General features: G+C 33.1%; 1 long non-coding RNA gene across 1 annotated transcript; it reads left to right on the top strand.

Annotated features, from left to right (window-relative positions):
- The first annotated feature begins 29090 nt into the window (after positions 1-29090).
- On the top strand, positions 29091-60435 carry LOC108585144. Its single transcript, XR_001901157.3, has 2 exons — positions 29091-29347; positions 59071-60435. It is a non-coding gene; the product is annotated as an uncharacterized LOC108585144 (long non-coding RNA).
- Positions 60436-72089: the final 11654 nt, after the last annotated feature.

Genomic DNA, 72089 nt, shown 5'->3' with positions numbered 1-72089 from the left:
AAACACTTGATACCAATATTTTAATAACTTAAATATAAAGAAGATGTATACATCTATTAATTCAATTATATATAATCATTAATTTAAAAAATCAACGATGGAGAAACTGCAAATTATGCTTGCTTTCAATGAAAATATTCAGATAATCTGGGAATGGTCTGTACATAACAGATGTTAAGACATTTTGCAAAACAGTACTCTTTCAATTGAAAATACTAATTCTTTGCCAGAGATTTAAATTGTATGTCAAAATTCATTACAATTTTTTTAATTCAAATTTTTTATGCTTTATTTGTTTGCTGGCTTGTTCGGAATGTGCTATAAAGGAAAACCTTCTCTTGCATTAAGGCTCCTGTAAGCAGTAGTCAACTTGGCGGTGAAGACTAGCTCTGACCACAGATAAAGATTAATGTTCTTTGTTTCCATGTGGTGACTGGCCTCTTGGAAGGCATGTAGTCATTAATGACTCAGCACTTCTATTAAAATATGTTTATTTAGAACTTGATGTCTCATACATGGCTACAAAGTAGATTGAGACTGTAAAGTCCAACATGCCTGTAATGGGATTTAGTCAATTATAAAATAACTAAAAATACAAATAAATTATGAATAATCCTGACGTCAAACCTAGCTTAAAATATTTCATAAATAGCTTAATAAATGGCATACATTGAAAGCTTGTTTTCACAATAATATTTTATGAGGATTCCATACCTTTGTATTAATCAGGATTCCACCAGGAAGAAAAAAAAAAAAAAAAACTAAATGATAGATAGTGTTATACACACTGGCTTATACTATTGTGGGAACTGACGAGGCATGTTTGCACTCCATAGGGCAGGCTGCCAAGAAGGACAGACTCGCAGGAAGGGGAGGCTGGAAACTATAACAGGAGCTGATGGTATACTTCACAAGCATAATATCTTCCTTCACATAACCTCAGTTCTGCTCTGAAGGTTTTTCAACTGATTGGATCAGGTCCATCCAGACTATCAAGGATAATCTGTGTTACTTAAAATCAACAGATTGTAGCTGTTAATCATACTTACACAATAACTTCAAATAACACCCAGATTAGTATTTGTTGGAATATCTGGGGATGATGATATCTTGCCAAATTGACACAAAATACTGACCAGTACACCCGCAAATATTAAGAAGAAGGCAAAGATATCCTCTGGCATTACCCTTTTTCAACATTGTACTGGAAGTCCTAGCTAGTGCAAATAAGGCAAGAAAAGATAAAAGTTATACGTATTGGAGAAAATATTTAAAATTCATATGTCCAATAAACAATTTTTATCTAGACGATTTAGTAAAACCCCTAAAACTTAACAATAAGAAAATGAAAAAACAGACAAGAAGTATTAGACAAGAAGTATGAACAAACCACTCATCAAAATTATGCAGATGACATATAAACATAAGAAAGATGACCATGTCGTCATTTATCATTAGAGGACTGCAAGTTAAAATCACAATTTAATATCTCTGTCCACTTATTGGAATGGCTGTAGAAAATCACACGATGATGCTAATTGCTGGAGTCAATGCAGAATAAGAGAAATCCACATTTATTGATGGTGGGAATGCAAAAATGGTAAAGGCAATTTGAAAGAGAGTTTGTCGATTTCTTATATACTCAGAAATAATCCTACCACAATACTTGGTATTCCCGTTCCTATATATTTATCCAACATACTGAAAAAGTTCTGCCTACACAAAAATAGGTATGTAAACATTTTTAGAAGGCAAACCTGGAGTGAATGTATAAACTACGGTACAAATATACAATGGAATAATATTCAATGATAAAAAGTTAGCTATTTATTCATGGAGGAATATGAATGCATCTTAGATTAATAGTGCTAAGTGGAATAAACCAGGGAGAAATGCTGCATACTGTATGATTTCATTTATATGGCATTATGTGAAAGTCGAGCTATAGATACGTAAAATAGATCAGTGATTGCCAGGGATTTGTGAAGGTGCGAAGTTTGAGAAGGGGGTTTTATTAGAAAGGAAGAACTAATATTTTTGTGTTACTGGAGTGGTAAATATATAACTCTATGCATTTTCAGCATCCGCAGAAATTTTCAGCACAAAGTGTGAATATTAGCATGTGCAATTAAAAAATAAAAGTCAAAATAGGTGTCAGAGAATCCTGGCATGGAAGGTAGACTATAACAAGAGAATCTAACTATTAGAAATACATAATATAACCTAATTAAAAGAATGTAGAAAAATGGTGTAAAGTCACCCAAGTGATATGGTTTGACTTTGTGTCCCCACCCAAATCTCATCTCAAATTCTAATCCCCACGTTTTGAGGGGGGAACCTATAATCCCCATGTGTTGAGGGAGGGAGGTGATTGGATCTGGAGGCAGCTTCCCCCATGCTGTTCTCATGATAGTGACTGAGTTCTCACGAGATCTGATGATTTTGTAAGTTTTTGGAAGTTCTTCCTTCACTTTTCTCTCTCTTTTGCCTGCAGCCATGTAATACGTGCCTGCTTCCCCTTCTGCCATGATTGCAAGTTTCCTGATGCCTCCCCAGCCGTGCAGAACTGTAAGTCAATTAAACATCCTTTGTTTATAACTTGGGTAATATCTTTATAGCAGTGGGAAAACAGACTGATAAACCAAGTAACTTTGCAAAATGATGTTTGACTGGCAAGTATAAGACAAAAGACCAAGGAAATTACATATGAATGCTGTACTTTAGTTGACAAAGTTTGTTTCTCAAAATAAAACACAAAGAATTTTATAAAGGATCTCATTATTGACTCACAGCTACATATCTCTAACCTTACCTTCTTCTATTTTATCCATACATTCTATACCAGTCCCATTGGCATTCAAAATTCAAAATTCACGATGTGTACAAATCATGGGGTCATTTCCTGCAGTAACTCCAGGTTCTAATTCTGTCATAATATTTTGGGTCCTTGACTTCCTCTTTATGATATTTTCTAGTTCACTTGGATAATGTGACTTTTGATTTCTTTCTGTTCTTTCAAAAGTGGATAGAGACGCCAACAACTTAACCTGTGCCTTGTTTATGAAAAATATGCAACTACAGTTTGTTTATTTATAATTCAATTGGTTTCTTATTATTGGTGTTTCCTGCCCTCTGGCCAATTTTATGTTTTTAAATCTTAATTTTTCTGGAGCATGCTTCAACCTCAAACTCTCATGTTTAGCATTTTCATTGATATTACACAGTAAGTAGTATGTTTTATTGACATATTTAAAGATGTATTTGAATATTTAACGTTGATTTTCAGATATGTGCAATTTAAATATTGTGAAGTATTTATTGTGTATTCTACTTAGGCATCAAAACACCCATTAACATATTTTACTTCTTTATCTCACATTAACAGTAATATATTTTCCAATATTTTATTTTAAAATACATAGTAACTTAGAAGTACTTTGGCAATGAAACTTAAGAATACAAGTTCTTTTTCTCCTCAGAAAGTTTTACTTAGTCAATATTTGACTACATAACGTGTTAAAGATAATAAGCCTATCTAAGTCTCAGCAGATCAAATTTACTTTCCAATTCCCTTCCCTACATGTGAAAAAACTCCGTACAAATTCTGGATTTTGTCTAGCCTCGAGGCAAAATCAGAATTTACTAATAGAAACCGAAATAGAAAGGTTCCTGGTAACAAATGCCAGAAGAACTAATTCTTTTCCACTACATTAAATAAAAATAAAATCACTCTACTAATGGGATACTTGAAGTTGTTATATCAGAAAATAAAATAGTGAATTTTCCTTGATAAAACTTGGGACAATAAAAAATGAAACAAAAAAAGAAAAGAACTTCTTGAGTCATAAATTATCTCAAAAATATGCCATACACACCAATTCTGTTTTCCATATCCACAACACTAAATGCTCCCTTTTATTTCAAGCCAAGCATTACATTTTTCATTCTGTCAGACAACATTGTTCTGTTAACTGTACCTAAAAAAGGACTATTCAAAGCAGAAGGAAAACAACCAAATATACAAATGTAATTTGTATGATAAAAGCTGTAAAAAAGCAAAGACTTATTCAGAAAATCATCTCTGAAATGTGTCTGAATGAGTATAAATAATGATGTTCGGATTAAACTTAGTATGTGTGTCGTGGGGAGGGCATAGTATGGGTACTGTATTACTTGAGCTTAACGTTTCTAGTGTCTGTTTTCTATTACAGACAGTTGTAATAGATAGTTGTACATGTACTATATTTTAACTATGAAAATAAAACTATGAACCAAAAAATAAAGAGAATATAACTATTTCTCTTCTGCATAGTATGAGGTATCCACACATATTAGGCTCTTAAGTGACACATAGTTTTGTGTGTTTTTTTTCAAAAAAGGTTAAAAACACAAAGTCTCACTCCATCACCCAGGCTGGCGTGCAGTGGCACAATCTTGGCTGAATGTTACCTCTGCCTCCCAGATTCAACAGATTATTGTGCATCAGCTTCCCTAGTAGCTGGGATTACAGGCACTTGCCACCACGCCCACTTTGTGGGTTTTAAAAGAGGCCAACAAATGACCTCTCTGCCTGCTACTGAGACTTAATTCATTGCTGTGTCACTACTGCAAAGTGCCTAAAAAACCACCAACCCTAGGATGAGACATTGAATTTAGTTATCATTTTTCTCTAAAGACCATCTAAATAAATTCTATCACACATTTCGTCACTATTTATTCTTTTGCTTTGAATAAACTATTTTAGAACAATTTTAGATTTGCAGAAAAACTGTGAAGATATCATAATACAGAGTTTCTAATTTCCACATACCCTGCTACAAGTTCTCCCTATTATTAAACTCTTATGTAAGCATGGTACACTCATTGTAATTACTGAAATGCTATTGATTTTTATATTATTATTGTTATCATTATGTAAATGCCATGCTTTATTCATATTTTCTTTTTATGTTTCATGCATAAGCCCATTCAGTATAGTGCATTGTATTTAGTTGTCATGTTGCATTAGGCTACCTTAATTTTGACGATTTCTCACACTTGTCTTGTTTTCAATGACCTTCACAATTTAGAGAATAACTTGTCAGACATTTTGTAGAATATTATTCAGTAGGATTTGTCTGGTGTTTTTCTCATAATTTGACTAGGGTTATGGGATCTGGGGAGGAAAGGCATAGATGTAAAGTGCCATTTTCCCCGAACATCATATCAACAGTCCAAACTATCAACCTGACATATCACTGTTGATATTTACTTTGATCTCCTGGCTGAGGTAGTTTTGTCAGGTTTCTGCACTTTGAAGGTATTCTTTTTATTCCTTTACCACAATCATCTAGAAGGACATCTCTATGTGTAGCTCACACCTAATAATTAGAGTTATGTTCCACTTTCTTGAGAGCTACCTACATTATTTGAGATTCTTCTGCATGGGAGATTGTTTCTTCTCTTCCATTAATTTATTTATAGAATTATTTATTTATATCAGTATAAACTGATCGATATATATTTTATATTATGGGTTGTATTTTAATACAATTTTATTTTGTTCTTCAACTTTTTTCAGATGTAGACAATGGGAGCTCTTTCAGTTGACTCCTGTGTGCCTTTGACGTATCAAAATCAATTTTTGTGTGTGTGTCTGTGTGTGTGTGTGTGTGTGTGTGTGTGTTGTGTTTTGAGCATGCTTTACATTATGGCACTCTGAAATGCACCAGCTCTTCTTGTGTCTTTTCTTTCCTAGTCCTAGAGTCAGCTGTTTCTTCAATGAATCCTATCTCCTTTTACTGGAGAATGACATTAGACATGAAGATTTTAGGGTACGCATACTGGCTCATGCTTGTAATCCTAGCACTTCTTGGAAGCCAAAGTGGGAGGACTGCTTGAGGCCAGGAGTTTAAGACTGCCTTGGTCGACATAGGGAGAACTCATCTCTACAAAAATTTAAAAAAAATATAGCCAAACATGGTGGCACACACATGTATTCCTAGCTATTTGAGAGGCTGAGGTAGAAGGACCCCTTGAGCTCAGGAGGTTGAAGCTGCAGAGGCCTATGGTCATGCCACTGCACACCAGCAAGGGTGAGAGAGATCCTACTGCAAAAATAAATAAGTAAGTAAATAAATAAATAAATACATAAATACATAAATAAATAAAATAGAAATGCAGATTTTAGTGTTAGGTGTACTTCTTGCTTCTGGGGGTTTATTACTATTAGTCTCAGCTGATAGAATAGGAAATGTATATATGTATACACACATATGTATAAATTTATACATAATCATCGGTATCAACTTTAAGCTAAGCATTAGTTCATACTGATGACTCTAACTCTAATATTATTACATGGATAATTCTAGCGTCTTCCTTTTGCTTATCTGCAGCTGTTTCCTCCAACAGTCATCTATCTAATTCCCATCCTCCACCATTCATTTACCAAATTGCTCCTTTCCAGTATACTTGTATAAGCATTTCAGAATTGTTAACCCAATTCCACATGAAGAGATTTACTGAGAAGAGTCCAGTGCTTACATACAATTCTTATGTGCAATTTCTTTTCCTTTTAGTTATTTAGCTCAGCAACTTTTTCTCCTACACTTTCAGTGAAAATCTTTCATACATCTGTAGTACCATTAGATTGTTTGCACATACTCTGTATTGAATCCTGGGATTTGCCAAACACCTAACAGATTATGTATTAATTTACATGTGTTAATTTGGTCTTAACATTAAGACCAACTCTGAGCTATAATTTTATGTAGATTTTTAGATGAAAATATTTACTATATAATATGTTTGTAACTGATTTCCATTAGTCACATTTATTATTTTTTTTCTTTTCCTTCAGTTTTTATCTTTTCTGGTTGTAATTATTTTTTGTGACTCCCTTATCTCATCCCTTAGCATATGAATCTTACTCATTTTAAAAATGATGTAATACTTCTTTGAGAATTTCCAATATACATGTTTGACAAATCTTATTTTGTCATAAATTAATATTATCCTACTTCATGGATAATGAAGGTAATTTATATAAATGAATTCCCAGTTCTTCCCTTTCATCATTGAACATACTGTTGTCACATTTACGTCATTTATTTGTATGCTTTAATCTTTCAATACATTGTTATTATTATTACCTTACAAACAGCGTTATCTTTTAGATAAATTAAGAATAAGAAAATTTTCATCTTTGTTTATTTTTCTTCATTTGCCTTCTTTCTCTGCTGCTTTTTTGTTTGATAGATTTCAGTTTCTGGTCTATGTCATTTTTCATCTCCCTAAAGAACTTCTTATTAACATATTTGCAGAGAAGTTCTACTGGTGATGATTTCCTTCAGTTTTGAGTGTGTGTGTGTGTGTGTGTGTGTATGTGCATGTGCATGTATGTCTGAAAACTATTTTTCTTTATAGAAGAATAATTTCATTGGAAATATATTTCTAGTTCGGTGGTTTGGATGTTTTGTTTGTTTTTATCAGCACTTTAGATGTTTTGCTTACTCTTACTTTGCTTTCATGCTTTCTTATAAGAAGACTACTCTAAGTCTTATTATTACTCAGTAGATAAAGTATATTTATATTTATTTTATTCCTCTGATTTCTATTAAGATGTTCTCTGTATCACTGGTTTTCTGCAGTTTAAATATTAAATGACTATATGTAAATATTTTGACATTTGTCTTCTTTGGTTTTCTTTGATCTTCCTGGATCTGTGGGATATTGACTGTCATTAATTCTTACCCGCTGTTACTTCAAATAGTTCTCCTTTTTCTCTCATAATGTAACATGTGACCATGCTTTTAATTTCACTAAGAAAATAAACCCGGTAACATTACAATCTTATTTCCCCACCTCAAATTTTACTATCCTAGCTTACCTACAAATTCTGAATCTTACAAATTTTGCCTTCATTCCAGTTTTATTAAAAGCATGGGCCATGAATTGGTAAGAGTATTCTGTCTCTTACCTACTGAATGGCTTCTCCTATAATTAACTCCTGTAGTACATTATCAGTTTCCTCTCTCTCTTCTGAACATTTCTGAAGATATACTGAATGCTGTAACATTCTTGATGAAAAATTCAGCCCTTGCTTTCTAGCTACTGCTCTGTTTTGTTCTATACCATAGAAAAAACTCTAGCAAATTGGTCATGCTTCCTACTTTTACTTTCTCACATCTCGATGTTCCATCACCTTTTAGCATAGCTAACCAGTCAGTAGTTTTAAGCTTCGTGTTGTACAACTAATATTTAATGAATGCCTGCTTGATGCTTTTTGTTTGTTTGTTTGTTTTTTGACAGAGTCTCACTCTGTCACCGAGGCTGGAGTGCAATGGCACGATCTTGGCTTACTGCAACCTCCTTCACCTCCTGGGTTCAAGCGATTTTCCTGTCTCAGCCTCCTGAGTAGCTAAGGTTACAAGCAGGCACCACCATGCCTCGCTAATTTTTGTATTTTTAGTAGGGACGGGGTTTCACCATGTTGGGCAGGTTGTGTCTTTCACATCTCATCCTCCCCTGCTATTTACCCAATATTGATGTCCCAAATTTCAAAATAATCAGATTGCTTTTGGTAGCAACTTGACCAGAATAAGAATAGCTTAGAAGTGTGTGTGTAGAGGAGAATTAAATGTCCAAAAGTTCCATTGCTCATAAATGAGGAAGAAAAGTTGGTGAGTAAATTGCCCAGTGTTGTCTTTTATATGGCTATACAAGACATGTAAAAAGGCATTTTATGTACTCCCCTAGAGATCTCAAAAGAATCAGTTTCCAAGATTAGCATATCTTTCTATTGCCTTCTCTTTCTTCTCTGTCTCACTGTCTTCACTCCTTCACATGTCTTTTATGAGATTAATTCATTAAAAATCTGAAATTCTAATATTCTCAAGGCCTGCTTTTAGAGAAAATCCAAATTAAGTTAGTTATCTTTAATTTATTTTAGACTGACCATCTACCCTTAAGCCACCAGTTTAAACTTCATCTGCAACTCTATTTTCAAAATATATCTCTTAAATTCAACCATGTCTCATCACTTATACTGTTGCTGTGATAAATTACAAAATCCTCATTTTTTATGGTTGAACTACATGTACTTGCATTCCTTGGAGTAAATCAGTAGCCATAAACAATACCCTTTCTTCTCTTTTCCCTAGCAAGTTTCTCTTAGTCGTACAGTTTGAACATTCTAAAGTCAAAATAAATCAAATCCTTTATTTATATGTAATTTGCCATCACATGTAAGTCTATTTTTTAAAGGCTGGCATGATTTCTTTCATTTCTTCATGTGTGGCTTCCCCTCAAAACATTCTTCTTCTTTCTTACTATGACCCAGTCTTTCTGTTTTTTTTTTCTTCTATTTTTCATATGTTACAAGTTTGTCCCTGGCAAGGACCATGATATTTGTTGTAACATGTGCCTTTTCTTTTCCATCTTTACTTGACTCTTTCTCATGACTTTGTTCTCTCCTCACATAGCTACAGCCCCCCGTCCATCCAATATAAAATATTCCACTCATGCTCTTTGTTTACCCTTCTTTCTTTTTTTATCCCTTTGTATAGCATTCCTCACAATCTGAAATTATACTCTCATTGTTAGTTCATGTTTTAATTGTCATCTTCTTTCACTAGCATGTAAATTCCTTGAGGCAAAAATGTCATCACTTTAACAGAAGGAATAAAACCTCTGATGTAAAATGTGGGTAAAGCAGCTGAAATCAATCATAAGATACTTTTTAAATTTTCAACATATTTTAAACATAGCAAATATTGTATTGCAAATAATTATAAAGACATTATATGAAGTTATGATGGTAATGAGATGTTATTTGGAACATAAGGATTATAAAACACCATAAGTATATCAGAGTTGAGTTTACTCTAGGTAGATATAAAATATATACTTTATTTGGGGACCCAATTTTAGTTGAACTCTGGGGAAAATGTGAGAATAGAAATTTCAGTCATTTAAACGAAGATGGTAAGTTTTCAGGGTGACAAAATCTTTAACTGAGTTAGTTGAGTTTAATGTGAAGTCATTTATTGGAAGAAAGTAGTACACAGATCAATAGTGAGTCTGGGGAAAAAAACACATTCTGCTCAAAAGCATATAATGATTTAGCACTATGATCAGTGCAGAAACCTTTTATCACCTAGATTATATTTGATTTTATCTCTTTGTTCTGCAGATTTAAAACATGCATTGTGAAATTGTCATTTACATTCATCTTGTGGATGATTAATAACCATTGGAAACATAAATGTTCACATACATAATTTAAACTGATGTATACTATATATTCTGTAAATTAAATGAATTAGAAGAAGAAAATCAATTTACCAATACTAGCATTTGTGTAAAAGACCTTTTAAATTAATATTGACACAACTTTTTAAGAGTAGCTGATGTTATCTTTTAGAAAGCCAGACATTTTGCCTTGTGGCCTGTAAGTATTGATGGGGAATTTTGTAGGGAATAAACCTCATGTTATTTAAGTAACCTTAGAGTCTAAAAAACAAACAAACAAACAAACAAAGAAACAAAAAAAAACCATGATGTTGTGTGGGATATAGAAGAATAAGGTAACAGAAAACAATGATTTTAGTATTGTTCTTCTTTTGGTAATGTTAATTTTTCTCTGAATGCATTAGTTTTCTATTGCTGTGGCAATAAATTACTAACTTAGCAGCTTAAAACAATACCACTGTATTAGCTCACAGTCTGTATGACAGAAATCAGACCATGAATACAGTGTACCAGGCTTCCCTGCTTAGGGTCTCACACGGTAGAAATCACGGTGTCACAGATAATGTCTCATCTGGAGCTACAATCCTCTTCCAAGCTCCTTCAGATTGTTGGTAGAATTCAGTTCCTAGATTCACTTTCTCTAAGGATTCAGGGATTGTGCCTTTTACCTTTAAAGCCAGCAGCAGAAATTTTCAGATATTGTTGAATCTCTTGTGCTTAGAATTCCTGACTTCCTGTCTCTGACCTCAAAATCCAGGTTTAAAGGGCTCATGTGAGTAGGTCAAGTCTGACTGGATAATCTCCCTTTTTAAAAGTCCATTGTGACATATAATGTATCCTAAGTATTGCAATATTACCCATCAAAATCGCCATGCCTGAGATTATGAAGGGCATATCCACCAGAAGCCATCAGTCTTGAGAGACCATCTTAAAATTCTGCCTGAATTTTGAGTAATGCCACCGGACTAAAATACTTGTTTTTCCTTCTCTAATTAGAAACAAGAAATATATTTGATTACATTCAGGCTAAATATTTATTAAAAAACTTTATTTATTAAGGACTTCAATAGAATTTATAAAAACATATAAATATGTATGTTAAAATAACTCTACCCTAGAGGAACATTTTTTGATTTGTATGTTTTTATAAGTAAATGAAGAAGAGGTAGTATGGGAGTTATAAAACACATGTCCCTCTCTAATATAAGTACGTAGAAAATATAATTTCCTTTCCATGGAAAATATTCACATTAATTCCTCTTGCTCACCTATATTTATCATCACACATGACATTCTTTCTCTGTTGTTTAATAATTCAAATAAAAGTTAGAAGATACACTTGCCTCAAGATAATTTCTCATATCTCCCAAAAGTATGCTCCATGTTATGGAGATGACATACCACTTTTGTTTCTTGACATTATAAAATTAGGTAGATTCAATTTCTATGGCAGACTATAGTATATCTTATTATGATATTCTGACTAGAAAGCCCTTCCTCTAACCATTCTATTTTGCCTAGGCAATTTGTAGACATTTTACTTAAATAATATGCTCATGAGTTAGCTTCAGAATTTTGGGGTGAAAGACTAGAATTATCATACATAATTTGCATCTCCTTGCATTAAAAGGTGGGTTCCATTTCCCTATCTGTTGAGTTTGTGCTGGATTTGGGAACCGCTTTAACCAACAGAATGCAGCAGAAGTGAATTTTGTGCAAATTCTGGGCAAGGCTCAAGAAGCCCTGCTTTTTTTCTGCTCTGATTTTCTTGCTACTCTGAGATTACTGGGTAAAAACAGCCTGAAATATTAGGAGAGAAGACCACCTGAGAGCCATCTAGGGTCACTGGGTATTTTTAGCTGCCAGCTAACCTAATAATAAATTAAAATAAAATGCTTACCACCATATATTCAATTTTATTAAATGATTTGATTTTTTTATATACATATTAGATAATATGTTTGGCTTGATGGTAAAAACATTGGTTTTGTGTTACATTAGTCAAAATCATAGAAAATAGAGTTGAATCAACAAAAATAACTCATAAACAAAATTGAATCAACATATAAAGAAGGATTAATATTCTTGGTTAATAAGTCAGTCAAATTTTCAGAAACAGTATTTTAGAAAAGAAATACAGCAGGTTGTTAAGAACAAGGACTATGGAAGTAGCAGTTCTCATTGGTAATCTTGGCTCTGATACTGACCCAAATTCATTACTTAATCTCTCTTTCCTTTAGTTTTCTCATCAGTCAAACACTGGCTTCTGACTCACAAGGTCATTGGAAATTTGGCCAAGTTAATACATGAAAATCCATATAATCATTGTTTATTGCCACATAACAAATCATCAAATACTAAGCAATTTAAAAATAATACACATTGTCTTCAAGTTTTCTGTGGGTTATAGACTGACCATGGCTTGGTCGAGTTCTCTGCTTCAGACTCTTATTAGTCTGTAAGGCATGTGTCAGTCAGTACTTTCGTCTTACACAAACTCAACTGGAGAAAGAACTTTTTGCAAGCTTTCTCAAGTTAGCAGAATTCATTTCCTTTTTGGCCACAACACTGAGGCTTTTAGTTTCTTGCTGATGGCCACACTCAATTTCTAGAATCCTTCTGAAGTTCTTTGCCATGTGGGCTTATTCAACAAGGCCACTTAATTTATGAAAATTTATTTCTTCAAATCCAGCAATAGAAAGAGAGTAAATTAACCATCAAGATGGAGTCTTACAGAATATACTGTAATGACACAGTAGTATCTCATTATATTTGCCACATCATATTACTTAGAAGTAAGCCACAGGTATTATTCACACCAGAGGGGAGAGGATTATCCAATGATGTAAATATCAGAAGACAGGAATTATTAAAGGTCATTTTAGAGACTACCCACCTAAAGCCCTTACCTCAGTGTGTGGAATACAGTAAATGCAAAATGAATGTGAGCTATCTAACAATTGCTATAAAAATCTCAAAACAAAATTGCAACAGAATATATAGCAATTGAAACAACAAAAATTTTACTAGTCATTATTTATTCATCTTCCTCTTGTGATTCTTAAAGCACATATGTACAAATAAATAGTAACCAGTTTAAAATAGTCTAATAGAAAGAAGATTTGGGAAGAGTAGTCAACTTAAAGATATTGATTCAGCCACTTGTCACTGAGCCGGTAATCAGCAGCTAATATCCTTGGGAGTTTGACACTTACTCATTCTGGTTAAGCTTAAATGCACAGAATTTGTGAAAATGTACCGAAAACAATAGATTTGATAGGGTCTGAAATCCACTGGTCATTCTGATAAGGTTTAAGATGATCTATGACTCAAATAGTTATCTCTGAAATAAACGTTTTGTATATTATTTTTTAAAATCTACTCTACGTGGCAAAATAACTGAGAATCTGATAACTAGTTATAAGAGGATTGTTGTTTATTTTTTACAGAATAAGTTTAGAGAGTTTTACCAATTTCAAGTTTTTGGACACATTGTCTAAGATTAACCTGTATTCAGCGGCTTTTTAAAGTGGAGTTTAAACATTCTTATTTTGTTTCCTAAGTAAAAGGCATAATTTTTCCCATTTGTACTTGTTTTTGTATTTAAATGAGCAAATTTTTTGATATTGCTACTTCCTTAATTCACCTTTTAATGTATTATTTATATCATTCTCATTAAGTAAATTCTAAAAGGGGGAAACATTTCTTCAGGAGATATAATAGGGAGATGTATCTGCACTATCCACAGCAGTAATATAGCACTGAAGGTGCTGAATAAAAACCTAAAAACTGATTATTTTTCTTCCCAGGTATTCTTCTCAGTAGAAAAACGTTAGAAGTTTAGAGGCATTTGTACATGCTGGTTATTCTTTGTAGCATTAAATGAAGCCCCCACCAGTATATCAGTGATTTCCATGGCATAGCTATGATTCACTTTGATGATATAGAGCTTCCATAGTGAGAGACATGGGAAAAGGGGCAACAGCATTTCTAAGTCAAATGGAAAAATGTCTTCAAACATAATTTTCTGTGTTGTGCTGTGAATGTCACACTAATTTTAGAAGTATAGCTTTTATAAATTCAGTGATATGAATTTTTAAATTATATTTCTAAGCCAAAGAAGTTATTATATTAAAAATTAAATTATTAGTGACAGTCCATGAAATTTTATTTTCAGGGGATTTTAGGTATAACCGAAAGAGATGCATAAAAATGATACTATGAAATCATAGCATTATATGCTCTATATAATGAAAAATTATAGTTGTATATATTTAAGGGGCACAAAATGATATTATGATCTAGAAATAAAGTGTGAAATAATTAAATCAAGCTACTTAACATCACCTCAATTACAAATCATTTTTTGTAATGAGAATATGCAAAACTTACTCTCAGCTACTTTGAAATGTACAATACACTGTTAACTATATTCAGCACACTGTACAATAGATCTCAAAGAAAAAGTAAAAATTAATTCTCCTGTCTAATTAAGGCTTTGTACCGTTGGATCATCATCCCCCCAGTCCCTCCATCCCCTAGCCTTTGGTAACCACTGTTCTATTCTATGATTTTATGAGTTCGATTGTTTTAGATTTCACAGATAAGTGAAAGGAGGCAGTATTTACCTTTCTGTGACTCGCTTGTCTTATCTGTGACTATTACTTAACATTATAGTGTACAACTTCATCCATGTTGTTGCAAATGATAGCATTTCTCTCTTTTTCCATGGCGGAATAGTATTCCATTGTTTATGCAGACCATATTTTCTTTTTTTTTTTTTTTTTTTTGAGACGGAGTCTCGCTCTGTTGCCCGGGCTGGAGTGCAGTGGCCGGATCTCAGTTCACTGCAAGCTCCGCCTCCCGGGTTTACGCCATTCTCCTGCCTCAGCCTCCCAAGTAACTAGGACTACAGGCGCCCGCCACCTCGCCCGGCTAGTGTTTTGTATTTTTTAGTAGAGACGGGGTTTCACCGGGTTAGCCAGGATGGTCTCGATCTCCTGACCTCGTGATCCGCATATTTTCTTTATGTGTTCATCTGTTGATGAACACTTAGGTTGATTCTGTAACTTGGCTACTGTGAATAACACTATGATGAATACGGGAGTATAGATATCTCTTGGATTTACAGATTTTAAATCTTTTTGCTAAATATCCAGAAATAGGATTTCTGTATCATATGGTGATTCTATTTTCATTTTTTTTCAGAAACCACCATATAATTGTCTACGATGGTAATACTAATTTTGATTCCCATCAACAGTGTGCAAGGATTTTCTTTTCTCTACATCCTCACCAAAACTTGTTACCTTTTATTTTCCTCTTATTAGAGCGTGGAAAAAAACTTCTTGTTTTCTATAATGTAATTTGCTTTATAAAGCCATTATAGCATCTAAAAACTAATTTTAACATAACTTTTATGATACTATGGTAATTTGACATAAATAAGTTGAAGATCTGAATATGGTTTAGTATCTGAATTATGCACATAGGGAAAAATACAAATAATGCTTTTATAAAATAATTGTGAAAAATGACCTAAAATAAATTATGCAGACGGTCTACTCAATCCACATATTAACTTTTGAATTTGTGATAGCAGAGACTTAGCACATTTCAGCATAATATTGATAAAGAGAGATGACTTTTATCATGTAATACCATCCCATAGTCATACTTGGTGGAAAGTGCTATGCATGCATGCTGGCAAATGGGAAATCTCACAAAGCTTCTCTCTCTCTTTTTTAATCAAATAGATCATGTCAACCCTATAATAAGTAAAGGTTTCAGGAAGAAAGTTAATTAGCACATATGGTCAAAATCCTTAATTTGTTATTATATAAAAACTGGCTGTGCTCTGGGAAAAACATAATTATAACTTTGCCTCAAAATATAGGAATGTACACATACACACAGACTGCACACTTCTGTAAGGAGTTTTGCACGTAGGATCTTCATGTTGTTTATCAGTGAAAGATTGTGAATAATGATTTCCGTGGCTTAACCATCAGTTTTGCTTTAAACCTAGCCACATGGATAGGTAGGTACATTATGAAGCTTACGAAAACACTCAACTAGAAACAGATGCCACATTGTGGTGGATAGGGCATTTTGTTAGATGAGAATTCACTTAAGTAATATGAGAGTGCTAATTGTAACAGACAAAAGAAAATAAAGAGAGAACATGGCATAGCCATGAAACTAGACTTCAAACAGTGAGCAAGGCCTTCTAAAAACGACAGAAACTCAGTAAGTCATTTGAACTGGGATTCAAAGGCAATTCAGAAAATAATTCAACACTATCAATTGGATAATCATCCTTGTCCTTTGGAGATTCTAACCAAGATAATTGTGTTATTAATGTGAATTAGTTTTGTCATATAGAGGTTTTTCTCTTCTTCTGTTGTCAACCATTTCCTAGTATCTCACATATAAATTCTCAAATGTTAGAGCTTTTAGGCAAAGCAATTTCGTGTTCGCAGAACAGGGTATAGATTAGCTTCCTACAGATATGCTCCTGCCCCACTATATTTTACAAATCATTTTTGTTCATCATTGGTAATCCCTAGTTCCTTAACAGCATCTCCTAGTATCAACTGTGACAATTTAGAACTTCTAAATGATGCCAATATTATATTCACTTGTGATATTATTATTGTTTCTTCCAAAGGGATGTCTTCTAAAATTTTCCTAGAAATTTGCCAACGTATTTCTGACACTTGCATTCCATACCTTGTGGACCATATCTTTTTCCAATATTTCAAGCTGTATCCCTGCATTGTGTTAAGACAGGTTCCAGGAACATTAAACTTTGGGATATGGATTGTCTCTGTGTCAACAAACTTCTCTTTCTTCAGATTTATACTTTGTTTTTCTTAGTTCAGGACATTCAAGATCACTTCTAGTGATGCTTTGCAAAGTAATTATCCAAGGATCAAAGTAGGAGAAAATATTGAGGAGGACAAGTGTTGTATGGTACAGCACCTACACAGACATCAGCAAAGAGGACCCTGCTATCTTCTAACATTTGGGATGGGAATCAGGGGGTCAGTATATTCAAGCTACTTACCCATATGGCCCCTTCCCAACTCTTAGGGCTTAACTACTTTCATATGAACATCCAACTTGCAAGGTAGAAACACATTGAGGCCTTGACTACAGGCTTTTCTGAAATTCTTATAGTTTTATAATCAAGTTGTGTGCCTGTTATTTAGCATAGTCTGTCTTTCAGCTATACAACAGGAGCATCTTTATTAAACATGTCTGCTTTTATCTCAGACATTAAATTGATAATATTTTGACATTTGTCTCTAAATTTATTTTTTCAGTACAAATTGTTAAATATAATTCTCAGTCCTTATAATTACTATTTGTACATATCTCTTGAATACTAGGATGTATCAAATAATCCAGTGCTTTTAATTTTTCTCTGATTTCTGTCTTTAGTGCCCAAAATATTTGTGGAATATAATGCTATCTATAAATAAAATAAACACTTTAATCCTTTGTTGCTAGAATGGCATGCTCCTCTATTATCATTTCCATTTTATCGGTGAGTGCTGCCAAGCTATTCCATCCTGATTAGAATTTCTCTGTGACATTAGTCATCATGTAACAGTAATTTTGACTTGGAATTTTGTGATAGGTCAGTGCTGGAAGCTCTTTTACCTAGAAAGCCCAGCAACAGGCCAGTTATTTTACTCTGAAGGAAATATATTTAGCTGGTATCTCAGGTAACTTGCATTAAAGGTAGAGAACACTACCGAATATTGAAAATAAGCAAACAAAAATGATGATTTACTTGCACTCCAAGCAGCAAGAACTGTATTTGTGAGGCAGTGATTCTTGGATTCTACAAAAATCTTACAGCAACTGAAAAGTTAGTTTCTCTGTGAATTCTGGAAGGAGACAAAAATGCTCTCTGTTTGCTCTTTTATTCAACGTTTACTGTAGCAGTAAAATAAAACAGGATTAAAATAACATAAAATAAGAAACTAACTTGTCATTATTATGTACATAGAAAACTCAGATTAATCTACAAAAAAACCTACTTAAATACAACATGAAATACATTTGAAAACTCAGTGTTGTAACAATATTGATTCTCCTCAGGTTTGTCCATGAATTTGATGACAATCAAATTAACATCCCAGTCAATGTGTATTATGTGTGTGTCTCTGTATTAGTCCATTTTCACACTGCTATAAAGTAATACCCAAGACTGGGTAATTTATAAAGCAAAGAGGTTTATTTGACTCACAGTTCTGCATGGTTGGGAAGCTTCAGGAAGCTTACAATCATGGCTGAAGCAATTCTTCACATGGCGGCAAGAGAGAGAAGACGTGTGTGAGAGGGCAGGAATTTATAAAACCAACAGCTCTTGTGAGAATTCACTCACTATCACGAGAACAGCATGGGGGAAAACATCCCCATTATCCAATCACTTCCCACCAATTCTTCTCTTAATGCCCAGGGATTACAATTCAAGTTGAGATTTGGGTAGGGACACAAAGTTAAACCACATAAGTCTTCTACTCTAAATAATTTTTAAGTATAGAAGAAATCTTAACAGAAACAAAATAACACTCAGAACTAAATGGTAAAGAAAACTTGGCATTTCAAGACTGATTTTAAGTAAATTGGTATGAATATTTTAATAAAGCAAAGATGCCTACTAACATCATCTCTACTCAACATTGTAAGATGGAGGGCAGGGCACAGTAGCCCATGCCTGTAATCCCAGTACATTGGGAGGCTAAGGCAGGTGGATCACTTGAGTCTAGCAGTTGTAGACCAACCTGGGCAATATGGTGAAACCCAGTCTCTCCAAAAAAAAAAAAAAAAAATATATATATATATATATATATATATATATATATGTGTGTGTGTGTGTGTGTGTGTGTATGTATATGTGTGTGTGTATATATATGTATATATATAGTAAAATAAAATAAAATAAAATATCCATTTATGGTGGTGCACACCTGTAGTTCCAGCTTCACAGGGGCTGAAGCAGGAGGATCACTTAAGCTCCAGAGGTCAAGACTGCACTAAACCACGATCTGGCCACTGCAGTCCAGCCTGGGAGACAGAGCAAGACCCTTTCTCAAAACAGAAAAACAAACAACGACAACAACAAAACATGGTAAGATAATACATCTCCAGCATTATCAAAATGGAAATGCAAATATAGAATTAGGAAGAAATAAATCAAATTGTCTTTATTCAAGGGTAGTATAATTTGCCTCCATAAAAACCTGAAAATCTGAAAATTGCTAAAATTACACAGAAAGCTTAGTAAGGTGGCTATATATAACAACAATAAAAATAAATCACTTGCCTTTCTATAGATCAGCAACAAAGTAGTATATAGAAATCTAATTTAGAAGAGTTATTATTTATCCTGGCAACTAATATCATAAAGTACAAAGAAATACATTTAATATGATGTACAAAACTTTTATTAAGAAAATTAGAAATCATTTTTCATGAAAGTCAAAGATTTGACCAAATGGAATGGAATATTGCTTTCATATATGAAAAACTTCAGTGATGACAAAATTTCCCAAATAATTTAAAGACTCAGAATTTTTCCCATGTAATTTCTCAAAGGAATATGAATGAAACTTAGAATGGCAATCGTTAATTATTATTAAGAATAATGGTCCAAGGATAGACAAAAGCATTTTGAAGAAGAAAATAAGGGATTTTTTCTTCTATTGTATCAAGATTAATTATAATGAAATAGTAATTAACACAAGTAGATTTTACAACTTTTATTCTACCCCACACAACACCTTCCTGCTTAAAATTAATGTCTATTAATTTCAATTCTAGCAGTCTCTTTTCAATATTCTGAAAGCATTTTATCCGTTTCCTTTTTTTGCTATACTAAAGTGATAAAAACCCCCAACTCTCTTTTTCATCCAGGCCTGCCCCTGAGATGTTGAATCCTTTTTGAGAACTTTTCCCGCTGGGGATACATTCTACTCATTTAAGTAATGGTCATCAACCTTAACAAGATTCTAAATATTGTAATCCTGCTATTACAAATTTCTTAGTTCTCTAATTCTATGTAGTGAGTACTAGATAAAAAATTCATTATCATTTTCAAGCATTTATCCTATTAACATATCCCTATATCTTTACCTTTCTTAAAGGAGATGTCTCAGTTTCTTAATTCACATAATAAAAACATATTGCGCCATCTTAGCATTCTATCATGATACCCTCATCTTCTTTCAGCCCTATTACAAATGTGTAAGTACCTTTCCCCAAATTTGATGTATTCCCATGTTTGCCTATACTCCCTACCCTTTCACCTCATTCGGGTCCTTGTACTTTAATTGCATGTCTCTTGCTGTCATATCTTTGATTTATCTTATTTTATTAAGTTATTATCTTATTTTATTAAGTTATTATTATCTTATTATATTAAGTTATAAAGCATACATATATTCTGTCTCAGATATAAACTAATAAGACAAATAACAATAAAATCTTTTTCAACCTCACTCCACCTTCTACACACTCCCCGATATTTGTCCTTTTCTTCAAAACCAAACTTCTGAAATAAATTTTCTATACTTACTATTCCAATATCCTCACAATCAACTTCTCATTGCACCAGATCTTGACTCCATTTTTCTATTTCAACATGACTTTGACTCCATCTTTCTATTTCAACATAACTTTAATTACTCAAAACTCAAATTATATCCATGTCACTAAATTCATTAAAACTCTTTCACATTGTGATCTTTCTTGATCTCTCAGGAGTTTTTATTACTTTATTTACCAATTATCTTCTATTTGTTAGGCAATTGGGTTATTGTAATACCATAATGATCAAATCCATATGTAATTCTTACCTTTAAAGCTCACGGTCAAGAGGTAAAGACATATATTAACCTAATAATCAGTGATTCAGTGTATCAGAGGAGAGTAACAGAGTACATTATGAATATAAAATAAGGATAGTGGCAGTCTATGAGCTGAAACCTGAAAGAGAATTAGGACAAAGAGCAAAGAGAAGAGTATTCCAGGCAAACACAGAAGCTTATACAATTGTCAGAGAGTAGAGAGAAGTGCACTGAAGCTGCAGAACCCAAAGAAGACCAGTATAACCATAGAAGCAATAGTGACAGGGCACCTGTAGAGAACAGATTAGAATTACTGGAATAAAATCTGAAGTTAAATGTAGTAAAAGATACAGGTATTAAGCACAGTACCCAATACTTACCTTTTCTGCTCCTTTTCCTCCTCCTATCCTCCCTTTTCAAGTAGACCCCAGTGTCTGGTTTTTGCTTGTTTGTGTTCATAAGTTCTTATCATTTAGCTCCCACTTACAAGTGAAAACATGCAGTACTTGGTTTTCTGTTTCTGCATTAGTTTTCTAAGGATAATAGCCTCCAGCTTCATCCATGCTCCTGCAAATGGCACGATCTCGATTGGATAAAGAAAATGTGGTACATATATACCATATAATACTATGCAACCATAAAAAGAGCATATTCTTGATTGAGTGCTTTAATCTGATTATTAAAAATGACCAATCCACACCAAAAAAGAAAACTGTTGTGTTTGTTTTATTAATCTTTAATTTGTCAAGTGATATATCCTTCTTCTTAGAAATCAGAACAATAATACAGTGCTAAATTTCTCTAGATATCTGAATCCTCATAACATCCTGCTACCTTTGCCTTATGATAGCATTTTAATGCATTCAGCATGTCCCTTCATAACCTCTTTATTTGGTAATATAATATGCATAAAAATAATATATAGAACTAGTTTATATTTTAATGAGGTGTAAGAAATTGTCTTTATGTAATGGAGATCTTAAAGCTACTGTAAAGCAAGCTATTTCAGAAGCTATGGAACAGAATGGATCTTAGGCTAGACTAAAATTCTTGAATGACATAGTTTATAAACTCAGTTAAAACCATATAGTAAAAGCAAGAGGAAAGCAATAGAATAGGATGAAAGATTATACTACCTGAACTCTGGATTATGCAACATTTATTTCTATGTCTATTTCTCTCCACCATATCAGTCTTTCCAACTGATGGTGGTTAAGGTTTGAATGAGGAGTCCAACAGAATGATTGTGCCAACACAAATGTACTTTTTCTATCGAAGAGATGCCAGGGCAAGCAGTCCTTGTCATAGCTGTAACTCACAAATTAGTCTAATGAACAGTAACTGGTAGTTAGCTGTTTCTTGGAAAGAGCCAAGGAGGGGCCAAATTAGAACATAATGGGAGTCACAAGCAGACGGTGGATTTAGGGATAACAACTGTCAGCCCAGTGGTGCCATAATCATAGCCTATGACTTGATCTTTCCCTTTATATCTATTTGAAAGTAGCACTCTTGTTTGTTCCACTTATTTCATCTATGTTTAACATGTCTTAAATATTACCAACTTGCAATATATACTTAAGCATATCATGAATTCTATCTCACAGGCAACTTCCTTAATCATTACATATATGCGTGTGTGTATATATATATATATATAGAGAGAGAGAGATTGCTTGTACCTCATAACACTTCTTAAGTGTTTTATCAATTCTCTTGTGTTTTTCTAGTCTTTTTGAGCAGTCGTGAATATCCTCAAATAACACTTCAAAGACAAACTACATTTAATATAAATTGTATCAAACTCTCTATATTATTTAGTACCTTCTTTTCTGTACATTACATTTGTAAATTATCAAGATTGTTCTATACATATGTATCTGGATCTTACTTCAAATGGTTTACACTTATAAAATTTTGCATCCATCTAGTTAGCTTTTCCATTATATATAATATTTAGACACAACTGTCCTTCTTTCCATCTTTTCTTCCTTCCCACATTTTCTTCCTCCTTTCTACAAATATAAATAATTCAAATAATATAGAAAATTTTGAAATGGAAAGAATGGTTTAAGATGTTGCCCTACTTGGACATTTATACATTACCATAGACAGTGGTGAATCAGAGGTAGTGAAACAATTACTAACAGAACATTTTGTTCCAGTTCCACATACTCCAAACCCCCATGGCATGAAGGAATAAAAGAAGAAAGTCACTCCATATATTTCAGGGTATGTATCAGAGGAGGATAACTCCAAACCTATGAAACTGGAAACTTATATAAGGTAACTGACAATCTACTTCTCTAGAGATGAAAATAAATTGATGTTTGCTCTCAATATAAAGAAATACTCTCTAGAGAGAACAGAAGGTCTCTAGGTTTATAAACCCCAGAATGTAAACAAATGGCTTCAGGGAAAATTGTTTATAAATCTCTCAGAAGGTCCCTATATTTAATTTCCAAGGCTTGTTTTTCCTTCAATCATCCTTTAACACAGGTTGTCAGTAATCTTTTCTCAGTAAACCTTGAGTATGAAGACACGTGAAAATACTTATTGATCATTGTTTCCTGACAGCTGCAACAAATGTCTTCATAATTTTTTTCCTTGTAAATTGGCATTTTATTTGTTGCTTTCTTAAATAAATTGTACGACTAAAAATAGGTTACTTTCAACAAGATAAAATCAAGCTAGGCACATATTTATTCCTTAAATATATCAATTACAAAGAAAATAATACAGAATTACTATGGTAATTCTTGGGAGAAATGTCATAACCCTAGAATCCTGTATGCATTCAAGCTTTCATTCGTGTGTAAAAACAACGAGAAAGTTAAGAATATTTGAAAAAATATTTTGACATCTACTGTCTTCTCCAGAAATACTTGATGCAGTAATTGCAATGAATATACAACTTTTGTTTTTCTACCTTATGCTTTTTATTAATTATTCTCAATTATTGGCAGAGCGAGGTAAGGATAATATGTTTCTTATTCCATAATTTACATAGTTTGAGAAATTGTAGAGCATTATAATAGTACTTTAAGGTAAATGAAAAATATGTGCCCACTCTTTTTGGTAATGCAGTATACAGAAAGAGTACAAGAATATTATTTCTTACTAAAAATACTCTGGGTTAAAGAAGAATGAGTAACACATCTATGTACTGCTGAAAGAATAAGCTGTGTTAACTCCTAATTTAACTTACTTAATAAGCTCTTTACTTTTCAAACTACAAGTCTGTTTAAATGTACTTTTCAAAATAAAGTTTGTTTAACTCATGAGAAAGAAGTAGAATAATTTACGTAGGAGTATGATTTTCTTCTGAAGTTTGCTGATGTCTGCTATATGTTGAATGTTAGGAAGGATATAAAAAGGACGTTTTCAATAGCTCGAAGAATCGATTGTTATTTCTTATCTAATGTATGGTAACAAGAATTGTATATTCCTCATTGTGTACATTTTATTGTGTTATTTCTTCTGGTACCATTTTTACAGATATATGTGGGTAAATATAGCTTTCTCATATGCAGATATGCAAGAGCACCCTTTTTGCATGGATACATGGAGAGGACACAATGAATAGAAATCAGCATTTTGGCTACAAGTTAGATTACAAAGAATTGCATGGCCTGTGATAGTAAAGACAAGCTACAGTGAATAAAGTACTAAGGATAATTCATAGCGGGACAGGCTTCAGATGTATTAACTAAGAAAGTTTTATCTTTGTGGCTTGTTTTCGGTTGAATTGTATGTCCTGTCCCTAAAATTCATATGTTGAAGTTCTAAATTTTGGTACATCGGAATGTCATAATTTGTTAAGAAGTGGTCCTACTGGAGTAGGATAAGCCTTATGATACAATATGGCTTGTGTCCTTATAAAAAGAAATAATTTGGACATAGACACACACACACACACACGGAAGGAGAAAACTTTGTGAACTTGAAGACCGACATTCATGTGTCAAAGCTTGCCAAGAAACACAAAATAGTAGGAGAGAGGCATAGAAGAGATTCTCCCTCGAAGCACTTGGAAAGAACCAATGCTGCCAGCAACTGGATTTCCAGCCTCCAGAACTATGAGACTCTGATGTTTCTGCTGTTTAAGTCACCTTGTTGTGGTACTTTGTTATGGCAAGCATAGCAGTCATATATGACCCCTGTACCTTTTCATTCTACTAAGAGTCAATGACATTTGTCACCTAATCGGCCCTTATTAATTCACTTCACGGAAGAGGAGCTGATAAAATGACCTTCTAAAAAAGAACAAATAAGTCAATTTATCTTCTAATCAGATGCTTAATATTTTAATGTAAATTAGAGTTTTGAAAGCAAAGATGCAATTATTTATGAAGAACTAAGGTCTTCAGAGAGAAAAGGTGAATGACATTATTTCAACACCAATACTGTCTTTGTTAAAGCAAAAGATAATATTTAATCAAAGAGAACTTTCAGTTTACTCTGTAACAGAGTTCAGGGAAAGGCACTGGTATGTGAGACTGAATTTTTCTGGTTTAAAAAGGAGAGTTAGTATGCTTATAGGATAACTAAGGATAAAGATAGCATGTACTCGGGAGGCTGAGGCAGGGGAATCACTTGAACCCGGTAGGCGGGGCTTGCAGTGAGCCGAGATCGCGCCACTGCACTCTAGACTGGTGACAGAGCAACACTCCATTAAAAAAAAAAAAAAAAAATAGCTTAATGGAGGTCACGCTTTTTCCTGTGGTTATCTTAAAAGGGTTTTTGCTTTCTTCCTCAGTAAAAAACTTTAGGGAACCTCAAACTTTTGAAACCAAAGATATCTATGGCTAGGTTCCAATGGGGTGGACTATGGAAGTGAATCTCTCATAGAACAGCCCACTCCACACCCAGCAGCACACCAACTATTGACTGACAGTTATTGGATAAAGCATCCAGGAAAATACTTGATGGCAGCCTCACAGAATACTGAGCTCCCCACATATTATGAAAAGAACATCCAAATGTCTGTTCTCTACAGTAAGTAGTGGAGAAGTTTCTGAGAGAGAATTAGACAATCTATGTAAGCCTCCAGTTTGAGATGAGAAAAGTGGGGTGATCAGAAATCATGGGGAGATAGGGTTATCACAGAACATTCCAGAATAAAATATAAATGCGTAAGTCCATCAGGCATTTTTCATTTCAACAAAAGCCTGATCGGATAGGTGCTAACAAGTGAGAACCAGGCTTCTCCTCCCTATTGCTAGTTTTATGCCTGGGGGGTTTCACAATAAAGAGGGATGTGAAAATAAATTTCCCAGTCTACAAAAAGACGTTGATAAAATAGAACTAAACAAAGAAGTTAATAGGTGGAAGTGAATCCCATGTATACTATACATGTATGTACATATACAAACAAACACGTATAATATGTAATTCAGAGTATATATAATTATATTAAAACCCAAAGCCTTTAAACTGTTAAAATCATATACCAGTTATTATTAGAATACCTATTAGATAGAGTACTTTGTATACTTTTACATGTTTGATTTCATTTTGCTTTTTGCAGTTTTGTTATTTGATTCTTGTGAGCTAGTAAGCTCAGATATGATTAATATCATCTGACATCTGAAAATAATTAAACTCTGAAAGGTAGGAATGTTACTTAAAACTGAACATCTAATAAATTACAGTGGTGGAACTAGTGCATCACTTTCTGTACAGTACCATAAAATTGTTAGGTTCCATTAGGCATTTTAAGCCGTGGGTCAGACTGAGCCGCTGTTTTGGCTTTCAAAAGAGAAACCAGATCTTTCTCCAAATATAGTGCATTTAAAAAATCTTTTCCAAATATTATTGCAATCAAATTTAGAACTAAGATTATATTATTTGCCACCCTCCTTAACAAAAGAGAAATTATATCTTTTCCTATTAAGTCATAATCCTGTGGGAAGTAGTAATTATATTGCATATTATTTGCCCATATTGTTCAAGTTATTTGGGTTCTTCCCATTAAGGTTTCTTTTGAATGAAATTGTCATCAAAGGCATGGAGCCCAGCACACATGAAGTACCATGTCACTCTGCCCTTAACATCAGTCCTTCAAAGACTGGATGTTTATCAATGTACTAAAAATTAGAAAAGGAGAAGGAAATGGTAACTTGGTCCTAGAGTAACAAAAAATAGAGTCAGTGTTTATATTTTATTCACTTTAGTTAACAAATATGAAGAAATGTATCTGGAAAAATTACTATGTGTGATTTTATCATTCATGAAGAAAATGATGAATACTAATAATAATGTGATGATGATAACAACAGCTAAATTTGGAGTGTAAAAACTATGTCATGTACTATGCAAAAATTTTATGTGAATGATACAATTTAAATCTCAAAACCCCTATGAGGATTTATCCTTATTATCATCTTTTTATAGATAAATAAATTAGTCTTGAAGAAATTAAGCAACATTCTCAAGTGCCCCATAGTCTATTCTTACGGCCAAGATTTGAACTTTGATCTATGTGAAGTCAGACTCCAACCCCTTAACTGATAAAAATTAATTGTTACATATCCATTTTCACAAATTACTACTTAAAAGTATTTCTTTATTTTTTCTCAATTTTTAAAATATAACTCTCTAGTAGTTTAGTGTGTCATAAAAATGTATATTCAATTTAGTCTTTAGTAAAAAGTGGTAGCTGATATCTAAATTAAAGAAGCAATGTCTGTTGAATTCTTCGTAAGTGTGAACTAGTCTTTCAGTTTATGTTTATGTTTATATCTCAACTTAAGAGAATAATTCTGATTACTATCCTGTGATAGGAAAAAAATGCTCTGAAAACTAAATAACTTTACGAAAAGCCTCATATTAGAGACTTAAAGTACGTAAGTTTTGAATATGTGAGAAAACATTATTAAATACCTTAAATTTAATTAGGTCCAAATTGTAAACTTCCTACAGTAACAGGCTTATTCATATACAAAGCCCTGTTATGGTTTGAATGTTCACTCCCAAACTCATGTTGAAATTTATTGCCCAATGTGGCAGTAATGAGAGTTAGATCCTTAAGAGATGAATGCATTATGAGGGCTCTGACTTCATGAGTGAATTAATCAATTCGTGGATCAATGGATTAATGGATTAATAGGTTATGAAAAGGGGACTGGTGGCTTTGTAAGAAAAACAGACCTGAGATAGCACATGAACAAGCTCAACCCTCTAACCATGAGATGCTCTGCACTGTCTCGAAGCACTATGTGATTCTCATCAGCAGGAAGGGCCTCACCAGAGGCAGCCCCTCTGCCTTGAACATCTCACCCTCTATAACTGTAAGAAATCAATTTTTTCTTTATACATTATCCAGCTCAGTTATTCTGTTACAAGCAACAACAACAACAGAGATTAAAGCAAGCACTTACAAACGAAAGAACTACACATTAGTCCCTGGAGTTTTGAAATAAGACCATTAAAAATCTGACAACACTAAACAGAAAACAAACCCTAGGCCTGAAAAGGGCAAATCCAGTGCCTGTCAACAAAAATGATTCAGAAATTCTGAAACTCTGGCATAATGAGGGAGCAGGTGAATCTCTGGAGAATCCAAATCCTGAATTATTTTTAGCTCAAAACCACCACCCAGAATTCTATTCAGAGTCTGCTGGGTGGGCATTCTCAAAGACGAAACACAGATACACTCTCTATCTAGTGGCTGGAGCAAATGTGTGCATGTGCGTGTGTGTGTGTGTGTGTGTGTGTGTGTGTAGCTATTGATCCATAACATTAAAACATTTCAAAGACATTCATCTGAATGTTTTCAGTTGTGTAAGCCTATCTTCCCTAATACTGTTTTCAATATATCATTCTGATAAGAAGAACAATTAATTTCAAGTCTCTCTTACAAACATTTTTCATCTTAACTTACCTATAATTTTTTAAAGGCATTAAAATGTCTTACCTTTTAAAAATGCCATTTTGTTTTTATTTTCTAGGGAAAGTTTGCCTCATTTACATTGAGTAAGAAAGGTTGCAGCTAAACCTATACTTTCTTGCATTCAAATGATAATAAGCAATGGTATGTTTTTATCTAAATATGAATTGATTGAGAAGAAAAATACATTTCCTGCCAATCTCAGCAAGCTTTGTGAGACTTGCAGGGGGTCGGGCTATTTCTTGTGGCCATCTGTGGACTCCTGTGATGTGTTGTGAACAGTAAATTACATTCACATTGACACTGTTATACCTTCATAAAGCATCTTCCATTCTATGACTGGCACTGAAATTAATTTAAAAGTGTAAGTAACTGTCTGCTTTCTAAAATATATCATTTTAAACACACCAAAACTGCTATGGCTTCTGTTATTCATATTGTAACAGAATCTTATTTTAAACTTTTGGAGAATGGCAATTTTATTTGAATCGCATTAACTCTGTACCTAATGAAACAAGGGAAAACTCTAACAGAATTATTTACTCCTTTAGTAGAAAATGGCGATTGATATAAACAGTACTTATTTAAAGCATTGCAAGTTAAATATTTATGAGTAGCTTATGAAAATCAGAATTTTTATGATAATTTTGTCTTTTATATACATGATAAGATAGAAAGATGCACTTACCTTTCCGAATTCTCTAAACATTTCTTAATTCTAAGTTAATCAGAATATCCTGGCCTATAGACATTTTGTGAAGTACAAATGAATGTTTACTATTATACTATTTTCTTCTGTAAAGTATACATCTCCAAAAAGACTACATTTTTATGATTTTAGATAATGTACTATAAACAATCTCTCAGTAAATGTGTAATGACCTAGAAAATAGCTTCTGATTTTGAAGACACTTTTAATATTTGAATAATTTTGAAGCAAAATTTCAAAATGAAATTTGTATTGGAATCAAAAGACTGCCAAAAGCTTTCACATAATTACGTATAGAAAATATTACTTTCCAAACACAAAATAATTCTTACTGGTATTTCTTGAAAACACACCTTCCTCTAGACAGTTTGTTACATGGTTGATTTCTCTTGCAACAGAATCTCTTGGACAATGTATATAATCAAAAATTAAATAAATAAATAAAACATTCCATAAATGTGAGCCTTTTTTTCTATACTGTTTTGAAAGGACATTTCTGGGAGCTTTGTACTTGTAAAGCTATAGTAATATTTACTTAGAATAGTGTTGTTCTGAAGAAAACTGATGGAGCACATATATCTTTGTTCCCAATGGGAGGCTGACTGATCTTACATGGTGACGAGAATGCTGTCAGACTTCGATGTGCAGCAGAAAGATGACCAGAGAGGGGAGGGGCAGGAGCAGATAGTCTGGCAAATGAACTGGCCTCACCTGCCACAATGAGCGCGCAGCTGTATGAACTGAATTTACATAAATCTTGTTCTTTATGTATCCTAACAGCATATTTGTGCTTAGTAGTTTATCAATTTAGTCAACTGATTTCACTAACTCTTCCACAGTCACCTCCCCACTGCTCTTTTATTTGTTTACTTTGTTTTGTTTCTAATTTTTGTGATAACATCTTTATTGCTTAATGATCTGGTTTCATTACAGTTAAAAGGGAAATGACAGAAATGAAAATAATCTAGTTTTATTTGGAAGCTAATAAATATTTATCTATACTTGATACAATGACATGTAAAACTTGAAATGCTGGCACTCCAGATAGCCTCAATCTTTTCTTACTGTGACTGAAAATAATTACAAAAATATGGAATGTGTATGCAAAAAATAGATGTTAATAAAATTTCCACTTGCATTGTTTTCTTTTCAACTTTTAATGAGTAGTGACCATGCATGAACTCAAAATTATAAAAGGACTAACTTTTACCAGCAGGTTAAAAGACAGAATTGTATTCCATTAATTGGTAATTAGGTACTTGCCAGAAACGTTGCAGTTATCAATACTTATGATGGCTGAGACTAGCCATACACTCACTGCTGGAAAATACATTGATATTAGGAAAATTTGATGAAAAGTTTTTGCCTTTGAAATTAATCACCAGGATTATGGGATTTTCTATAGGAAACTTGAGTCTAGTGCAAATCTCAACTCCAATAGTCTTTCTTCAGCTTTATAACCAATCTCTATTTCTAGAGATTCCATTCCTAAGGAGTATCTTACACTCTGGTCTTTCTTCACATAACTTACGTTATTTTTTTTTTCTCATGTAAACACTCTCATAGTCACATGCAGCAGCTGCAGAGTCAGAATCTACTCCACCATCAAAATCTTTATTTGTAACCCCTTCCCTCCCCCACCATTCTGCTCACTAGTTCTTATTTTCACCTCAGTTTTTCAGTTTATTATTCATATTCTACAATTTGGGGATCTTATGGAGAATTTGCATACATATTCTCCTCCATTTTGTCATCGTTTATTACTCCAACAGGGCTTTACTTTTCCTTCCAAACACCACTTTGGACTTCTCCACATGAATTGAGTAGGCCTATATTTCCTCTTCATTTATTTTGTGTATCAGTAAGGGTTCAGGAAGAGAAACAGAATTGTTAAGGTTTATAACATACGTATGTGTGCTTGTGTACATACATATATACATATACATAAATAGATGATAGATAGGGAGACATATAGATGATAAAGTGAGAGAGAGAAAGAGAGACTGACTTACCATACGAAATTGACTTAAGTGATTGTAGTGTCTGTCTAAGCAAGATCAAACCCTATGGACCAAAGATCATAGACAGGATGGAACATACGGGCATTAGATAAAGCTATTGTTCACAGTATTCAAGAAGCGATCAGGAGCAGGATGGAGCTCCATGGACACAGGCAGAAGCTGTTGTACCTTAGTGACATCTGCAAAATTCTTCGTAGGAACACTGAAATTAGTGCTTAACTGAATGACTAGGACTGTAACCTCACCAAATTGACATACCAAAGGAAAGTCAGTTTCTGTAAAGATACCTATTGATTGTTTTCGTAAAGGTTTAATATAATATACTTGTGAGGTCATTTGGAACTGGAGATTTCATTTTAAATTTCCATTAAATTACAAATCTGTTTTATTTAAATAATATGTAGGAATATTAATATTTTATTTGTATCTCTTTGTGAAGTTCTATGAATTTTTGATTTTCAAGGAATTGCACTATATTGAAGTGAATTTTTTTAATGGTATAATTCATACAGTAGTATGTATGGCATTGAGGCTAATTTAATGGTATAATTTATATATTATTTTGTATGGTACAAGTTTTCAAATATTCTTGCACTCACTTTATAATGTCTGTGGGAGCTTTAGTGCTGCTGTTTCTTTGTTTCTCTCCCTCACTCTCTCTCTGTGTCTCTATTTCTCCACTTGTTCATTCTATCTAGTTGTTTATCTTTTTATTGTTATTTTTATAGAAGCACCTTATGATGTCATTTTTCTCACTTTGTAAATTATCTATTATTACTTTTCTAGATGCTTTTTAACACCTATTTCCTTACTTCTGTATACTATGTATTCATTTTGCTCTTAAATTTCTGACTTCTGAAGAAGCAGCTTAAGTTCTTGATCAAAAACTTTCTGTTTTTTTCCTAATATAAGCATTTAAATCCTTATTTTTTTTTCACATTGCCTTAGTTGCTTTTCATGAATTTTGATATCTTGTGATTTTATTTTCTTACAGTGGTATTTTCTTATTTTCTTGGCAACTTACTCTATTTGGGGGCTATTTAGAAATGTATTTCTTATTTCTTCACTATGATGAGTCATTCCAGGTATTATTTTGTTATTGTTTTCTAATTTAATTCCATTTTTATCATAGAACATGCTCTGCATGATTTCAAACATTTTATGTTTTAGGATTTATGTCCCAGAATGTAGTCAGTCATACTTAAAGTTTTGTGTGTACTTGAAAATAGCATGTATTCTGCAGTATTTCAACGTGTATCAGTATGTATACACATTTGTAGTACTATAAATGGTAACCCAATTAAGCTACTACGGAGTTCTAATGAAAGCTCCAAATCCATCTGATATTTTACCTACTTATTCTATCAATTTCTTTTTTCTTTTTTTCTTTCTTTCTTTCTTTTTTTTTTTTTTTTTTTTTTTTTGACAGAGTCTTACTCTGTTACCTAAGCTGGAATGCAGTGGCGCGATCTCGGCTCACTGCAACCTCTGCCTCCCGGGTTGAAATGATTCTCCTGCCTCAGCCTCCCAAGTAGATGGCATTACAGGCACATGTCACCACACCCAGCTAATTTTTGTATTTTTAGTAGAGACTGGGGTTTCAACATGTTGGCCAGGCTGTTCTCAGACTCCTGACCCGAGGTGATCTACCTGCCCCGGTCTCCCAAAGTGCTGGGATTACAGGCGTGAGCCACTGCACCAAGCCTTATTCTATCAATTATTACAAGAAGTGTTAACATCTTGAACTATGATTATATATTCATCAATTTAAGCATATACATTTGATTTTGTTAAGTCTTCCTGCAGAAGTCTCTTTATAATATTAAATGTCCTAGTTGATCATTGTTTTAAAATTTACTTTTTAATATTAATGTTTTTCACTTAATGTTTTTCATAATCAGGCTTTACATTCTGTATCTTTTTGTTACATAATCCTATTGATTTCATTCTATTTAATGTAGTATGCCTGTAAATAGCATATAAACATGCCTTTCTTTTTTATCCAATCTGAAAATTTCTGCTTTCTTAATCGACTGTTTAGGCCACTTATATTTAACATAGTTATTAATTGAGTTTAAATCTAAAATTTGACTAGCTATTTTTATTCTTTTTTTCGTTGGCTACCTTGGTCCCCACCTTTAATCCTAATTTTTAATTTTTTATCATATTTTATTTTTGTTTTGCCTCCAATTCACTTTTCAATCCAAATTTTATGCCACAGTGTTTAATTTGGAACAATGCAGTCTATGAGAATTTTCTGCAATTAAAGAATGGCTTATATCTGTGCTGTCCAATAAAAGTTGCTAAAAGCCACATTTGATGAATGATCATTTAAAATGTGATGTGTGACTGAGGAACTGAATTTTTAAGATTTCTATTATATTAATTTACTTTAAATTATAATAGCCACATATGACTAATGGCAGCTGCATTGGACAGCACATATCCAGAGGTACAATATGTATTCCTAACTTAAAACAACTGTCTAACAGTATGCTTTCATTTTCTTCCTTTTTTGTTCATGTTATCATTTTACATTTTACCTCTACAAATGTAATGAACTCCAAAATGTATTCCTATATTTTACTTTCTCTAATTAATTTTTATTTAAATAAATTAAGAAATGAGAAAAATGTGATATGTACCTGCCTATTTACCATCACTGGAGCTTTTTGTATTTTTGATAACTTAGATTTGAAATTTAGATTCATCTGGTATCATTTCCCTTCAGCCTGAAAAACTGCGGTAATATTTTACTTAATGTAGATCTTTCAGCATTCATTTATCTGAAAATATATTCATTTTATCTTCAAATTTGAGTGACATTTTAACTGGGTTTATATTTCTCAATTTAGTTGTCTTTTTTCTGCTATTATCACATTTATTTATTTAGTTAGTTAGTTAGTTAGTTAGTTAGTTATTTTTAGAGATGGAGTCTTGCTCTGCCACCCAGGCTGGAGTCCAATTGACATGAGCATAGCTCATTGCAGCCTAGAACTCCTGGGCTCAAGCCATCCTCCTCCCTCAGCCTCCCAAGTACCTGGGTCTACAAGTGTGTGCCATAATGTAGGCTAATTTTTATTTATTTATTTAGAAACAGGGTCTTGTTATGTTGTCCCGTCCAGGCTTGTCTGACTCCTGGTCTCTAGTGATCTTTCTATCTCAGCCTTCGAAGTAGCTGATATTACAGGTGTACTGTTGATTTTTGTCTCTCATTGCTGTTGATAAAACGTTAATCAACATTCTTGTTGCTCCCTCTTTAAAATGCTCCAGCTCTCAGATTATTTTAAGACTTTCTCTTTAGCCACACTATTATGTGCACAGTAGTAATTTTCTCTCTTTTGTTATATTACTTTCAATTTATTGAGCTTCTAAGATTTGTGGGTGGAAATTTTACATCCAAATTTAAAAAGAAGTTTGGCTATTATTTCCTCAAATAGTTTTTCTTCCCCAATATCTCTCTCTTTCCTACTAGGACTCCAGTTATAACTTTAAAATGTTTCCATAGAACAGTGATGCATTTTTATTTATTTCAGGCATATTTATATATGGGCTTCAATTTTGATAGTTTCCATTGCCCTGTCCTATGTTTATTAATTTTGAACAAACTGCTTTTAAGTCTATTAAGTAAATTTTTATTTTCTCTTGCTTTCAAATTTTTGAATTGCCCTCAAATTCTTTGTTTTATCACCCTCTGTTTCTTCTCTTTTGTGGTCCTATTTATCGCTTCATATGTCCTTCTTTTACAAGAAATCTTCAAGTTGTTGGCCAGGTTGTTTAACAGTAACTCTGACGAATGCTACTTCAGTATGCCTGGAAGTGGAAATTACAATGTGGATATTTTTAATGAGCAAAAAAACTGACTTTTAATTTTCAAGTGAGTCTTATGTACTCCCCCACATATTTAGACATATATGTGTGTGTGTGCACGTGTGCCTATATATACTTACATACTTCATATATATGTGTGTGTATATATATATGTGTATATGTGTGTGTATACATATACGTATATATACACACACATATATATGTGAAGAGAGAGAGAATATGTATACACACATACCATATTTAGCAAGTTTTTAAGTGCTTTAAGTGTTAAGTTGTGCATGAGAGAAAAGAGCAGGGAATTCAAATAAAAATAATGTGAACTTAATATAATTATTGGTAATTTTAGATTTTGTTTCTATTTACTGTTGAATTTTAGGTAAAAATTCAGAATATCTTAGAATAGCTCATCAAATTTCCAGTCAATGATATAACCCAGTCCCATCCCACAGAACATGATACACTAATTGTTTACATATTATAATTATTTGATATATTTAGTGAGAAGCATTATTTACCAATTTTATTTAATGTCTTATTGTATATTGTATAAATAATTCTATCAGTATATTCCTGTTTAAAAATGATTTTTGTAAGGCTTCACTAAGTTGAAATTTCCAGACAAAGAAAAACTTGTACTATCCCTTTTTCCCTTAAACTAAATCGAGTAATTCCTAATGCGTTAGTGGTCTACATTTCCACTGAGGATAATTGACAGACACTGATGTCTCCCCTTTTAAGAAACTGTCAAAGAGTATCCTAAGAGGCTCTAGGGAATATGGTAAGTCATTGCTAATGATGTTTATATGTCTAAATATCACCTAGCAATGTAACACTATCCCATTAACAAAATTGTTTCTAAAATTACCAACAACATTATTCCAATAAATGTAATCTTGTTATTTCATTATGAAAGTAGTATTTTGTATTTCTTTATAAACATTAATATAAAATGTTTTTTTCTTTCTTTAAGCCATTCATTTGTTCTACATAAGCTGAGAAAATATTCCCAAGGATAAATATAATTTGTGCTAAAGAATCTACCAGAGCACTTGAGGACAATTTATAAGCTAATCTTTATTTTTTCCTTTACGTAAGAAAGAAAAATTTAAATTAAAGCATTTTATAATTCTCAAGTTTAAAAATATATTTGAAAGCTTCAATTCAGACATATGTACTTAATACATTAAATTTTTAACTACATATAGGTAAAACATCTATGTAATAGAATATTTATATATATATAATGTAAAGTCCATCTGAAATTACTCAGCTTGTTACAAAGTCAGATGTTTAGTAGTTATTGTTGTAAGAATAAGCTTGATAGTATGAGCACAGACTAGACTCAAAGATAGATTCATTTATAAAAATAGATTTGAGTCTTTATTTTGTGCTAGAAAATGAAAAACAAATAGGTATTAGCAACCAATAGTAGGAAAGACACATAATCTACCACTGTCATTGAAAATGAGCTTAAGTTTACACCCTAATTTTTAGGATAAGAAGGCCACAAACTGACAATAGTCAAGGTGCACTAAGAATGATGGTAAATAATCTGAGTAGAGAAAATGCTTGGACCACATATGTAACCAGATTCGTACTACATCATATGTAATTTCTACTAGGCTTCATTCTGGACTTCTTATATGCAAGGTAGTTTTATTTGTACACGTAAGTTTTTATCGAAGTCACTACACATTAATTATTTACATTTAGGAAAGACAAATCACCCAAAGGTCACAGTTAGCTGGCACAGACCTAGTAGGGACAATATAAATACTTGGTAAATGAAAGTTGAGTAAATGACTTGTTAACTAAATGTGCTATGGGATAATATAATGATGGACTAATATTTTAAATGGCAAAGATAATTTAATTTAAAAATAAATGTAAGTAATGTAAAATTATTTATTATATATTATATATCTTATTATATAATGATTTTTATATTATATGGTGTTATATATAATTATTACATATTATTTATGAAAATGTATTCCTTTAAACATTAACTGAGCTTGACAAAAAGCAAACTGAATTGCTGAAATCTGAAATACAGAATGAAGCGGAAATTCCAATGTCAATAGACATGCAAAAGGCATGCCCATGGCTCGGGGACTGTGAAAGATGGAAAGCTAAACTGGAGGGTCACAGGAACCCACAAACGTCAAGACTATCAATGAAAGTATAAATAAGAAAAGAATCATCACAAAATTAGATGGTAATTGAACTTGGTGTCATAAATTTTACACTGGTAAGTTGAGGAGAAGAAACATCCTCCACTAAAAATTCAAAATTATAACCAAGACTTCATGTTGGATTGCTGTCTGAAGGTCTAAAAAAATTCAGGTAGATAATTTGATTTTAAGAGTTAATGGATTTAAAAGGACTTCCAAGATTTTGGGTAAAGACATTCAAATCTTCTACAAAACAGTTTCACCTCCTACAAAATCCTAAGAAAGAAGTGCCCATAATGGAAGATTACAAAACAAGAGAAATTAGTGTACATAACCAAGAGTAAACAGAAATATTAACAGCAGAATCAGCTTCTTCTATTCTTGGGTCCGCCTTCTTTTCAGGCCTCAAAGTCCCCTATAGAAACCTAGAAGATAGAGAAAGAGAGTATAAAGAAAGTAAAACTTCTTAATTATCTTTGCTCAAATGTGCCTTACCTCTATGTATTTTGCTGCCATTCTATTAATGATTTGTGTTGTCATTTTACTCATTTAAAAAGTGGTGGTGGAGGAAAGCCTATTGGGCTGGTGAATATAATCTCTGACTTCACAAAGATTTATATTGTGATGAATATACGCTATGGAAAAGGCACTTCAAATTCCTGGAGTTATGCCAGCCATCTCTATCTCATTGACAAAAATGCTGGAGAAGAAACAGGAATACATGTGCAACTCATTATCACTTAGCAAATGCTACTTAAAATGTATGTTTATGAAAATATTAATGAGACTCAATATCTCTGTCCATTAGTGGCTTTTTCTCTCATAAACATTTAAAAAATTAATGATTATTATATTATCACAGGAATGTTGTGAAGAGTAAATAAATTGACACATACAAAATATTTAGTCTAGTACTGGTTCATGGTGAGAAATACATATCTTTGTACCATTATTATTATGATCTTTGAGACTCAGTGTGTTTTCTGGGCTAGTATTTAGAAGACAAATAGGACTGAGGATGTGAAATGAAGGCACAGCTTGCCTTATACAGGGTAGCCCATCAATTCCTCTATTGAAACAAGAGCCCTCTGTCTAATTCCCTTTTCTGTGACCTTTTTGGCATCTAAGCCTTCAAAATATGATTAAAAAGTCCATCACATGTGAAATATTGTAAGATAAGTTGCCCCCGAGTAAGGCCAGAAGAATGTTTCTCTAAAAGGCTTAGACCAGATACAAAAATATAAATAATTGTTTCACTTGTCGTAAGTAGTGACATGAAATCTCACAGATTTTTACTCTAGGTAAGAGGAAGTGTTACTATATTAATCTAATAAGAGAATTATTAGCATTACAGACATTTGACATTCATTTCCTTAAAAAAATAGCACATAGTTAAATTTAACTAAAGAATTTATTCAGCATTCTGCTAAGACCAGCTGTCACACAATGCCTGGCAATGTTGCAAACTCCTATTTGCATGCACATTCACAGATAGTAGGAATCCCTCCACTTTTTATAATGGATGTTGCATTTTTAGTGAAACATCTGTGCTGTCTTGAGTGTTATGACTTTTAATCTTTTAGTTAATATATTTGTAGATGTATTGTTTCAAATTTAGTTTAATAATTATTTAAATTTGTTTTAAATGTTCAATCTTTAAATATTTGATTAAATTGTTTTCAATGTGATTTGATTTCCCAATGGAAGTTAAGGTACCTTATTTTGATTATGATCTGTTTAAATTTACAAAAAAAAGTATTTCAGCAATATTCTTAAGATACTGGCGTATTTCCAGTTGTGATTGTCATAATTAAAGTTTAACTGAAGCTTTTTCATTAATAGTAGGATATTTAGTAGCATACATATCTTTTACCATTATTGTTGTTATTTTTGAGACCCAGTGTGTTTTCTGGGTTAGTATTTATGTTCACAGGATTTGAAGTAATGCTTTATGTGTGTGTGTGTGTGTGTGTATGCATTTATATACATTTCAAAGTAGATGCTAGGAGAATAAAGTTCTGATACAATAACTCTACTTTAATTTTTACATTCTGAAAACCTCCAAAGAATATTGCAACTACATTTCCAGCTTTGGAGATTTCTGCAAGTTTATTTATTTTCTTTTTAATTTTTTGGTCTGTCTACTTTTACCTATTAATTTGGAAATAATCATATATTCAGAGAAAGTTGTGAAGCTAATACAGAGAAAACCCTTGTACTGCTCATCTGGTTTCCCCCAGTTGTTACATCTGACATAGTTATGATATCAAAGCTAAAAATTGACACTGGCAAAATATACATTCTATGCCATTTTATCATATATGTAGATTTGTGTAACCAGCATCACAATCTACATACCGAATTATCCCATACCCCACAAATGTCCCTGGTGGTATTCTTTTATAATTGAACTTACGCTTCTTTCCAGCTTCTTCCCAGAACTTACGCTTCTTACTGGCAAACCCTAATGTTTTTTCAATTTCTACAATTTTGTCATTTGAAGAATGTGATGTAAATGAAATAATTTATAATGACACCTTTTGAGACTGGCTTTTTTTCACTCAGCCTGATACCTCTAAGGTCCAATGAAGTTTTTGCCTATATCAATAGCCCATTACATTTTATTTATGAGTAGTAGTCCGTGATATGGATGCACCAGGGTAATTTTTAATCGTTTTCACCTATGGAGGAGAATTTTGGTGGTTTCCGCTTTCTGACTGTTGCAAATAAAGTGGCTATCAACAATTACATACACCTATTTGTGTGCATATAGGTTTTCATTTATCTGGGATGAAAGCCTAGGAGGGAAATTGCTGGATTATGTGAGTGGGTATATTTAGCTTCTTAAGAAACTGCCAAAATGTTTTCAAGAGTGACTGTGACTTTTTTTTTTTTTTTTCCTGAGACGAAGTCTCGCTCTGTCGCCCAGGCTGGAGTGCAGTGGCCGGATCTCAGTTCACTGCAAGCTCCGCCTCCCGGGTTTACGCCATTCTCCTGCCTCAGCCTCCCAAGCAGCTGGGACTACAGGCGCCCGCCACCTCGCCCGGCTAGTTTTTTTGTATTTTTTAGTAGAGACGGGGTTTCACGGGGTTAGCCAGGATGTTCTGGATCTCCTGACCTCGTGATCCGCCCGCCTCGGCCTCCCAAAGTGCTGGGATTACAGGCTTGAGCCACCGCGCCGGGCCGACTGTGACATTTAACTTGGATTTCACAAGTAATAAATGAGATGTAGTTTCTCTGCATTAGAAACACCATTAGCCGGGCGTGGTGGCGGGCGCCTGCAGTCCCAGCTGCTCAGGGGGCTGAGGCGAGAGAATTGCCTGAACCCAGGAGACGGAGCTTGCAGATCGCGTCACTGCACTGCAGCCTGGGCGACAGAGCGAGACTCCGTCGCAAAACAAAACAAAATAAAAAAAAAGAAACATCATTAAATGTTTTACTGTTCCTTTTTAAAGCTGTTTTAATTGGTTTGTAGTGATATATAATCATAGTCTTAATTTGGATTTCCTTGATGGTTAATGATATTGAAAAGCTTATCATGTGCCTACTAGCCATTATATGTACAGTACTTTCAGAAAAAATAGCTGTTTATGTATTTTGCCCATTTTCTACTTGGATTTGATTTTTGAGTTTTGAGAATTTCTTATATATTCTAGATATAATTTCTATTGTCAGATTTATGGTTTGCAAATATTTTGTTCCAGCTCATACCTTGTTTTTTCTTCCTCTTAGCATGATCTTTTGCCGAGAGAAAATTCATCTTGATGAAGTCCTGTTTATCAGTTATTTTATTGGTAATGCTTTTGGTGCCCTATTTCATCCTTCGCCATACCTTCATCATACCTTCCTTCATCATACCTTCGCCGAGATCTAGATTCTAAAGATTTTCTACTCTTTTATCTTTTAAACCTTCATTATTTTAGATTTTATATTTAATTATATGACTTGCTTTGAGTTAATTTTTAAATAAGTTATGATGACGAAAGCTTATTTTTTAATTTTAATTTTTAATTTTTTTTTTTGTTCATAGATGTCTACTTTCAACACTATTTGTTAAATAAAGCTATTCCCCCTCCATTGAAGTGCTTTTTCACATTTGTCAAAAAATTCATGTGGCTAGTCTCCTGCAAGGGCATTACTGAACTTTCTATTCTATTATATTAATCTATGTTTTCTCCTCTACCAATGTCATACAATCTTTGATTACTGTAGCTATATAATGAGTCTAGTAATTTTACAGTAATTATATCTTTGAAAATTATTTTAGCAATTAGTTTCTTTACCTTTTCATATATTCTTTTAGAAGAATCTTCCTTATATCTAAAAAAAACTTGTTGAAATTTTGATAAGAAGTTTTCTTAATCTAACTGTAAGAAAAATTGTCATCTTTATCACGTTGAGTCTTCCGATTCACAATCAAGGTATGTCTCTCATTAATTTAGATATGGTGTGATTTCTTTCATCAGTGTTTCATAGTTTTCTGCAAAAAAATCCTAGACACTTAAAAAATTATACATATTTCATTTTTTAAATAATTAAATAATATTGTAGTGTTGATTTTTTTGTCTACATGTTCATTGCTAGAATATAGAAATGCAACGATTTTGTATGTTGATCTTGTACCTTGTGACCTTGCTGAACGCATTAATTAGCTTTACAAAATTTTGTAGATACCTTGGGATTTTCTATGATATTGATATGCTGTGGTTGTGTCCCCACTCAGATCTCATCTGGAATTTCCACATGTTGTGGGAGGGACCTGGTGGGAGGTAATTGAATCATGAAGGCAGGTCTTTCCCATGCTGTTCTCATGGTGGTAAGTCAGTCTCCCAAGATCTGATGCCTCCGTAAGGAGGAATTTCCCTGCACAAGCTCTTACTTTGCCTGCTGCCATCCATGGAAGGCATGACTTGTTGCTCCTTGCCTTCCACCATAATTGTGAGGCCTCCTCAGCCACGTGGAACTGGAAGTCCATTAAACCTCTTTTTCTTCCCAGTCTTGGGTGTGTCTTTATCAGCAGTGTGAAAACAGACTAACACAGACATTCATGACATCTGCACAAAATAGCAGTCTTATTTCTTCTTTTTGAAACTGTATGCTTTAAATTTTTTTATTGCCTTGTTTCCCTGTCTAGAACCACTTGTATCAAATAGAATTAGTGGTGAAAGTGAGCATCCTTGCTTGATTTCCCATATTAGAGGAAAGTCATTCAGTCTTTCACCATTAAATACGATGTCAGCTTCAATTTATGTAGATACTCTTTACCAACCCAAGGAAGTTCCCACATATTTACTATTGTTCTGATTTTTTATAATCAAGAATGGATGTTGAATTTTGTCAAAGGCTTGTTCTATATCTATTGATATGATTATGTAATTTTTTAAAATTTAGCTTGCTAATTTCACAAATTAACTACTTTTCAAATGTACTATCAGCCTTGCATCCCCAAAATAAACCTCATTTAGTCAGAGTGTATATAGATATTTCTGTGTACTGCTAAGTTTTATTTGCTAATATTTGGTATAGAATTTTTGCATATATATTTGTGAGAGATACTGATGTGTAGTTTTTCGGGGGTGTGTGTGTGTGTGTGTGTGTATGTCTGTGTGTGTGTCTTATCTAGTTTTAAAGTCAGAATAATACTGACTTTAAAGAATTATTTGGGAAGTATTTACTTCTTTTCTATTAAAAAAAAGGTGTAGAATTTGTTTTAATTCCTTTTTAAGTGTTTCATAGAATTCTTCAATGAATGTCAGGGCCAGAAGATTTCTTGTTGGGATGTTTTAAAAATTATGAATTCATGTCTTAATAGTTACAAGGCTTTTAAATTATGTATTTTATACCGAAATAATTGTTTTAGTATGTACTTTTAAAAGAATTGGTTTATAGAGTCCAAATTGTTCAGTTCAGATATGTAGAGCTACTTCTATTATTCCCTTACTATCCTTTTGATTTCTGCAGTGTCTGTAGTTATATGCACTATTGTATTTCTTATGTTAGCAATTTGTGTCTTTACTCTCTAATTTTCTTTTTTGGTGAGACTTTCTAAAGGTTTATCAGTTTTATCAGTCTTTTCAAAGAACTTTGACTTTGAATTTAAATAATTATTTCTCATTTATTTATAGGGGTTTTCATTTACATAGAACTCTCAAATGTACCTACACTACATAAACTACACTATAATGCCATACTAGCAACACTATTTTGTGAGTCTGGATGAATACCTCTAGTACCCTAAGTAATTATTATCCTGTGTAATGCATCTCAGCCAGATGCATTATACCACATTCTATGTCATAATAATGAGGGTCTATATTTTTCTTAATTATTCTGCCACATTTTAAGTCACAGTAAAAAGAAAATATTATATCAATAAATGAGGCTTAATTCACACAGCAGAAAACATGATTTTATGAAACAATTTATATGCAACTCTCTCATTATATTTAACGAATGTTTTAATTTACAAAACTGCAAACTACCTTTATCTTTTCATGATGGCTTTTTAAAAAATTTCAAGTATTTCCGATGAACAGTAATTTTTTCAGTGTCCACTTAATGTCATTTTCAACATAATTTTAGGGTCATATTAGTGTGTAAAATAGTATTTTTAGAATTATTATTAATAATTACTATTATTCAAGCTAATTACCATTACTATTAATAATAGTAATCATGCTGATGTCAAATTTAGATTGCAACTGACAACTGAATTTAAGTGAGAAAAATATTCACAAATATATTTTTTAATTAACATGACCTCATTTTCTGTAACAACAAAATATGGATATTTTAAAAATGTATTATTGGTTTATACGTTCATTTATATTCTGTGTCTTTTGTGATAAATGATAAAAATAACTCATTTAAGTTTTTTCAGAAAACAAATTAAATACAGGCTGGCAACTTTGTGTTCTGGTTTGTTTTTATATGAATTAAAATCATTGAGTCATAAACTCATGACAAACTGCAATTACAATAGAATGCTGCCAGCAAGATCTGCTATAATTAAGTTTTAAATAACAATAATGACAAAGTAAAATAACAATTTCCATGTTCATCTTGAGTTTAAAAGAACCCTTAACTTTCAGTGCTAAATGATAAAGACTCATTATTTTCAATGGGTTCAATTAATAAGAAAAGAAATCTTGCAGCAATCACATGTAAAACTTTTAGATTTTTGTCTCTGTGTAATAAGCTTTAAGTTTCACAGGAAATACTTATATCTAGTTAGCAGGTTATGATCTTATTGAGTAGTAATAGCCATTAGCACTTTATTTAAAATAGAAAAAACAACTTTTTTTTTTCTCCCTAGAGTAAGTTATCATTGTCCACCTTTTGTAAGAATTTAGAACACCATTACGATTTATTTCGAACTGCAAAGTAGAATAGAAATGTTTAAGCAGCTAGTTGATTTAAAGCTTTTCCCATTGACACGTGTTAAAGCAATTTTTTTTGTTTGTTTTAGTTGAAAATGAGAAAATTTTCATATAGATTTGCACTATACTTCTAAATATATGTTCAGTTCACTTTTTAGTTTGTATGTGGAAAAAGTAGCTTGGGGATCCTAAATAAACCCACACTAATTAAAATCCAAGACCAGCTGTTACTTCCAAGGACACTTGCCAGGGACTATAACCCACCTCAGCTGGGGACTCTGAATTTGTGGGCGTCTTGCCCAAGGGCAGTAAGAGATACACTCTGGTATCAAAGATTCTACAACTATGTTAATTCTATAACAATCATTGGCATTAGTATGAAAACATAAGAAAACACAAACATAGACAGTTTTTTTTTAAAGATGAACAATATTCACATTAAGTATCATTCTTCACCAATTAAAGGAATTAATATTATTTGAAATGGTTTTATTTTTATTAGAAAAGTAGCTTTTATTTATAGAGGACTATTATGTTTTTTAGCCGGGTGCAGTGGCTCACTCTTGTAATTTCAACACTTTGGAAGGCTGAGGCAGGTGAGTCACTTGAGGTCAAGAAGTTCAAGATCAGCCTGGCTCACATGGTGAAACTCCATCTCCGAGTTCGCACCATTGCACTCCAGCCTGGGCGACAGAGTGAGATTCTGTCTCAAAAAAAGAAAATAATATTATTATTATTCTTTTTTAACTTGAGGCATTTACTAAACCAGACAGTTAAAAGAGTCAAACCAATTACTAAGAAGTGGTTTGGGTAGTTGCTGAATGATCATGGCTATAAGATCTAAATATTTAAGAACCAAAGTTATTTTTCTGTAACTTAGAAGCTTCTTTGTATATGACTCTCATCTAGCTCTTCTCTGTTCAAAATCCTGAATTTCAGTTTATAATTTTCCTGTTTTTCTTTATAGATTCACCTTCCCTGAATATATTAATAAACCACATGTTCTTTAGTTTCACCTGCTTTGAGACTATTTTGTTTAATTTTGAAAGGTTAATCTTTATATGTAATTAATTTGATGTTTCATTTGATACATAGAAATGATGTCTATTTTTGTATCTTCCAATCTGTTTCTTTTTGCTGTCTATGCATATGCCAAAGACACACTTTTTTAGTTATCAAAGCTATGTGAGTACTTAATATATGATTAATATAGACTTCCTCTTTGCTCCAATGTACCACAGTTTCAGGTATACAACTGCCTCTATATAAATATTAGAATTTACTTTATGAGTTCTGGGAAAGCTTTGTACTGTTTTAATTTTGATATAATTATATTTGTTATCATTGATGTTATTGATATATTCTGTTTAATATTTCTGTCAAAAAACATAGTGTGTTACTCTTTTTACTTGTCAATTTTTCTGTTTCAGAAATGTTTTGAAATTTTTCTCACAAAGATATTTTGTACATTATTTCTAAAGGTTAAAACTAGATATTTTAAAAAGGCATTTCTTAAGAAGGGATATAATGATATTTTTAAGTGTTTGTGCCTAATTCTATGAAAGTCATTCACATTAATGCTATATTTTGCAATATCTTAGTAGTGTTATTTTTTGTTTGTGGGATTTTTTTTTTTACTTGTACATCTTAGTTTTCCTGCCATACCATCTACAAGTAGAAATCGAACCAATTCTTTCATTTTAATTATTATACTTGTAATTTCATTGTCTTTTCTAATGTCATTTAAATAATTCAAAAATAATATCAAATGACAAAGATGACATGAATGTGAATATTATAGAAGTTTTATTTATAATTGCCAAACTTGAAAATGATCCAGATGTCTTTCAACAGGTGAATCAATAAACTGCTAAATACTATTCTTTAATAATAAGTAATGTGTCACCAATAAACACTACAACATAGATGCGTCTCCAAATAATTATGTTGAAGGACATAAGCTGGAAAAAACACATTACTCTTTGAATTTATTTACATAAAATTCTAGAAAATGCAAGCTAATCTTTACTGACAGAGAAGTCATTGGTGATTAGCTTGGTAAAAGAAGCAGAACGAAAAGGCTGGGAGCAGTTATTACATAGGGACACGAGGAAAGTTTATTCATTATCTTGACTATTATGAAAAGTTCCTAGAAGTATATACACATCTCAATATCTAAATCTGTACACAGTATGTGCAGTTGATTGTATGTCAATTATATCTTAGCAAAAGTTCTTTTTAAAAGAGAATTGGCTATCTCAAGCAAATATAGTGACATTGTATTGTGAGGATTTATCATAAGTAGAAATAAAATGACAACAATAGTATAATGAGTAGGTGGTAAGAAACATTATATTGTTGAAAGATTATTATACTATTTGGTATAATTATTTTTGTAAGTAAACTCAAAGATGTATAACCTCTAGGGCAAAGGTTAAATAAAAATTTATAACTAGAAAGTCAAAACAGAGGAAAAAATGAAATAAAAAATTGGACTCTAATCTACAAGAATGCAAAAACAGAGGAGAAAGGAACAAAGAAAGATGAAACAAATGTTCATAATATGGTTCTATTAGATCCAATCATATTAAGAATGTGTTACATACAACTTACATAAGTACATAGATTTTATACAACTATACTAATAACACATTGAGTGTGAATAATATGAAAACATTCCAAGTGAATGGTTTTCCAAATTCATAAATAAAGGACAGCATTATAGATTAAAAACCTAGTTACATTGGAAGACAAAAGCTACTCTCTCATTTATTGATTAAAAAAATAAGAAAATCGTTTAGAATCTAGAAGACATGCAAAACAAATCAATCCTATTAACCTACTTGATTTTCATAAGACACTTCACCTACCAGCAAAATATAAAGTTTTTCCAAGTAATATGAAATATTAACAAGATAGACCACGTTCAGACCAATAAAATATGCCTTAATAAGCTTAAAAGAACTAAATTATACAAGGTATGTTCTCCTGTTATAGCAGAATTAAAGTAGAAATCAAAAAGTGTGAAATAGCTGAATACCTCCAAATGCTTAAAATCAAACAACAAAACTAAGTAAAATATGAATCAAAGAAAAATTCCCCAAAATTTTAAATTGTTTTGAAATAAATAAAAATTAAATCACAGCCAAAATTTGTGAGATATAAAGATATCAGTGATTAGAAGAGAAAAAAAGAGAAGAGGAAATTAAATCTAAAGCAAACAGTGATAAACAGATGTGGACTATAAAAGCAAAAATCAATAACATTGAAGGAATAAAAGCAAATAAAATCAATAAAAATAAAAGTTGAAATTTTAAAAGGATTAATAAAAGTGATAAATCTTTGAAGAAACTGAGTAAGAGGAAGTTTCAAATAGACAAATCAAGAATGAAGAAAAAAATTACTTCGTATCCTACAGGTATTAAAATTATAATAAGGAAATATTGTAGATAATTTATGCAATAAATTTGATAAAACAGATGAAAAGTTCAAATTCCATGAAAGATACAAATGCTAAAGCAAATTGAAAATAAAAATGTATGTCTTGAATAGCTTTATATCTATTAAAGAAAATGAATTAAACATTAAAAGATTGCAACACAGAAAACTCCAAGATCAGTTTCCTTCCCTGTAACTTCCCTGAAATCACACCAGACATTTAGGAAAGAAATGACAGCCATAGCATACAAAATATTCAAGAAAGAAGAGAAAGATGAAACCCATTTAAGTTCTTTATAAGGGCAATACTATCCACTACCACAATCAGAGACAAAGACATAGAAAAAAAGAAAACTACAAACAACTATCTCTCATGAATATTAAACAAAAAAATTTTACCAAAATATTATCATATGGAACTCAGAAACATAAAAAAAGATAATACTTAATGGCTAATTGGGTGTTATCCCCAACAAGATTGATTCAAAATTAATCACTGCAATTTGATATATTAACAAAATTAAAAAGTAAAGACATGTATTAAATTAGGGTCAACAAACTATTTCTGTAAAGGCAAGATATTAATAGAAGAGATTTTGATTATAGGACCATGTATACCTTATTGCATATTCTTTTCTCCTCCTCCACTTCTTTCCTTTTTCAATATTCCTCTGTCTCTGCCTCTGTCTTGCTCTGTCTCTGTATCTCTGTCTCTCTCTGGCTCTCTCTCTCTCTCTCATGTGCACGCACCTTTAAAAATGAAAATCTCTCCTTAGCTTGGAGGTCATACCGAAAATAGGCTGCAGGCCCGATTTGTCCCACGAGCTGTTTGCCAGTCCTTAAACTAAACAGAATTTTTTAAATTGCAAATTTAACAAACTCAGGATAAAAACTTGCAAAAAAATAGAAATAAAAATGTATCTTCTCAATATATTGAAAGTGACCTATATAAAACATATAGCCACCATCATATATAATGGTGAAAGATTACATTTTGTCTGATATCAGAAACAAAGTTAAAATGTTCACTCTCACCACACTTATTAAATAATTATTTACAATTTTAGTCTACACTGCTGGTGTGTGTTTTCTTAACATACCCCATGACCTTATTAATTAATTTGTTATTACTAAATTATAAATTTAGTAATAATACCTTAAGATAAAGAAAATAAAGGCATACAGATTGGAGAGCAAGTTCTTATGAATGTTTTGTTCATCTAAACAGACAAATATTCTGCTACAAGTTCTAATGGGAGACATGAATAAATTTAGCAAGGCTGCTAGATACATTTAGGACTCCAGTTTTATTTATTTCTTTCTTTTTTTGTCTTTTTTTTTTTTTTTTTTTTTTTTTTTAGATGGAGTCTCACTCTTGTCACTCAGGCTGGAGTGCAGTGGCATGATCTCAGCTCACTGCAACCCCCGCCTCCTGGGTTCCAGTGATTCTCCTGCCTCAGCATCCTGAGTAGCTGGGATTATAGAGACCCGCCACCATGCCTGGCTAATTTTTGTACTTTTAGTAGAGACGGGGTTTCGCCATATTGGCCAGGCTGGTCTCGAACTTCTGACCTCAGGTGATCCACTGAAAAAAACTACCTTTGATAATAGAAGCAAAATATGTAAAACCGTTAGAGCTGTATCTGACAAAATAACTTCAAGATAAAGGCCTCAATTAATGGGTGGGTATCCTAGATTCATGAAGGAGTAGACTAAACATTTTCAAGATGCCAGTTTTCTATGTGTTATTCTATCAGTCAAATACAATTCAACTCATACTGTGGTCTCTTTATACCTATTTGGCCTCACATCCATCTTGGCCATGAACTTGTATTTTAGTCACACATCTTTTTTCAGTACCACAAAATGATCCTTACACTCTTATGTTTTTCCACCTCTGTATTCTACCTCCTTGCCTGTTAACTCCTCCTCATCCTCAGATCCCTACTAAAATCTCATTTTCTCATTGAAGCCTTCACTACACCTTCAGACCAAGCCATGTAACCTCTTACAGACTCTCATGAAAACCTGCGTATTTTCTTCACAGCACTTCTAATTGTTATTTCATGTTTGAATTAATATGCCTCTTTACCCCTAAACTGGAAGTTTCCTTAGAATAAAAATTATCTTATTTGTTGTTATATTTTTATTCTAATATAGCACATTGTCTGGTCCAGTGTAGGGACTCAGATTAGTTGAAGCAAAGGAAGAATTGAGAAGACAAAATTTGCCCTACATTGGACATATTCATCTGGTGCAAAAGTCATTGCAGTTTCCACCATTACAAGTAATGGGAAAAACAGCGATTATTTTTGCACCAACCTGACAGATACATATACATATATATACGTGTGTGTGTGTATATGTATATATATGTGCACACACACACAGAATCTAGGCATGCATGCATATGCACACACACAGAATCTAACATACAATCTGATTTATATTTCTGCTACAGTATCAAGCTGTCAGTGGTAGAAACCTTTTCTAAAACTGCAATATTATGAATGGAGATTTTGTTCTACATCTTTTATTATAACACAGTAATCAAACTAGATAAAGTAAATTTGAAAATAACATGAAATAATAATGAATGGTTTTCAAATATTTATTAACTATGAAAAGTAAAATACTCTATAAAAATCTGTCAATATGTTCCCTTGACAGAATGTATATATTTCTGCTGCTGGCTTTACTGGGGCCACTTAAATGTGAAGTCATTTGAATTTGGGGTGGAGATAGATAGTATCTACTCTCCCTAATAAATTTTCTCGGGATAAGAGTAAGCGCTCTTGTGCATCCAAAGAACTTCTTAATTCATTAAAATTTAAATACAACTTTTTTATGATTCAAACATTTTATGAAGGCAAAATCCTGTGAGATTATTCTACGGAAACAACTTCTAGGAGAACTGTATTCCTTGTTACCACTACTTTTTTTTTCTTCTTTTAAACTTTACATTTTAATGTCAATATGATCTTCAATAGTAAGCTCCTATGAATGAAACATCAACCACTTAACAATCTTTAAAGCAGAAAATTCTTGTTTCACTTGATATATTAAACACATAATTGATCAGTTTTGATGATGCCTGTTACAGGGTTCCAGACAAAGTATTTAAAATTCTCTCAAGACAACAAATTATATTCTACAAAATTATGTTAATGCTATTTCAATGACCACCTTTCAAGATTTGTTACCAGTTATTTAAATCATTCATTGAATGTCTTTGAAAGTCCTTTGATCTTTTCACTGTTTTTCTTGTCAATTAATCCAGACAGCCTTTGAAAAGCCCTTTGAAGGAAATAAGACCTTGGGAACAAAATGAGGTTAATTCACATGTTGATGCTTTTAAGGCACATAAAAACAATCTTTAATTTAGGATATTGCTTGTGAATTCATATTGTAATAAAATATGTTGCAATATCTGGAACAAAATAATGAAAAAAATTTTATATCGTTACATTCATTATACTGGAACTAGTGACTTGATGTTTTTATTTAATTCAATTCTGGAATGCTCTAGGGTTCTCAGAACAACAATATAAGTAATGCTTTCAACTTGTCTTTACTTTTTGTATCTGCCCTCAATAATATAAACAACATAATCAATCATTTTTTTTCTCTATTTGGACAATCATTGACTTGATTTTTATTCCTTGCCTTGTAGCAACTTGCAAGAATTTATTTACAAAATAATAATAAATATAATAAATATTGACAGCTTATTTTGCTTTAGGCTGTATTCTATATTCTTTATACAAATTATGTAACTTAATCATCATGGTAAACACATCAGGTGTGCACTAATATTGTTCCATATTAAAGTTGATAAAACTAAGACAGAACTTTTTGGTAACTGTGAAAAGCCACAACCTCAATGTGGCAGATTAAGGGATCATATCACACAATGTGAATCCAATAAGGTGTAGCTATCTTATGCACTACACAATAATCCCTCTCTCTTCCGAAAATGTTACTATATTTATCACTTTAAACATCTATTGGGAATATATGGAAACCTTCTTTCTAATTAATGATTTCAGTTAAATTTTTAAGAAAAAAATTGTGAATATGTATTGATATTTAAATATTCCCCTGAAATTAAGAATAAGGCATTCCTTTCTCTACTGGAGCTGAATCTTTCTGTGTTGTCTCATCAAACTCAATAGTTGAGAATTTAAAAACTAGGTTATATCTTTGCTGAAAATTGTGTCTGCCTCAGAAAAATATGGAGTTACTTTATCTAATCATGGTTTCATAACATCACATTTTTCCATATTGCCAATCAACCCATCATAACTTTCATATCAGATTTCATTGAATTGATCTATTAATCTTCACTTTTTCTCACTTTTCAATTTTCCTTTGACTTCTATGTATTACTACTACTTCAATTCAATTACAATTACTTTTTTATTTTATTTTTATTTTTTTTAATTTTATTTTTTTCTTTTTTTGAGACAGAGTCTCGCTCTGTCACCCAGGCTGGAGTGCAGTGGCTGGATCTCAGCTCACTGCAAGCTCTGCCTCCCGGGTTCATGCCATTCTCCTGCCTCAGCCTCCCGAGTAGCTGGGACTACAGGCGCCCGCCACCACGCCTGGCTCATTTTTTGTGTTTTTAGTAGAGACGGGGTTTCACCGTGTTAGCCAGGATGGTCTCGATCTCCTGACCTCGTGATCCGCCCATCTCGGCCTCCCAAAGTGCTGGGATTACAGGCTTGAGCCACCGTGCCCGGCTACTTTTTTTATTATACTTCAAGTTTTGGGGTACATGTGCAGAACATGCAGATTTTTTACATAGGTATACATGTGCCATGGTGTTTTGCTGCACCCATCAATCTGTCATCTACATTAGGTATTTCTCCTAATGCTATCCTTCCCCTAGTCCCCCACCCCCTGACAGGCCCTAGTGTGTGATATTCCCCTCCCCCTGTCCATGTATTCTCATTGTTTAGCTCCCACTTATGAGTGGGAACGTGCGGTGTTTGGTTTTCTGTTCCTGTCTTACTTTGCTGAGAATGACTGTTCCCGGCTTCATTCATGTCCCTGCAAAGGACATGAATTCATCCTTTTGTATGACTGCATAGTATTCCATGCTGTATATGTGCCACATTTTCTTTAGTCTATCAATGATAGGCATTTGGGTTGGTTCCAAGTCTTTGCTATTGTGAGCAGTGCCACAATGAATATACAACACAATCAAATTAGTTTTAGCTCGTGTTATATACTGAAATGTGTTTCTCAAAATTCGTATGTTGTACTCCTAGACACTAATGTTAAGGTATTTTGAGATAAGGTCTTTAGGGAAGTAATTAAGTTTAAATCAGGTCATAAGGGTGGGGCCCTAATCCTATGGATTTGGTGTCTTTATAAGCGAAGGAGGATTTCCAAAGAGCTGTTTCTCTCTCTGACCACGTGGGAACATAGCAAAAAGGAGACTTCCTGCAATTAGGAAAAGAGCCCTAACGTGAAATAGATTTCTAGCCTCCAGAACCGTGAGAAAATGAATGTCTGTTGTCTAAGCCACCTGGTCTGTGGTATTTTTTTATGGTGGCCCAAGAGGGCCAATACAATGAGGAATGTAAAAGTGGTTCAATGTTAGAAAGTATATACAAAGAAATAACCACATTAATAGAGCAACTAAAAATCTATTATGATCAATTAATAAAGAATCAAAAGCATCTAAAAGATTGTAACTTATTTAGATAATAAATGTTAGAAAACTAGGAATAGAGAAATTTATTTGACGCGTTAAAAAGTTAAATACCAAAAGCCTTTAGCAAAGGTATCCTTAATAGATAAAAAGTAAAATGGTGTCCCAAAGTTTCGCAAACAGACTTGAATAGCACCATAATTGCTACTGCTTAACACAAGAGTAAAGGTCTTAGACAATGCAATATGTCAAAACCAAACCAAACCAACAAACAAAATAGCAACTATAAAAACAAACCTATGAGGGCTTTATAAAACCTGAATAAAAGACATAAAATTCTCATTTTTGAAAGATGACATTATCCTCTACTTTCAAAAGCCAAGAAAATCATAAGTTGTTAATCAAATAACTTAGCAAGGTTGACTGATACCAGATCAAGTTATAAAATTCAATAGCAATTTTCTAAAAATAAGTAAATGTAATTTATGGTGTGATGAGTATCATGCAGGAACTCGTTTACAGTAAAAACATATTAAGAATAGCAAGCCATTCACAATATCATCAAAATAATAAAATCTCTAATAATTAATTTAATATTTCACAAGTTCCCAAAGGATAAAAATTTACAGATCAAGAAAATAATATAGAAGCTATGATAAATTTGTAAGTATTTTTGGATAAAGTGACTTAATATTAGATATATGCTTGCTCTCTCCAAACAAATTTATTAGGTAACAAAATAATAAAATATTTCACGTGGAATTCAAAAACCTATTTCTAAAATACTTATGAAAGAAAAAAATTGTATATATCACAGTATAGACTATTCCATTGAGATACACCACACCCCCCATCCCAATGCTTTTCAAGATACACTTCTCCATGTCTGTGCTTCTTTAGAATAAGACTATTTTTAGAAAGTCTCTTACTTAACTTAGATGGTATATAAGGCACCACCACTTCAAATTTTTCAAAGGTTTTATCATAAGGTCTTATAGACACAGGCTTTAGGCCTTGTTTTAGGTCTTGTTTCATTTTGAGCATCTTTTACTGACTGGTAAATTGGAGATGAAAAACACTTTTATTTCTCAGTGCAGCCATTGCAGAATCTTCTGTATTCTCTCCAAAACCTGCTTACAAACCAGAAAGTTCTTACTTAGCTCAGCATTGTGATTTTCCCTTTAGAGGGCATTTGGAAATGTCTAGAGTTAAGTTTGATGCTATGCCTGGGGGTAATGGTGCAACTGACATTTAGTGTTTAAGACCAGTAATTCTGTCAAACATGGACTCTGCAACCCCTTCCCCCAACATAGACTTATCTAGCCTCAAATTTCAATAGTGCTGAGTTCTAGAAACCCTGACTTTAACTCATCTTTCTTACCTTGTGTCTGAACATAGGAAGCAGAATAAATCCAGTCGATATTTCAACATTCTGCATTGGCATCATCTTGCCGAATTCCACGGGTCCATTAAGCACATTTTCTAATTTCCAACTTGCCAAAAATGTTAGATTTAATTGCTCTCCTACTGTATGTCATGAATTGCCACATTACAAGCCTGTTTTACCACTTTCATTACTACATTTTCTTCTTCTGCCCACATTTTAGGCTTTTCTTACAGCAGCACTTCAGGTTCACGTGCCCATTTCTATACCATTTATCTGTCATTGCATTAAAACTAAAAAATTTTAACACTTCAAACAGTTACTCTAAACACAAATCCTCATGCAATTCATAACTGAATTGAATTCAGTTGGACATGTCCTTTGGTGATCTGAGTTGGACTTGCTCGGATATTTGCAGTGCCTTGCAGGTACATTAGCCTGCTCTGCTTCAGTGAGTTGACTTGCTCTCAGTTGGGGTGACTTTGGTGGCTAGACCATGTATCTCAAAATCCAGAAGGCTAGTCCAGGCTTGCTCATGGGGCGTTGTCCAAAATGTCAATACAGCAAGCTCTAATGTGCAAGTATTTGTAAAGTCCCAGCCTGCAATGCATTTCCTATTGTCTCTTTGGCCAAAGCAAATCACAAGGCTAGTTCAGATACAAGAGTTAGAAAATGAGACCATTTTTTTCCAAGTATGGAAAAAGTTAAGAGAAAGAATTTGTGACCATTTTGCAACTCATCACACTGCTATCCAGAAATGTATTTTATCCATATGTATGTTGAAGACATATCACACATATAGCCATGAAAGTACCTATATGAGAATATTTAATGGAACATAATTATGGTAACGAAGAAGAATTTGAAGTATTTGTCTTTAAGGAAACAGTTGTATAAAATATTTGAAATGCACTTCATGAAATGCTGAGTACGACACAGTTGCTAGAAGTACTGGATGAAGTACACACATAACAATGTTGAGTTTTTAAAACAGTGTTGAGTGAAAAACAAAAGATGAAAACAGAAAGAAATGTATATCATGATAGCATTTACACATATTCAAAATAGATACATATGTTATACGAAGACCTACAAGCAAAACAGGACACATTAAATTCAGAAGAGTGTTTGTCCCTGGTTTGGACTGAATGAGGGTGGGAATATGATGCGAGAGGAGGACAGGTTTTGTGGAGCTCATATGTAAGGCCCTACTGTAATGAATACTTTGGTTCCTTCCTGCCCCAATAGCTACACTCCAGATCCATTCTTTATTGTACTTGCATTTTAATCAAACTGGCTTTCAAAAGTGCCATGTCCTTTATACCCCTGGGTACTTTCACTTGATATCTCTCTGTGTTAAAAAATTTTCCACATTTTTGCATAGTTAAGTGCTGCTTATTCTTCAGATTTTAACACAAATGCCACTTTCTTTGTGAGGCTTTGCTAGGCTCTCAGATGAGGCCAAGTGTCCTCTTGCAGATGCACATAAGATTATGAATAATTCCTTCAGAGCACTTGCCAGTTATTTTACATATAAATTCATATCTCTCCCCTGAGATTACATTTTATTATGATAAGGACTATCTTATTTATCACCATTTTATTTTCTTGAGCAGTACATTGTATGATGTAATGTAGAGACTTGAAAAATAGGTGGTGAAATAAGGAAATGTAGAGAAATTAAAATCACCCAATATTGGATGGCAACACACTCACACACACTGTCACAGACACCTCCATATATGTACACATGCACAGATATGCATATGTGAAGAGTTTGGATTGTAATCCCAGAAAACACAATCCCAAATGCCATAATCCCCAATGCTGAAACCATGAAAGATCAAAATTACTAAAGATCAAAATCTCTAAAGTCGAAATCCCTAAAATAAAAAGTCCCTAAATGCTAAAATCCTGAAAAATCACAATCACAGAATAATTGCATCATGTTAGGTGTGTCACCTCTTACTTTATTTATTTGGAAATTAAGTGAGGTTTAAGATGTGTACTGATGCCACATTGACAAAGGGTGAACTTGTGAACTTAATTTTATGTATCAACCTGACTGAATTAAAGAATAGCAACTTGGTAAAGTATTATTTTGGGTATGCCTGTGAGGGTGCTTCCAAAAGCAAATAGTGTGAGTCTGAGTGGATTTGGTAGGGAAGATCTGCCTTCTATGTTGGTGAGCCCCATCTAATCAACTGGGGACAAAGAGAGAACAAATACAGGTGAATTGGTCTCTGAGATCCGGGACAAAATTCTTCTGTGGCCTTGTATACCAGAACCCAGGCTTTCCATCCTTTGGACTCCAGGTCTTACATCAGTCATCCTTCAGGTCCTGGAGCTTTCATTCTGAACCACACTACCAGCATCCCAGGGCCTGCAGCTTGCAGATTGCCTGTCCTGGGACTACTTGGCCACCATAATTGTGTGAGCCAATTCTCATAATAAATCCTCGTATACATATATATATATATATATATATATATATATATATATGTATATGAGGATGTATATATATATATCCTATTGGTTCTGTCCCTCTGGAGAATCCTGACTAATAACAATTTTGCACTGGGAAAGCCAAGTGTCATTCTTTTTTACTGTGTTTCTTAAAACACAGTGAAAGGATCTGTGAAATTGTTCCCTCATAAAAAAAAAAAAAAAAAATAGCTATGATAAGTGTATGAGGCTGTTTAATGGTAAAAGATAAAAGTTTAAAAGCTAATTATTATTGGTGCTGAGAAAGCAGAAAAATCACTTAATTGCCACAGTCAAACAATAACTAGACTTTCAAAGGAATAGCATATACTTAAAAAATGTGTAGACCACAACCACTCTCCAAATGTAAGTATGGGGAGTGTTTGTAAATCATGGAAGAATTAAAAACAGAAAACAATACAAGAAATCTCACCTTCAAAATTATACAGTCATGTATAATGTTTTTGCCTTCACACATAGTGCCATGCTTGCCTTCAAAAAACACACTTCATCAGAGAATAAAAAGAATTCGACAAGCTCAGTGATCTTCTGAACCAAAGGCACTTGCTAATGTTGTGGTCCACCTTGTATTACAAAACACATTCATTGGTGAACTATTCTTGGTTAAGCATGGATTTGACTGTCAAAGAAGATACACTTCTTACATTTACCACTAATTATATCACAGACAAACTAGCACATACTTCACTTTGACTAATGGATGGCACTTTCAAAACTGTCCCCGCTGTTTTTTTAATCAACTATATACAATTCATGCCTCCATTGGATTAAAAAATTCTAGAACTTATCCACTTGTTTAGGTATGAGTGACTGAAAAAAAGTGGATTGATTTACACACTCTTATTTGAAGATTTGGTCGATTTTGCAGAAGAGAATGGATTTTAATTGAATCTTTAAACTATAATGACAGTTTGGGAATTAGGTGTGATCAAGTCTTCTAAAAGTGAATGTCAAGGTGTTACCAATAACGTTTGTTTTCCCATTCAGCCCACTGTGTTTGATGGAAAATCATGATCAGCGGATTGGCAGCATGATATGGCAGTAACAAAAACTTCAATTTAAAAACATATGATTTGCCTGAAGTGGCATGCTTTCTAGCTGTTGACATTGCAGGAACTCCTAATGAATTAAAGCTGCATTTGCCTGAAGAAGCCGTTGAAGTTACTGGTTTGCTGATAGTTCTGTGCCTGATAAGATAAGAAGACACTTATGGAACAATGTTGCTGTTCCATCACCTGTATTGTTTCCACCTAATTTGTGATATGTATGTTAGTGCATATGGACTGTATAAGAGTGTGTATAGATTCTTGCATACCAAAAACAACATAGAAGCATGGCTCAGGAGATGAAGGTATTTAATATGGAATCCTCATGTTATTGTATATCGAATCATTGAAGGATTTCAAAAAGGGTGGTGACTCCTAGAAAATAAATATCAATGCATTCTCTGAGGAAAGCAATGTCCTAAAAGATAAAACTAAACTAAACTAAAAACAAGCAAATGAAAAACAAAGCAAACAAACAAAAAATAAGCAGCTATTCATCATGATGCAAGACTTCAACATATAATGATTACAAAATTCAGCCAGCTCTTCTGGACAATCTTCAAGCAATTGCCCATAATCTATCTCTGCAGCACACTTTTTCATATGTCAAATTTTGTTTTAGTTTTTTTCTTTTCTTTTCCTTCTTTTGGTATTTTAAATTGTCAGAATTATTTTTTACAATTTGCTATACTATGTATTTATCTTTGGCATCATTTTTAATACTGGAGCGCTAAATTGTATAGACACTTTAGCGAGTTCTAATTCATTTTATGCATTTTTTTCTAACTTGGTTATACAAAAGTTTATTTATGTATATTGACTACGCGTAAGTATTGCTCGTGTACATAAAAATGTTGAAACATCTTCAGTAAATGAAAAGATGCCCTTTTTAGACATCTGTATTTTTGAGATAAAATTTCTCAAGACTTGTGCTCTTTGAGCAACTGCATATGACATGATGACCCATTATGATTTTCGATTAATCTCCTAAAAAGGATGAGATTGTCACAATATTTCAGAGGACAACAGTTAGAAAGCTGGATGCATAAAAATCTCAACTGTAGTAATATGCATTTATTCATTTCCCCTTTTGACCTACTTATTTATACACAAGTTGTCTGCTCATACCTGTTGGATTTATGAGACCATCATTAGTATAGCTGAATGTTTATGCTTACAAAAATCTGTATGTTACTACTGCCTGTTTTATTGTGTAAAGTTGTCTATGAAGTGATCTGTCATGTTCTCTCTGTTTCTCAAACCTCCTTTTAAAAAATGTAAATAAATATCTTCTAAAGAGTTGTAATTATTTTTTCCAGAATTTTATTTTGGGCATCAAAAATCTTTTGGGATGTCAACATTTGGTAATATGGCATTCAAGATTATGTTTTTTGGGAGTCATGATGGGTCCCAAATGAACACACACATATATGACATCTGAAATAAACCAGACTGATATTTGTCCAAACGTTTCATGCTAAGTTTTCCTCAATAGAATACTCTCGTTTTTGCCTACTTAACTCTTATTAATGTTTTTGTCTTTCCTGGATTTATTGCTTAAATATTATTCTCTCAGGAAACACTAAATTAGATCCTCAGACTCACATATTATATACTACATTTTTTCTTTTACCACATATTATAATGATATCTAAGTGTATTTTGATATGTACATGAAATATATATATTACTATAAAAGTGAATAATATTGTATATATATACACATATATACACACATACATGAAATTACACACACATACTAACACACACAAAGTATCGGTATTTGGAAGGCTGCTAGCATTTGATTATTTGGTCATTTCATAATTTCCCGATCCTGGATTTTGTGGTAAATTTCAGCTTTCCATTGATTTTGGGAAGCTCGCAGTGATAGACTTTTATTTTCACAATTGTAAGGCTTTACTCATTGTTTTTAAGAAAAACACTAGGGTTGTTTTAAATTTGAATATGTATGCTTACAGACTGATTTTAAAAGATCTATCAAATAGTATTACTAGGCTTGTCAATGGAGAAAAATGATAAGGCAAGTTTCAATCATTTTAGGAGATTTATTTGCCAAAATTAAAGACACCCACCCAGAAGACAGGTCTATGCCTTTCTCTGAAGATGATTTTGAGGGCTCCAAATTTAAAGCGGAAAAGGCGGGGTATTGAGAAGTACACAATTTGCATGTAACAGGGAGTTAGGGAAAAATAGTTATTCATGCCTTTGTCTGCCTCAGTGAATCTGCATTTTTTTTTCCATAAGATGACCTAGACAAATGGGGCAGAGGAAAAATGCAGGGAATCTGCATTTTACATATGATAACACAGGCAAAAATGGAGTAAGGGAATAATCAGATATGCATTTGTGTCTGGTGAGCCATGGGTAACGGCACCTGTAAAGATAAGCTATCAATTTGCATTGGCATGTTGAAATTTTAACAGAAACACCTTAAAAGATCTTGCAGCTCCTCAGGAATTTCCTTGTAGGCAAAATATGGGGGAGGCATGTAGCTTTTCATCTTGTAGCCATCTTACTTAGGAACGAAATGGAGAAGGCAGATTTGCGTGACCCAGTTCCCAGCTTGATTTTTCCCTTTGGCTACATGAGTTCGGGGGTCCCAAAATTTAATTTACTTTCACCGGCTCCATTTTCATTCTGCCTGAAAAATGCAAGAAAGAAATAATTTTCCTAAAAGCAGATTGAAAAAAATACTTTTGTAATCATGGGGTTATTTGAGAAATGTACTGTTCTCTATTCTTTGATGTGGGGCTTAATGCTTATTCTAGCTGTGATTTTTGGACTTTTAAGAAAGAGGATTATGTTGAAACTGGCAGAAAATGCTAGGCCACACTTACTATGAAAGATTTTAGACAGTGCTCTGATGTTCTCCTGTCCATTCCCCTGAGGAACTTCTGTGGGGTTGAGGCAACGACTGGAACACCTGTGGCCACACAGTCTCATGGCATCAGCTGTGGAGAATGAGGACCACATTCTCTGCTCTTCAGAAGAATCTGTGATTAGCACTTAGAGTCTTAGGGATATCTGGGAATTAAACTCCTAAGGAAGTTAAACCTATAATCAAAGAAGATTAGATTTCTCATAATTTGTAGAAAGGAAACTCAGAGTTAAAACATGAATAATAGGCAGAGGTGAGGGGTGAAATCAACCAAGCTAGTTATTTGTTTAATATCTGAGTGCTCAGCTAGGTTTCAACCTCTGTTAGGAAGTATCTTGTTGAGGGGCTCCATTCCAGCAACTACATAAAGCCTTATGCAGAGAAATGATTCAGAGCATATGTCATCCTCACAACAAATTATTTAAATCTCTTTTGTAATCTATATTTTTACATACAGTTTGGCATTGATTTAAGCTTAAATGAATAGTGTGATGGACAGTGCTCTTGAATTAGAATGAATAAAAATATTCCCCTAAATTAAACAATATACATACACAGATAAACATGGGAATGGGACAAAAGCAAAAGAAGTGACTTCGAAAAGTGATCTTAGCATAGACAGAACTAGAGCGCAAACTGTCAAACTTATCTGACAGAATCTGACTTCCCAGTGAATATAACAAGACCATCATGTTTCTTATAAGGCAGGTTGATGAGAGCACACTGGAACTATGGTATCTGATTTGATCTGGTATCTCCATACATACACATAGTCATAGGCTAGTATGTAGATATAACTTTGATACATTTCAGTTCCATGTCACATCAACCATTTCCTAGACTTGATGGCTAATTCCATGTTGCTTTAATACATTTTTCTGGATGGAGTTTTATGCTTATGTAGGTTTGAGGATTCGATATAAATGGTTGGCACATGTTATACAAGAGGACGAAAAGATATATTAAATTCATCTATGTTTGGATGTATATTAGAGATGGTAAATGATATTATAGAATGTTTATTTTTACAATTCTCTACTTTATCTGGGTCATAAACTTCTTAAAATTTCTTTTTCAGTTTAAGCTTTCTATGCTTCTATTCAACCCCAAGATAATTTTCTTCTAAGATTAAGGAAAATCTATTCAGCTGTTTTAAAGCTAAGTGAATGTGAAAATTATATATTTTTTATCATCATAGGAAAGGCAATCTATTGTAATAGCTTTCTCAGTAAAACGCAAAAAAGACTTCTTTTGAAAAGTTCCAATCTAAATACAAATGATACCAGATAGAATAAAAACTATCTTGTCAGCATGTGAGGAAGAAAAAAAGTTCCCAAATTTCTACTTAAAAACATCCCATTGTCTGGACTCCTGATACTTAGAAATACAAATCAGTGAGTGACTTATTTAAATAGGCATTACTAGACGTGCTATTGTCTCCACAAATATGTACAGGAGCCTTTAGCCATTATGTTAGAAGGACTGATAGTAAGTGCATCAAGAAAATGTGAAAGATGAAAATGAATTGTGTAATGCTTATTAAAAATTTAAAGATAAAAAGGATCTTGGTGTTCATGGGGTTTAGTCGTCCTGAAAACTGATTATAATGTGAAGTACTTGGAGGTCATGGTGTTCTTTACAGAACTCTTAATTACTGATGTAGTGCACCAGTGTGACAATCATGATCGTAATTTTTGCAAGTGAGATAACATGATATTTACTGATATTAAATAAGGAAGCAGAACTGAATATTAATGTTTTAAGACAAAAATATTTATTATGGGCAAGAAACAAAATTACAACCATTTTATTTGCTAACTTAATCTTTTTGTAAAAAAAAAAAAAAAAAAAAAAAAAACAAAGCAAACATTTAAATCAAGTGTCTGAATACCTTAAACTCAGAAAGTACAATTTTCATTGAAATTATATTTAATGACTCTTATGTAGCTCAAGTCTCGAATAATTTTTAACACACAGGAGTGACTGTCCTTTTCATGGCCATTCACTTGCCCACTCTGTCTCTCAGAAACACCAGATAGATTATTGCAAATGTGACTAGACAGTGACAAGGAACCCACTTTTTATCCAAAAGTTAGATGCTGAAAAGTAAAAATTCAAGTATCCTCATTATTACTTTTACCTCCTTATTCTCAGACCCATAAATTTACGTAACTGCATCAGTGTAAGAGCTGTCCACATCCTAAAGAGCTGTGCCCACTCATCATGGGGTATCACTGAGCTGCTGGCATCTAACAAGCACCTTTAAGAGGCCAGTTCATCACTGTCTGCTGGCAGCTTCCGGGGTTATATGGGAGGATCAGTGGATCCCAAGAAATTGGCCCATCTCTCCTCTACATCTTCTTTGCTGAAATCCTGGCTAGCAAATATCAGGGGTTTTGTTTGTCCTTTTAATACAGGAAAGAGACAGGGAAATACTGGGTAGAAGAGGGTGGTTCCCTGGCAAAGGCCCCACCCTCAGACCTGGGGACTGCGGCTCTAAATGGGATTTCTGTTTTTGTGCCCAAAAAGTTGCTTTTTGTCCTGGCATGCCCCCCATCCTGTGCCTATGTAAACCTGAGACCTTAGCAGGCACACAAACAAGTGGCTGAACGTCCAGAGGAGCAGAGGAACAGAGCAGCAGAGAACAGCAGAGAGTGGTGGAAAGTGGCAGAAAGCAGCAGGGCAGGACACCAGAGAAAAGGAAGGGTGTCTGGACACCCAGAGGAGTTCAGCTGGGGACAGTCGGTGAGGGGTTCAGCTGTTGGAATTTCCAACTCCAGGGAAGAATCAGCTTCCTACTCCATCTCCCTGCTTCCAGCTCCCCATCTATCCTGCTGAAAGCCATCTCCATCATTCAATAAAACCTAGCATTCATCCTTGGAGTCCATGTGTTAACTCGATTTTTCTTGGATGCTGGACAGAAGCTCAGGATCCAGAAAGCTGTCACACTGGCCCTCTGCCCTTGCAGAAAGGCAGAGGGTTAATTGAGCTGATTAATACTCAAGCCATCCTCAAATGGCAAAGCTAAAGGGCACACTGTAACATGCGCCCACCAGGGCTTCTTCACCTGCCAGTCTGTGTGCTCCGCCTCTTGCAAGGGGTTTAAGCAGCCAGGCGACTGAACAGGCGAGCCACACCCTGTCACATTTCCTGCCAGGGGAATCAGGGAACTCTTCCATTTTACTTTCTACTATAATTACTCATATCTTGGAATCAAAGGATTAGTGTGGATATTCTGCTGACTGTTAGGTACGTCTATATAAAATGCATATTTGAAAATGGGGAAAGTGGCATACAGGTAGATTGGTTGAGCATAGTGAACCTAATTCTATAAAATCATGTCTTACCATCACCCCTGGCCGTCAGAGGACAACTGCAACTGAGCTCTCAATCATGAAGCCATTTGGTTACCAGTTTTGTTTTTTGTTGTTGTATAATTTTTATGTGTATTTTTTGAAGGATTACTTTATAGACCTTTAGTGGAGTTCTAAGGAGGCACCTTTACAATATAAAGATACCCTGTTGCTACTTACCCTTCATACTTTCCATTTATTATTCTCCTCTTAATTACCAACTATATAAAACAACCAGTAAAAGTGGATATTATTCTCTGTAGAAAAGTTTGTGAAAATAAAATATTTGGCTTCACATTTCTTGCCTTGAGATGTAGAAATAGAACAACACAATAAATAGAATAAGCTACTGCTATGGTTTGAATGCATGTATTTTTCCAAAATTCTTAGATTGAAATATAAGACTTAATGTGATACTGTAAAGCACTGGGGCCTTCTGTGAAGTGATTAAGTTAGGTGGGCTTTACCCTCATGAATGGATCAATGACCTTATGAAAGAACTGGAGGGATTTAATGAGGCCATTTTGCCCTCTTGCCTTCCACCACATAAGGACACAGCAGGAAGGAACAGTATAAGAACTGCTGACAGTTCTGTTGACATCAACTTTGCCAGCCCCTTAGTATTGGACTGTCTATTTTCCAGAACATAGAGAAAATTAATTTCTCTTACTTATAAATTACCTAGTCCAAGGTATTTTGTTACAGTAGCATGAACAGTCTAAGACAACTACTTAGCAATATTAGTATTGATTCTAAATGTCATAGAGAAGAGTTGGAGCGTTTATTCTTAGTGAGATTAAAACCAACAACATGAATTAGCAAGATGCTACATATTCATCATCACCATTCTCTCCTTCAGTTTTCAATCAGCTTTAGTAAAATATAATTTACACGCAAATCCTCCAATTTTCAATGATTTCATGAGCTGTGTGTATAATAATAGAAACACCAACACGAACATGATAGAGAATATTTCCATTAACCCCCACATTTTTATGTGCTTTTTGACAATCAAGGTCACTTCTCATCTCTTACCCCTGACAACCACTTATTTGCTTTCTGGCACTATACTATTGACATATTTCAAACTTCATATAAATGGAATAAAGAATATATATCAATAATAATTGACTTCTTTCAAATGGGTTTTTAGATTATTTCCATTTTTATCTGTTATGAACAATCAGCAACAAGCATTTGTAAATATGGCCACCTTTGTACACATATACTTGTCTTTCTGGGGTACATATTCAATAGAGGAATTACAGCATAAATTATTTTAATTTTAATATATCTCAACAAAAATAGCTTAGAGATTTATGTTCCTAAAAGGTGATCTAAGAACAAAACTTTGTAGAAAGAGCAGATTTATAGCAATGTCAGAAAATTGTTTTCTTACCCACTCAGGGAAACTTGATATTATCTGCCTTAGTTTGGGTCCTGCAAAAGCAAAGCCTGAATAAGAGATTAAAATGGTGACATTTTATTTGTTATGGATAAACCATGGGAAGTTAGAATAACTAAATTATTTTATAAATAACTTATAGAATAAATAACTTATTTTATAAATAATAAAAGTGCCTGGGAAAGGGAGGTAGGTGCTGGGTGGAAACACAGAAGAGAAGAGAGGCAAAGCAACACAACATCAATCATTAGCAGCCTGACTCCTCTTTACAACTAGCCGCTAAATAAATAAATAAATACCTTTCAGCTGATACACTCGGAAGGTTTGCAAACATGAACTGCACCTTGTGATAGTGCCCAGAGGGGAGAACAAACAAATTTATCCATAGTTTTTTTTCCCCCCCTATTTCTCTACTTGCTAAGGTTCTCCCCTCCAGGAGCTAATTCTCAGTAACTTACAGTTTGTGTTAGCTTGTTCCTTGGCAGGCATTCTGGAAGCAAAATCTCAGGGACCTCAGTGCAGCATTTTTCTCTGAGTCTGAAAGCTGAAAGACTCAACCAAGATTTGCTTAGTTTGGATCCTGGAGGCTGGAAGATAAAAATTTTCCTTTGAGAATTATCAATAACTATTTATTGTCCAGAGAGAAAGAATGAGGTGGTACAGGGAAAGTGAAAAGGTGCCCAAGATGTATGTTCAATACATTAAATGGATGAAGATTTATACCTGCTGATGCTTTAATTGATTGATAGGGAGGGAGGTTGAACACATTTTCACATGTCTATCATCCCCACGTATACATTTTTTTTCTAGTCTTTTATTTCCTTGTGGAATACTTTTTATTTATTTGTTGATTTTGTAATATAAATTTTGGCTATTAATTTATTGTCTGCATATTGTAATATTTCCCTTTAGGTTATATTTGTCTATTGGCTTGCTTATGTTTGAATTTTATTCATGATGTTTTGAATATTATAGAAGTTACAAATGTTCATTTAGACAAGTGTATCATTTATTTATTTGCTGTTAGAAAGTTATGAAAAATTATTTTCCGCTATAACTCACTACATAATTTTCTTTGGTGTTCTTCTTATGTATTTATGGTTTATGTGTTTATTATTTGCATTCTTTTTATGACATCATAATATAGGATATACTATTTATATTTTTTCTAAATAGAAAATCAGATGGTCCAACATCAGGTAATTTTAAACTGTTATTTTCCCATCTAATTGAGATGCCATATTTATTGTGCACTGAAATTCCATTATTGAATTCCTTTTTCATTTTATTGATCTATTTCCCCATTGCAGCTTCAAATTTAAGGCATTTCAATGACTACAATTTTCAAACTTGTTTTAATATTTGGGAAGACAATTACTTTCTTTTTGCTTTTCTTAAAAAAAAGTCTTACAACTTTTACTCACTTTTCTAAGTGAATTTTAGGTTGAGCTTGTCAAGTTCCTTAAAAATCTGTTGCTGGAATATTTATCAGAAAGTATTTAATTTATAGAGTCATTTAAAGAAAATTTAAAAGCCTTTATAAATGTGATTTTTTAAAATCTGGAATCTCAACATATAAAAAAGATAAAAGGGGAGACATTTGAGATTATTTGAAGGGTCAGACATATAAATGATCTATGAAGAACTTGTGGAACATAGTTCACGAACCACTTTTAAAATTTCTATCAGTAAAGAAATGCCATAATTTATATTTTCTCAAGGGTCCGAAATTACTGAGTAGAGATTTCCAAAGAGTGAAAGCCAGGGGAAATTCAGAACAGATGGAGGAAGGAGATGAATCATTCATTAGGAATTTGACTGACCTTTTGTGATATAGCTCTGGTCATTTGCTGAGTGGATGTCAAGATCCCTGTTTCAGTAATAGCCTAAGCATTTTCTGTCTGTGTTTAGGATGCAGACATACACATATCCCAAAAACTTGACAGTTTTTTTTTAATATAAATAATGTAATTAGGTAAGCAATATTTTAGGAAACATGATTGTTGAAAGTCAAACACCTATGATTAAATGTATTGCAACTATGTGTATTGTAATCACCTTGAGAAGTATTTGAAAATTATATAGAACATGGAATTTAAAACCCACAATGAGCCTCACCGAATTCTCTGTGACAGGCTGTCTAGAGTTTCAGAATCTCTGAGTAAAAAGGAAAGGTGATAAAATATTACAGACATTCTATCATACTTGGTTAGAACTTTTTAATACATAGGTAAAACTTGACTTTAACTTTGGTATTAGGTCTAAAACAAAGCTTTTTTTTTAGGGGGGTAAAATTTAGGCTTTAAAAATACTCTGTTGAATGCTTTGCCTTATCACTATTTTTCATTTGATTCCCACACCTGAAACTTCTGTCTTGATTTTGAATTTCCTTAACATCTTCTCTAAGTTCAAATAATTGGGTTCTGTTGTTAGTGGTAAAACTGGAAATGTTGAAGGTGTTGTGGCATTATTGTTCTTTGTAATTATTTTAAGGAGCAGTTTGTATGATATTGTATGTAGAAGTTACAAATACACATAATCTGTTACTCAGAGCCCTTAATCTGCAGATATTACCCAGTTGGACAAACCATGAAAAACATACCATATGTACTTTAATTGTGTAAGGCAGTAGTTTCTAACCGATTTGAGAACAAGAACACATTTTATGGGTAAGCTTTGTATAGACTTGCACAAGATAATTTTACTTTCAGCAATTGTATGTGGAGAAAACATATTACACAAAAATATTGTAACAAAGTTATATTTCAATTTATTTGCATATTGTCAATCAGAATATTTATATACTTTGAAAAACTCATATATGCAACTGAAATGTTATTCAAACGCAACTACCATGATACTTGATGAATGCTTGAATTTAACAGATCACTTACAACAAGCTCATAGCTTTCAAGGTATCGAAAGTTCACAGGTTGGTGACCACTAATACAAAATATTTTTTCCCTCTTCTTCTCTGTCTTTTATCATTCCCAAACTGGTTTTATTCCTATTTTTACTTAACTATCAATAAATATATTTAGCCTCAATTCAATATATTTAAAATCAAGGGCATGATTTTTGTGAAAACACATTTAATAAAAATTTATGGGCTGGGTGTAGTAGCTCACTCCTGTAATCCCAGCATTTTGGGAGGCCGAGGCGGGCAGATCACCTGAGGTTGGGAGTTCAAGACCAGCCTGACCAACATGGAGAAACCTCATCTCTACTAAAAATACGAAAAATTAGCCGGGCGTCGTGCTGCATGCCTGTAATCCCATCTACTTGGGAGGCTGAGGTAGGAGAATCGCTTGAACCCGGGAGGCAGAGGTAGTGGTGAGCCGATATCGCCCCATTGCACTCCAGCCTGGAAAAAAAGAGCAAAACTCCGTCTCAAAAAAAAAAAAAAAAAAAAAGAAAGAAAAGAAAAGAAAGAAAGAAAGAAATTATGAAGCCACTGAGCCAAAACACAATATCTGAGCAGCCCACCCACAAAATCACACCTGGTGAAATCGTTTTTAAAAAAAATCAATTGACAACATCTGTTACCTAAAGATGAAGTAGGAAATAAAGCATCACAAATGTTTACCGGTAAAGTGTGAAAACAAAATTATCCATATAAAAGCTTTTGTACCAAGATGCGTGTGTGCTAGCCATAGATGAGCTCAGAATCTGACAGCTGGATAATTTTAATTTCTGAGCAGTTGATACCTCAGGCAAAACAGAACAAAATATTTGAAAATTTGTAATCAGCTGAAGGTTTAGTGTGTTCGCAGTCTTCTGACACTTAATTATCTAATTTTAGCACGATGATTGAAATAAGCTATATAAGGCACATACATCAGTACATGTTGTGAACATTTAAGATATTCGAGAAGTTTTTTGAGTAAATATAATTGTCTGATTCAAATATAATACTCTAGGACCGGGTATGGTAGCTCACATCTGTAACGCCAGCACTTTGGGATGCCAAGGAGCCTTGGGAGGATCGCTTGAGCCCAGGAGTTGAAAATCAGTCTCGGCAAAATGACAAAACCCCATCTTGACAAAAAATACAAAAATTAGCCAGGCTTGGTGGCACAGGCCTGTAGTCTCACCTACTTGGGAGGCTGAGGTGAGAGAATCACTTGAGTCCGAGAGGTTGAGGTTGCAGTGAGCCATCATTGCACCACTTCACTCCAGCCTAGGTGAGGGAGTGAAACCCTGTCTCAAATATATATATGTACAAAATACTTTACTAGGGAGGATCAGTCACAGACAGAAATGACCATAACAGAATAATATAAAACAGTGTATTCCACAAAGTATGTGCATATATAGTATTATATTCAAAAGAAAAAAATTATCATTAAATTCAGAAACGTATAAATTATTTGTAATTTGTAACACATTTAATAAATGAATTTGTAATAAATTTCTAATAAAAAGTGTTCTTCATGATATAATGATAAAGAGATATAAAATTAGGTATTAGGCCTGTGTTGTACTGAATATTAGTGGAATAATCACAATTAAACAAACTTTGCTTACAAAAAAGATACCAATGCTGTTGTTTCAAATATTTAATTATTAAGGAATTAAATTATTGAACAGGCAATGTCTTACCTGTTTCTAGATACACTGCAATGAAAGCAGAAGCAAGTTACAAATGCAGACTGTAAATGGACAATATTTAGACAATGTTAATGGCTGGAGCGTTTAGAAATCTTCATGAAAGTGGTGTATAAATTGGTGCCGTGAAAGATGTATGGAATTCCAACAAGCAAATATGAGAAAAAGGAGCATTTTCACAATTATAGGTGGATAGAGAAGTGTAAACAGAACCACAAAGACAATTGTAATATGTATGAAGTTGGAAAAGTAAATAGAGACAAGGTTGTGAAAGGCCTAGAGCCAACTTTATCAGTCAGGATTCAATTAGAAAAACAGAAACAATGTGATTATTTTAGTAATAGGCCTCACCAAGTTGCAGAAAAAAAGAAAAACAACTGGGGTGGTAACAATCAAGAAGATAACTTGGAGAATAATTGTAAAGTTAGCAGCTATTTCAGAAACACTGACACGTGTGGGCATGTCTGAACTTGCAGGGAATTCTGGAAAGACAGCCATGTTCAGCTGCCAGAGTAAGACCATGAATTGAGGCTGGTGCAGAGGGCTATTAGAAAGTTATCATATCTGGATAACTGCTAGCTGCTGTTGTTCAGCAGGGCTGACAACTGGTAAGGAGAGCTGTCATGGAATGGAGAAGACAAAGGACAAGAATAAGAACAGTACTACTGTGTCTGTATGTACACATACCTAATATG

This window comes from Papio anubis, chromosome 4, assembly GCF_008728515.1.
Source record: "Papio anubis isolate 15944 chromosome 4, Panubis1.0, whole genome shotgun sequence".
Taxonomy (NCBI): domain Eukaryota; kingdom Metazoa; phylum Chordata; class Mammalia; order Primates; family Cercopithecidae; genus Papio; species Papio anubis.
The sequence above is the reverse complement of the archived record's forward strand: the minus strand, read 5'-3'. Positions and strand labels throughout refer to the sequence as shown.